The sequence below is a fragment of the Primulina eburnea genome, chromosome 15, assembly GCF_022965805.1.
Source record: "Primulina eburnea isolate SZY01 chromosome 15, ASM2296580v1, whole genome shotgun sequence".
NCBI lineage: Eukaryota > Viridiplantae > Streptophyta > Magnoliopsida > Lamiales > Gesneriaceae > Primulina > Primulina eburnea.
The window spans coordinates 2,138,106-2,205,547 of NC_133115.1; the positions used below are offsets into that span (position 1 = coordinate 2,138,106).

Consider the following 67,442-nt stretch of genomic DNA (forward strand, 5'->3'; position numbering starts at 1 on the left):
ATCGAATAAAATAATTTAGTCTCTAGTTCGGCTCAAAAAAGTTCAAACATGTTCGAGTTCGATTCAAATACGAATCAAATATTTTTCGAGCCCACTCGATTCGTTTACACCCCTTAACTCGACCCACCTCTATGATAAATTCATAGTTTTTAGAGTGTAGGCACCAAGGTAGAGGTGAAAAAACGGAGAAGTGAAAAACTATTTTTCAGTAGTGTGATAATACTATGAGTAACGACGTATGAAAAAGACCGTAAGAGAAAAAAACATTAGAGTGAGCTTGTTTATGTGAGAATGTATCAGAAGAAGCCCAAAACCGAAATAGCCCAGAGTCATTACATTATTAATTTGGATCTCTGATTTTTTTTAGTTTGGAATATGATATTTTTATGGAAAAAAATAACTTATTAAAATTCTTTGGGAGATTGGAGTGTGACAACATCTAAATTCTACTTGTCTCATTTGTTGTTTTCATAAATACTCGTTATCACATGTGTTCGAACTCAGACATCTACTATGTTGAGAAAATTTAAAAAGTATAATCGAAATGCATATTTTTCTCTCTATAAATATTTGAAATTTGTATTTCTATCTATTTTTGTATATAACTATTAAAATTGTCGGAAGAGCCGATTCATCACATAAGCTGGCCACTTCCTCTCCACTCCAGATTACACGCACTCACACACACATGTATGCACGTGTGTATATATGTCATTTAGAATTTCCAAGAGATATACACACACATGTTTGCACGTGCGCACACATCTCAATCTAGGGAATAATTTTTTCTTGGGTAAATTAATTTAATTTTAAATCTCGGGTTTCCTTAATTATTTGAATTAAAGTGTTAATTTATTTCTAATTGTCTTTCTTTCCTTTTACTTGATTACAGGGACAGTTGGTTTGCTGTCAGCATATTGCATATGCTTCGATGTGGCATTGGTTCTTTCGTTGGGTCAAACGTTAAAAAGAAACATCATGTGCTCCTTTGGATCACTCGTTAGATTTGATTTTTATTAGCAATCCAAATCAAAAATAAACCCGCAAAAAACTAAACAATATCGTCATGTCATATGCTGGCAAGATGTTACGTTCGTGCAAACGTAAATGTATAATAGACTCATAATGTAATGACTAACTCATAATCTGATATCAAACTGTGATATACAAGATATATCTTTAGTTTTGACTGTGAAAAATGCGGATGCGTTGCAGAACATGAAATTCGTCGTTTTTAATTTACTTTTACGAAATTTTTCACTCTATATTTGAAAATAAATGGGGCTGCTACGTTGATTACTACATGGATCTTGAAGTATTGAAGTTGAAGAAATTGATATTTGTTCATGGAGGCCAGCTCACACATGGGTCCATCTATCGGACAATGCTGATGATTGTTTGCTAGCTTGTCTGCTCGAACCGGCCGGTTTAATTCAAGAAATTGGATTAATTTAGTACATGTAATAACATAGAGACAAACTAATCCTTTATACTTTATCAGAGTATCGGATTTATTCTGCTTACAGATGCAACTGCAATTTTTTTCAAGTGAGGAATATTAGACTTGGGATTAAAAAAAAAAAAAACTTTATGTGCCTAAAATTCGATCCAATTTCAAATCTTACTTCACAAGGTTGTCAGATTTAAACGTAATGATAGTCGATGACTCGATAACTACTGTAAAAATATCGATTATTTGAAATTCAATTCGGATCCGAGTCACGCCTTCGTCTCGATAGAAAATAAAGACATAAATATGCACCGTATACAAACTACGGACTACATAATTAGAGACATCATGTGCCCACATGGTTGAATTAAATATTTTGTTGGGAAAATGAAAAAATAAAATAAAATTGGTGGTTTATTTAATAATAATATATGATTTTCTTTAAGAGGAAAATATATATCCGGTGGCAGTTGTACACGTGGGAGGTGGTCTCCGATTGGGTCCCACTATATTGTTAAATTAGTCGTACGGATTCTTATGTACCGATGCATTATAGAAAAAAGGTTTAAAAAATGGAATTCTCTCCCAATAATCATTGGGCTCATTTGAGCCCAATAAACATTACCATGTGTGGCCCAAGTGATTAGATTTTGGGCTTCACTTGCCACCTTATATGTCATTTGCTAGGCCCATGAAGAAATAAAATCAAAAATTTGTTAAACCTTACTATATCCAACCCAATTTTAGTGAGCCAAATATTTAATTTGTGCTATTACCCGTCAATATCTTCCAAATATATCATCCTAGTTTTTCATAATAATATCCTGCAGAGGAAAAAGGACAAAAATTTCTCTCTTGCGCTGACTTCAAATTTGTTAACATAATTTCTTGAGTCTTGTTATCCTCAGGTTGCATATCAGTAGATCCCGTTAAGATGCTCCGGAGAAATCCCCACAATCATTCTTAAGAACATTTTGTTATTTTTATTCTTTTTTGGTTGGTAATTTAAAGATGTGTTTACTATGGACATGAATAACTTCAAATTATATAGTCTCGCAAAAATACGAAGAATTGTGAATCTCCGAATTTCAAATATCAAGTTTTGAAATTTTTCATTGCTTCTTTTAATTATAATCCTTAAATTCGACGTTTTTTCCATTTTTTGAATGAAGAACTAAAATTGTGTTGATTTTTCATTGCATTTTTTTGTTATAATCCTTAAGTTTTGTAAGTTTTTATATTTAAAATGTGATATCAACATGATGTTGACCTGACAGGTTGACACCAACGTAGAGCTCACATGTACAATCATATCAACGCTTCCAATTAATAATAACTATTATTATTATAAAAAATTGAAACATAAATGACTAATATTCAATTACGATGATATAAATATAAAAAATCGCATATAAATAGCAATAACAAAATTGTAATCTTCACTAAAATTAATTATATATCTTTTATATGTTTTTGAAAAAGGAAAAATTTCACCTTTTATATTTTATGTTTGTTTTTTTATAATTTTGATTTTTTATAGTAATTTTTTTTTAGTTTTTTTTTTTCGATTTTAGTTTTTTTCTAGGTGACGCCAAGATGTCCAAAGTTACATATACATTCACAAAAAATGCCTAAAAAGCCCAAAAAAAGGACTAAAACATAATTATGATGACATGGTGGATAAAAAGTGTAATTAAATGCCAAGGACGACACTTGTAATTTTCTATTTTGGAAATTACAAAGACGCATGCATTATACATGTTTCATTGGCCACCGGATAAAACAACGTAACCAACCAAAAGCAGCAACACATCCCTCTCTCCCTCGCCTTCAGATTTGATCCTCTAGATTTTCGAAACCAGATTTCCATTTCCAAATCTCCCTTTTCCCATCAGAAAACACGATAAATCTTGCCGACGGAGGGAGGAATACAGAGCAGATAATGAGTTACTACAACCAAAATCAACCCCCTGTTGGTGTTCCACCTCCTCAAGGCGAGTTCTTTTATTCGATTTCCATATTGACTTTCTTGATTGTCATTGATTTGAATTTTGTTTGGGGGAAACGATTGGGCCTTGATTTTTTATTTTGCTTTACAGGATATCCACCGGAGGGGTATGGAAAGGATGCGTATCCGCCACCAGGCTACCCGCCGCAAGGGTACCCACAGCAGGGCTACCCGCCGCAGGGCTACCCACCCCAAGGATATCCTCCGCAGTACGCCCCACAATACGCGCCTCCTCCTCCTCAGAAGCAATCCGGTTCCGGCTTTATGGAAGGATGGTAAGCATTCGCTCCGATCACAGTAGTTTCTGTTCCTCTCTAAATATTGCAGGATGCGTCTATATTGTTACGTTTACGTGTTAAAATAAAATTTAAGTTAGCTGCTGTACAATCTACATCCATGCGGATATGGGGATCTGTGATTTTATATTGGCAATTTTCAATTTTTGAGGTTTCCTTTTTGTTGGATGGATCTCGGATGAATTCCTCCCCCCCGGTAGTAGGTCTTTCCCGGCAATAATTGGGTTCCCGGGAGTCGGGAGACCTTTTTTTCCACGTGAAATGTAGGTCCCTTGCACACATAAATTTCCAAAATACTGTTTTCCAGCAATTTTTTCCTCTTTCTGTAAGGCTTGGTAAACAATGTTTGTCTTTTTGTAGGTTATATTCTTCAAATGTTTTCTTCTTTTTCAAGAGCTTTTTATTCCCTTCTTAATGCATAGATGACAATGTCTCTGCCATTTTTCTGCTCTTGAGGTTAGATACGCGAGTGGATTGATGATAAAATCGAAACAATATTTAATGTGGATAATCAACTATTGTTTTATACTTCGAACCAAATGGTGCCCAAAGTGATTTAGAAGTGTTTTTTTTTTATCATCATTGAATTGTAAACACTATCATGGGTATTACATAATTTTCGTCGGGTTTGCATGATTTTAATAACACAGCATTGTCAAACACACTTATTATTAGTCTTGGTTTCGATTAATACTACATACTCGTCATTGCTTCGACTAGTTTTGCTCACATTGATCTCTAAGCAATTGAGTGGCCTACAGTAGTTGTAGTCTTGGGTTCGAGGAATACTATGTGCTTGTGTAGATAAATCTGATTGAATGCCAAGAAAAATGTCTTTATATCTTCAGCAAAGTGAAAACAAATTTGATAGTCTTGCTCTTATTTGTACAGTTTGGCTGCACTATGCTGCTGTTGCCTACTTGATGCATGCTTCTGATGAAGAAACACTTGAGGAGAGCTTCTTTGGTTGGTTGTACAGCCAGCCAAAACAGTGGAAAAATAACTCGATGTCCTCTTATTTTTACATGCAATTTAAGGGGTCTTAATCTTAATTCTCGTCAACATCACTAATAGTTTGGGGTTGTTTATTGGAATGGTGCTAGTTTTAAAATGTTCTGTTTCTGATTAGATTTCTATGTTTTGAGTTCGTGCATATTTCTCAGGTGGTGTGAGTATGATATTGCTTCAGATTCTTGGATGGTTTCTGTTGTGATAATGTGCATTAAGTCGAAGCTTCACCAGGTGTTTGGACTTGTTTTATGTTTTGTTGTTGCAACGGTCTATTCAAAACTTCATATGAAATGTAGATTAACACTTGTGAAAATACATTTTATAAAAGTAGGTTTTATAAAATTTAAATTTGCTAAACAAGAGATTTCAAAAGTATTTAATTTATTTTGTAAAAATATTTGTCTCTGTCCATGCCTTGTCAAAAAGGTTTAATGAAAAATTTGCGTTTTTTTAAATTATATCACGTTAGACACTTCGTGTGTATGACACCGGTTTAATTTAATACTAGCGGGTCGTGACACGTGAAAGTGCATGTGATTCGTAAAAAAATTGTTTTTAAAAAAAATAAAATTATCAATTTTTGAATTAGATGATAGATAAGAGATAAGATAAAACGAGATTTGTGAAAGATCTAGGTGAGACGTCTCAGATCTATCTGGAGACGGGTCATTTACTATACCAATAAAAGTAATCTCGTGCAAAAGTGTTTTCATGGTAATGATAGAGATTTCACAATAGACCGGAGACCGTCTCACACAAGTTTTTGTCATTGTGAAATATGCAATTTATAGGAATTAAAAAAAATTCACCAGCATATCAAAAGTTGGTTAGTTTATGATATTTAACAAAAGTGAGTAATTGTAATGATTGAGGTATATGTAATCTTATATTTATTTCAGCCGAGTTTAAAAATTACATGTGATCGTTTGAGCTTTTTATCTTCTTTATAATCTTCTCCTCACGGCTATTAGATAACGGTAAAATGAAGGTGTATGTATTTTTTAAAACAAAAAACTTCTATCAGACATCTTACAAAAACAATTTAGTAAGAAGAATTTTAAATTCAACTCAATTCTTAAAACAATTATTATTATGTCAAAAATATTATTTTTTACTGTATAATAAATCGACGCGTCACACTAAATCATCTCACATAAGACGTACTCTATTTAAAACTAACTTTTGTAAATATAAGTTTGATTTCTCAAAGATATAAAAAATATTGTAAATCTCAATCCTAATCAAAACAACACAAAAACTTATGGAAATTGATTCATATGTCAATTTTATGAGACATATATTTTATTTATATCAATTATGAAAAATTATTATTTTTTAATGATAAAATTACATTTTTTTAATTATAAATATGAATAAAATTAAACTGTATTATCATATATATATATAATATAATAATAATAATAATAATATATAAAATATTTGTATGAGTTGTATTGATGAATACCATACGTTGGATCCACATCGGCTCATCCCACACACTCCACGTGGAAGATAAACGGAAGAACGTCAGAAGATTCCGAACAAATACAACAAACCGTACAGAGACCGAAGAGCCGTTTGCGAATTCTGATGAGTAATTGGATAGTCAAACTAAAACTTCAATTCCTACTTGACAGGCAATTCTCCCTCTGCGATTCATGTCCCGTTTTCTGTGGCGATTTAATCTCAATTTTATGATTTGAGTTGGGTTCCTGAAATTAGGGTTAGGGTTCAATATTCGCCTTTAATCAATCCTAATTTCATTTTTCCGTCTTGCATGAACTTGGTTTTGATTCATATACTTTAATTTACTCCAAGATTGTTAATTTTATCGGCATTTCAGCTCGGAGAACTGTAAACTTGTTTCATTCTGAAGCTCTTTTTTTATATAGAATTTTAAAGGGATATCCTGTTCTCTTATTTTCAATATTTTGCCGGTTTCTAATTTTATTTTTCAAAAGATATCTTTTGGTTTTTCACTTCCAGCATTGTCATTCCAGGATACTGTATCAATGTTATGCTGTTCGAATTTTAATGAATTGATTGTAACGTTGTAAACTATGTTTTCTTAGCTGATGTTTACTTTTTTACGCAGTTGATCTTGTTTATTCTTGATTGTCAATGGGAGCACCTAAACAGAAGTGGACTCCTGAAGAAGAAGCTGCTCTTAAAGCTGGAGTCCTTAAGCATGGTTCTGGAAAATGGCGTACGATTCTGAAAGACCCGCAATTTAGTGGAGTTTTGTATCTCCGATCTAATGTTGATCTCAAGGTAGAATTTGTATTCTAGTACCGTTGTTATCAGAATCATCAATCATGTCCATTGGGTTGTGATCTCTAATAATGCAATTGCTTATCATCACTAGGTCGTGAGTTCTAGTAATGCAATTGCTTGTATTTTTACTACTTTGTTTGTCTGATTTGATCAGGACAAGTGGCGGAACCTGAGTGTTATGACGAATGGATGGGGATCTTGGGAAAGGACCAGGCTAACATTGAAAAGGATGCATCCTTCCACTAAGAATGGAGACAGCTCTGCGGTTCTTTCAAGCTTAAGTCAGAGCGATGACGAATTACCCAGTGTGCGGCCTCTTGCTATTTCAGGTGGTTCTTCACCAAATGATGGTCCCAAGAGATGTGTCATGAGGTTAGATATAGTTGTGAAAATTTGTAACTCATTCAAACTTAAAGATAAAAGACATTATTCAGTTTCATATAAACATTTAGTAGAGAGCCTATATTTTCAGGTTTCCTAAATTCAATTTCTCGTGGTGATTTGTACTGCCTCATTGACCCCTCCTCCAACACACAAACACACACAAAATTAATTTTGTTTCCTGTTGAATACCCGCCCAACGTTTTAGGGATTGAAATCATCAGGAGTGGGAATATTTACCTCTTCAAGTTGAGGTTGTGAGGCGTGACTTACCCCTTAGAAGTTGTGAGGCGTGACTTACCCCTTACTGCGAGAGCGTAGCACAAGATCCTCACAACCATAAATGGTTGAGTTAGTTTTGATGTGCATGGCTTTTAAATTTTTTCGAAGAGCATAATCACATTTTGATAATTTAGTTATATAATTTTAATATCCACAAAAAGATACTTAGTGGTTGTTCAATGGTTGCTATGCTTGTTTTGTTTGGACTGCTGGTGATCACTAACGTAGAATGTTTGCATTTACTTTATTCAAGACTGGAAAATCTCATTATGGAGGCAATAAATAACCTGAGGGAGCATGGTGGTTCGAACAAGATAGCCATAGCATCATACATAGAGGTGGCATTTCTATTCAAGTCAATACAACTATGAACAGAGCTTTATTTTTGGTATATGCTCAGATACGCTATATTTAACGTATGCTACAATGAAACTACTACTATGTGACAATAATTTAATTTTCATTGCAGACATTACTTGATAAACCATATTTCTTATGGAAACGGTATCTTTTGTAAACAAATTATGCAAGAGGAACTATCTCAAGAAATACTAAAAATTATGTACAGAGAAACTTCTTTTTTGTTTGTCAAGCTATCAAGTATAATTTGAAAATATTAATTAGTACAGTTAATAATTGTTATGCATGAAAAAATTGTGCAGTTTCCATGGAGAAATTCAAAATAGGCTTATCTTCTTTTATTCACATTGTTGTCATTGTACAACGATCACCTTTTGAAGGTTTCATCAGAGTTGAATGTGTTTGTGAATGGGAATGGGAATGGGGATAACATGAGAATGGAAAAAAGGCACAAGCTGTCATATTTTATTGCATTGGTTGATATTTTGGTGAGAGAAGTTCCAAGTTTAAAATAATAAATGCTTGCCAAGAACAATCGCTTCTTTTGTCAGAAACCAATCAATACAAGTTGTCAGAAACCAATCAATACAAGTTTCTCGATCTTTCTTTTCTTTTTAAATCATAGTGAACTTTATGGTTTGAAAGGGAAACTTTGTTGATTGTGTTGGTGACTTGCTATTCACATGTGCATTCCTCCCATGAGTTGGGATTTATCAGATTGTTGAATTAGGGTGTTCTCTGTAATAATAGATAGTTGAGTAAAGGCGATCTGCCTTGTAAACTTTGATATTTCATTGTGAATGAGATTGAAGGGGCACGTATGTATGAATAATCTGCATATTCAGGTCTCTCCTGCAGTATTCTCTTGTATTTATCCAAAAACTGATAAAGATTATTAGATCTTTATAATCCAAAGTTTTATTGAGATTTCCAATGTTGCATAGTTTTGTGCTAGTAATCACAGTTTATTATGTTTTGTTATGTTCTTTTCTTTTTTAATTTATAAATTAAGGTGCTGCGTGGAAGGATCACACATGTTTATTAGAATGAAAAAAAAACGATAAAGTAGGTGAGGGGAACTATAGCAAGATCACTCAAAGAAAATAATTATACAGATTTACTAGAATCACTTAAAACTCGAGAACCGACTATTTAATTTCACAATCCTATTATCTGGCGTCAAGCATCTCCTGTCAAAAGGTGGAACCAATTGCTCTCAAAAATCGGGCAGTGCAGTCTGTTAAGTTCTTGATACTTGCGGAATGTATTATGAACTTGGAAAGCAATTTATTTTGTATTATAGTTAATATTCTTGACCTTTTATCCTGTTACTTAGTGATGCAGTTACGATAAGCAATATTCTAATCTTACAGTTCGATACAGGATCAATACTGGGCTCCTCCAAACTTTAAGAGGATCTTGTCAGCAAAGTTGAAGCATTTGGCTGCAACTGGAAAACTTATTAAGGTGTCAACCCAACTGTTGACTTTTTACCCTGGCATCTGATATTTGCTTAGAATCGAGAACTCGTTTGCTAGTTTTGTTGGCATGCTTTAGAATTCCATTTACATGGCTTAAATTTTGAGGCCGTTGTCTCATGTAGATGAAGCGCAAGTATAGGATTGCTGCAATTTCTACATTATCTGAAAGAAGAAATCCTGCCGCTCCTGCTCCGGAAGGAAGACATAAAAAGTTTCCGAAAATTGACCGTGACGATATTAGTAATTTCGCTAAATCTCGAATTGATTTAGAGTTAGTCGATATGAGTAATATGACTCCACAAGAAGCCTCTGCCGCTGCAGCTCAAGCAGTTACCGAAGCAGAAGCTGCAATGGCTGAAGCAGAAGCAGCAGCACTAGAGGCTGAGGCAGCAGAAGCTGATGCTGAAGCGGCACAAGCTTTTGCAGATGTAGCACTGAAGACGCTTAAAGGAAGAAGCATATCTGGAATGGTAATTATTATCTTTCTGCTGTCATAAAAGGCCCAATTTCCTATATAAAACTATAATATCACCTGGAAAGTGATTCAATAACATCTTTACCCTTTTTAGATTACAACTGAATTGAAAATTGTGCCCTGTACGAAAAATAGATATCTGGTTGCCTCCTAATCGAACGGTTGTTTCGATAAGAGAAGTAAAATGGAATAATTTGTTTCCTTTACAAGAAAACCTACCAATAGTAGTGACTGAGTTAGAATTTCTGGTACAGTCAATCCAAGAGCTGAAATTGATTCCATTATGCTATTTGAGCATTGCCACGTATCTAATAAAAAAACACCATAAATCTCAATTGCTCAAGTCAGATGCTATTTCACATTAATATATAAAGTATCAGTACCTGTGGTGGTCATTTTTAAGTCAATATCGATTTGATTCCACTCCTGGGAGATAATTTACTTGTTTCCTATATGTTTTTGTTCTTTGCAGAATGTACAGATGGTTCAGGCATGATGGACTTTGACACAATGATTATGCAGTGAACTTCTGTCGAACTGATGCTAACTTCGTATTCTTCTACAGACTTTCTTTGTGACTGTACATACAGTACGGACTGTTTAACAGTTTATTTATATAGTCGACTTAGATAGTTTGGGATTAAGATTTACGACGATCACGACCTAGTGTAGTTGGCATGACTTGCAGATTTAGCTTGGCTGGTTAATTGTAGATGTCTCTTGTTGCTTGTATTCTTGAAGCTGATGTAACTAGATCAAGAAATTTCAAGAGAAGGTGCGGGTTCTCACTGCTTTTTTGTTAATTTATTGGAACAAATGGAAGATGTTACTAGGATCCCAGGGGGAAACACCTCCTCTCTTCGTTTGCCATTTGTTATTGTTGATATTGTTGTTGACACGATTTTTGTTTTATCTTTATTTGATTATAATTGTTATTCATTGTTTAAATTTATTATAATTATTTGAATTTTTTGGATTATTTGGACTTCAAGTTCTCTGATGAACATTTTCTTTACGAAAATATCATTACATCATCGATCAACCAAGAGAAGCAAAACTATGAGCTACTTGGTTGGCAGTACACTTACGATATTGGACAACCCAATTCGAAGCTTTCGAGCATGAGCGACGGACGAACTCTGCAATGGGGGCTTCATCGGCAAACGAGAATAGATCAGATATAGATTTTATCATGTAAAAGTGTTGAGTGCAATAATTGTCTTTATCGAAAGAGCGATCGAACCGTGATACTTGAACTGCTGTTCGGTTTAAAATATTTGAGTTTCACCGTTATTATCAGTTATAATTTTTGGTAAAACGGAAAGCGTTCCGTTCTACAATTGATATCAGAGTTAAGGTCACGGGTTCGATTCTCATTTATTGCAAAGAGTGCAATTATTGGGTGAGAAATTGTTGGATGCAATAATTGTCTTTGTTGGAAGATCGATCGAATCGCGATGTTTGAGCTGCTGTGCAGTTTAAAAGATTTGACTTGCATCGTTACCACCAGCTATAATTTTTGGTAGAGCGACAATCATTCGGTCCTACAAAAAGAATATTATTGGGTCGTTTCAAACAATCACTCCCACACCTATAGGCTGAGAATCGCGACAGACCGCGGCAACTTGTGTGAGACGGTCTCACGGGTCATATTTTGTGAGACAGATCTCTTATTTGGATCATCCATGAAAAAATATACTTTTTATGGTGAGAGTATTATTTTTTATTATGAATATCGGTAGGGTTGACCCGTCTCATGTATAAAGATTCGTGAGACCGTCTCACAAGATATCTACTCATAATATATTATTTTCAACGTTCGAAAGTCGAATGTAATGAATATTGGAGTAGGACTTTTGTGAGACGGTCTCACGAATCTTTATCTGTGAGATGAGTTAACCCTACCGATATTCACAATAAAAAGTAATACTTTTAGCATAAAAAGTAATATTTTTTTATGGATGACCCAAATAAGAGATTTGTCTCACAAAATACGACTCGTGTGACCGTCTCACACAAGTTTTTGTCTGAATGTTTTAAATAACATTTAAATTAACTAATTTATTTTGGAAATTATGAAATTGTAATTTGATTAATTGAACTAAATATAGATATTAGATACTATATTCATCTTAATTATATATGTTTCATTTCTTTTATTGTTATCTCAAATATATATTTCAGTTTCTACATTTGGTAATATTTTTTTTAACAATATACACTCGCTAACTAAATCTTGAAAAATGTGTAATTATTTCTTCAATGAATTAAATAAGTATGATGTATGAAATTTGTTTGTAAATTTTGCTTTTCAAGTGATTTTTTTAATCCCCGTTAAAAAAAAGTGACATATATTTATAACGGATGAAATATAATACAAGTAAATAATAAACATAATGGAAATCTTGTTGGGTATATAATAAAATTCATCATCTTTACGTTATCATATCATCGACTCAAATTTTACAATAATCGATATTAAAAAAATAATTGTGTTATTTTATATTTCAATTTAGGAGTAGGTCTATTATGAGACGGTCTCACGAATCTTTATCCGTGAGGCCGGTCAACCCTACCGATATTCACAATAAAAAGTAATACTCTTGGCATAAAAAGATATTTTTTCATGGATGACCCAAATAAAAGACCGGTCTTACAAAATACTACCCATGAGACCGTCTCACATAAGTTTTTGCCTAAATTTAGATTAGGTCTCTTATGAGATGATCTCACGAGTCTTAATCTGTGAGACGTGTTGATCCTATCTATATTCACAATAAAAATTAATAATCATATAATAAATAAAAAATAATAATTTTTCATAGATGATCTAAATAAAAGATTTTATCCACAAAATTGATTCGTACGACAGTCTCACACAAAAGTTTTTGTTTTCAATTTATAATCACATTATAAATCATTTTACAAGTCAAATGGTGAGGAGGGAATGCACCATCACAAAGTTTCCTCCAGGGAAACAAAGGCTATAGACATAGAGGATTATAACTACAGCAATCCCATGTTCTAGATTCTTGTGGATTTTACGGTAATTGTTCTGAACCCTAAAATTCATCGATTTCATGTGCGCTCCATGTTTATTATGCATTCTTTGGGAATTTCTGATGATTGAGGTGACTGCGTCTGCGTGCATGGATTTACTGTTCGATTATCACTCATATTTTTTGCAAGGCGTTTGTTTTAACTGCGGGACAATCTGAACATTAGCTTCCAATTTCGGATTTATAAAATAATAAATTAGGGCCCCTTCCTTTAATTGTTGTAGCCTGTCATTAAAGGTTCTATCTTTAATGTTTTTCCCCAATTTTGAAGTTTCGAACTTCATTTGATTTTATCTGGTTTGTATTATATCCAAATTCTTTTGTGGTGAACTACACGGTATCCGTATTTATGTATTAATATTTAGATATGCAATGGCGTTTGTTTTTGCATTTTAGATATGGATCAAAACTCAACAAGCAACGAATCGTTGATCGCTCGCGTTGAACAGTTGGAGAAGGGTATGTGTGCATACATGTGTGGTTCTTTAGATTGAGGACTTCTTAACTTATATCTGCTTCCGATGTTCTTTGTGTTTTCGGAAAGCCTGCTGAAGCAGTTTCTCAATTTCCTGGCGTGATTGATTATGTTTCTGATATTTTCTGGTAATTGACTTCGTTAAGTTATTGTGTGGACAAATCTTGTGATCTTATATACTCTAAACTGCATTAAATACTTTATTTGTGATTCAATTTGAGTTCACAAAGTAGATTGCAGTGTATTTGAACCAAGGGAAGTTGAATGATAGTTTCTTTCTCAAAACAAATGTCAATCTTCTACTCGTATAGGAGGATTTGTTTCTGAGTAAGGAGTTTCTTTCTCAAAATGAATTTCTAATTCAACTTATCTATTTAAATAACTGAAGAACAAGATTTTGGAAATATAATGCATGATTCACTTGACTCTTGTTTTGGGTAAATGTTAAGAATACTAGAGTAGTGATATTGCTGAGGCGTTTTTAATTCTTGGTATTTGTTTTATTGTGGCTTTAAGTTTTGAATAGGTTAAGTCCTTGTCACTGATCTGAAACGTAGCTGATCCTTCTGAGTTCTGACAGAACGCGATGAGCTTCATAAAGATGTTGAACAGTTGTGTATGCAGCAAGCTGGACCTGGTTATCTGGGAGTGGCAACTCGAATGCATTTTCAGAGGTAGACAACTTTTTTTTTAGGCTGATATCCTACTACTAGTCCTCTCCCATCAGTACCTGTGTTTTGGTCCCTTGGATGGGAAGACCGGAGAATGTATTATTCTGTTTTTAAATTGTAAATGATAGAATCTGTAACTGTCTCACACTAGGACGGCTGGGTTGGAGCAGGAGATTGAAAACTTGAAAGCAAAGTTGGCTGTTTGCACAAGAGAAAATCAGAATCTACAAGAGGAGATATCAGAGGCTTATCGCATTAAAGTGAGATCTGCTGCAATTTATCTAGTATCACTCACATTATCAGTAGTTAATCTTTTATTGAATTCCAATCTGACACGCATGGTGTTCTCAGGGCCAATTGGCAGATTTACATAGTGCCGAAGTCTTAAAGGTCTCTTTCTCTATCTCTCTCTCATTTAGAGTAGCTGTAAAAATTCTCGCTTTCACTTAATTGAAAAGTCTCCTTAATGGTAATTAGTACTGCCTCTTCAATGCATTTCTTTCATGCCAAATATGGTTGCTAATGAAACTAACAAAAATTTCTGAAAGTCTAGGATTAAGCACTGATCAGATGTCTGTTTTTTACTCAGATTTTTATTTCTTTTTCCCCTATTTCTCCAGAATATTGAAGCTGAGAAACAGCTTAAATTTTTCCAGGCTTGTGTTGCTTCTGCTTTTGCTGAGCGAGATAATGCAATTTTGGAGGTTATTTATTTATTTTTTACATTTTCCCTTTCTTCTCTCCCCACCCCCACCTTCTACTCCACTTGCCCATTTTCTGTGCTTGATTTATTTTCTATCACCCTTGGTTCAACATTTAAATCCTGGGAGGGGAGGTGCAACGTAACCACCTCTGAGAGCAAATTATATGGTGAAATTGGTGGTTCTTCTTCTTTTACTCTTGTTTGGATTAAATAGATTTGAATGCCCAGTTATGTAAACCAGTTGGTGTTGATTTACTTGCTGTTAACAGGCTGAGAAAGCTAAGGAGAGAGAGGAGCTCATGCCACATGAGCTGAACAAATCTCAGAAAAGGTATTTACTGAAATTATCTTTTTTCAAAGCCATTCTACACTGTGTAGTAGAACTAAAAATCAATGCATAACTTTCCTGATTGTAATTTCTTTAACTTTGTTTTATCTGTTATACTGCAATCTATCCAATTTAACATAGAATAAAAATATTTTGTGCTGGTGCAGTAGATTAAAGCTATGTCCTTCTCTGACAATACAGGATAGAAGAACTGACCTCTGAACTTCTTGAAGAAAAGAAACTAGTCACCACCCTCCAAATTGATGTAGAAAAGCAAAAAACTCAACATGAGATTTTCCGAAAGGTATTAGTCCAAATTCTGAATCATACTCTTTCCTATTAGAAAATTTCCCCCTCTTTTGATATGCAAAAAAATAAAAATATTTCAAAATTAGAGGGGTTTTATTTTTCGAGAAAAACGGGTTGTTTTCAATTGATACTTTTTCCTTCTTTAATCCTATTACTAATTTTTATTTTATTTTCAAATTTCTGTTGCTATATTTTGTTTATGGTAGCTAACAGTACTTTCAAATTACTACTTTTTTCTGTAATTTTCTATTGCTTGCAAATGAATATTTATGTGAGTTCTATTTTGGTATATTCCATGATGAGATAGTTTTAATAATATTTTAACTATGTTTCTGATTAAAGTTAAAATAAATAACATCAAAATTCTTAATTTCTTCGCTTGAACTTCTTTTAGTTACATGCTTTTTGTCTTTAATTCTCTTAGGGGTGTATTCATTTTATTTTTTAATGACTTTTTTAAATGAATGACTTTTGTTGAGTTGATAAATTTTTATTAACTTTTATAAAATCTCATAGAATTGTAAAACAAATTTAATAGATTCTTAGAGACATTTTTTTCAATATTTTTGTAGACTTTTGTAAATTTTTTCATAGAATTTTGTAATTTATAATTATGATTTATTTTATATAATTTCTTTGAAATAGTTATTAGACGATAACCTATTCAATTTAAATTATTTATTTGTTTATTAATGTAAATGAATTTTACTTACTTAAAAGTTAAATCAATTTAATTTTGAAAAACGACAAATGAACTATTCAATTTATTAAAATCAAAATTTCAATTCTTTTTGTCAATTTAGCATATTAATGAATGATATTTTTATAAGTTCATAATAAAATTTTAGTTAATGAACAATCAAAATAATGAGTAGTCTTTTATGAAAATTCTGATCATTATTAACAATTTGATTAACATCGCTCCACGTTTCATTGGCTATGGTATCCCTCCATGTATTAGCATTTGCTCGTTGTTCTTGAGTATCAAATAACTTATCAAAGTTGTTATCTTCATAAACTTGTGCTGATGAAAACAATTGAGTTTCATTATCTAGTTTAATTGGAAATTCATCACATCGACACTCATTCCGAAGAAAATTGTATAATCCTGCATAAGCTAATACAAGCTCTTTTTGAGTCTTATATGGAAACAGATGAGTTATCTTGAATATTTTGAACTGTGATTTAAATAAATCAAATGTCCGCTCAATAGCATGACGAAGATTAAAAAACTCTTTAGCATCTTCAGGGTGACAACATTGTCCTGTGAATTCTTGAAGATGATAATGTACATTTCGAAAAAGAACCGAGAATTGACGTTGATTTAGATATCCATCAACCATTAAAATGTGTTTACCTATCAAACCATATTTGTAGAATTATTAATTAATGAATAATATATATAATTTTTGAAAACTACAAAAATATAAATAATCACATAATATATAGGAAAAAGATATACGCCTTGTGGCACTTTAAGCCCGTTATTTCTTGATAAAGCATCTGTCAACACGATGGATCATGCGCGAATCCCTCCCATTCGCTGAATACGTAAATGAATTCTAAATCAAAGTTACAAGCTGCCAAAACATTTTGAAAAATTACTCTGTGGTGATTACGGTTATTATCACGTGCAAACACCTTTGCTGGAATATTAGTGCCATGAATAGCTCCAATGTAATCCTGCAACAACATGAATAACAATAACAATAATTACAACAACAAAAACAACAACAGTAATAATAGTAGAATTTCATTACTTAAAGTAAGAGTATAAGCTTGTAATCCCTCTTATTCTTTCTGGCACTGTAGATCTAGGTTTGGCCATCATATCTACCTCAATGCTGTTTAATGCTCTCCACACTTTGTTGAAGTTTTGACTAGTATTATATTGTGATCGTCAAAATGTTTTACGAATCAAGCAATATCGAGTATTTTGTCTAACAATAAGTAAAAAACATGACAAACATTTCTTCAACGCAAATGTATCTTGTGTCTCGTAAAGGTGTTCTTTCTATAAGAATGTTGCTTAATTTTAAAACAAAACATTGGGGTACGTTCTGTAAATTTCTCAAAAGTTTATTGGATCCTCTTTTAATATTCTATGAATATAATCGTATCCACTTATAGTCATTGATCGTCTAGTTAACGGACGACTGGACACACGTGCTATGAATGTTAATTAAGTGTTCATTTAGCACATATAGAATCTAAAAAATTTGGATCAACAAATACTCAAAGGTTTCATGTGATTCTTCTCACAGTTCTTCTTCTTCCATTTGTATATCTACGTTGTACATATTGATATTTGATATTTAGATTAATCACCTGACATAAAACAAGTAATGAAAATAAAAAACTCTATGAATTCATGAAAAAACATCATATGTATAACCAAAACAAGATTTGTTCAGTAAAAAAACCGGGAATTTTAAAATAAAAATAATCCAAAAGTTGAAATTCGCTACTAGTTCAATAATTAAAAAGAAATTCAAAAAAATATCAGTAAAATTTTAACACAATGTTTCTCATTAATTTATGCCCCCAAAAGTCACTTATTCATTCAACATATAATCTATCCATTCGAAATGCTCTTCGATTGTCATTTCAGAAAAGCCATCTTTTTTGCTCTAGTATTAACAAGTCAAGCACCTTGTACCGAGTACGATTTCCAAGTTTGGGACTTCCTTAATAGCATCCCAACAATTATCACCAACAACGCCAATTGATTCAATCTTGGAAGCTACCTTCTCAAGGTTGTAAGGGAGCCTATGCATAATATCTGGGTCAAGTCAAGATTCTTTGATGTGCTCGATTTTATTTCAAACTCGATACTATCTCGTTTTCTAGTGGCTGGTGGAACCTTTGAACTCATTGGTTGAGAAGGTAATGGAGAAGTGGAGAGCTCAGGAAGTGGAGTCTCATATGAAGATTCTTACCCATCATTTTGCATGAATTCACCACTATCGTAATCCTAATCATCTAATAAGCTAGTACCCTTATTTTGTTCTATCTCAAATGTTCTCGCATCAGTGTCATCTCCTAATCCAATTAAGTATTTTCCGGTGGCAGTTTCATTCTCAACTACAATTCTCAAGTCTTCGTAATCTTCAAAAGTCTTGGTCCAATAGTGTTCATGTTTAGGATGAGTTTGTTAAAGAACAAAAAGTAACGAGTGTTAAAACTAATTCTAATTTTAATCGAAAAATATAAATTTTATTAATCTAATTAAAAGATTCTTACCTAAAATATTCACCCCATGCTTCATCATTAGCATAGAATTTCTTTGTCTCATAATCCCATCCAAACCCAAAACTATGACGTGTAAGCTTAGAATAGTTATTGTATTGTTGTTTAAACCACTTTAAATGACTTTGATATCGTGCGAAAGTCTTTTCACACCCTAGTTTTGCATTAAGAGCATGGAGTATATTTTTTTTCCATGGTTCTTTTGTTCAGCATCCCATTCTTATCACGACATCCTCGCATGACAGCATCGACCATGAGTTTTAATAATTCATTGCTCTCCTCAATCATCTACAAATTATATTTTGCTTGTGAATCTTTACCATTTATAGTTTCTTAAGAAAAAGTAGAAGTTAACTATCTCAACAATTATATTAACTTTTCATATATAACAAAGATAAAATGAATATCATATAATCTTCAATATAAAATATATACATGGATCCTTAAATTTTGTCAAACATGTTAAAACATTCAAAATGCATCAGCCAACATGTATAAAAATACATCCTACCTTCATAGTATACACGTTGAAACAGTAAAATAATGAATACTTGCAAGAAAATAAAAAAGTTCACGGTCGAGAAGGGAAAAAACTCTACTCCTAACTCTTCTACTTCTAGTGTAATAAATATTTAAAACAACTTTAAGTTTAGATCAATCAATGTTTTTAATTGAAATTTATAGAAAAATATTTAACTATCTAATGATTTTTCTTCTAAACTCACATGCTATCGATTTGCAACCACCAAGACACCATGTCCAGTGGGTTTTTCATGCATTATGTGATCTCTTAACTATCTCTAAACCTCCAAACAGACACAACCAATATTAAAAACAACATTGTTTGTTAAGGTAACAAGCTGGAGGCCTAATGAATGAAAGGAATCATATTCAAAGCATTATGTTTTAACGTCTGTACTATTGCAATATTTCAACAACTACAAAACAATCTAGACATATAATATGCAAATGAAAGAAAATTTCCGAAATACAATCATCATAATGATTCAAGAAAAAAACAACAATTCATCTCTTTACACATAAATATTGGCAATATAATATATAATGATTCAAGAATGACCAATCATACTTTTAAATAGAAGATTTTTTTTTGAGATAGAACTTTTCTGACGATGAGTGAAGAACCCTAGAGACGTCTTGAGATAGAAGAGAGAGGGTGCATTTTTCAAAAAAAAGAAAGTCCATCAAAATCTTTGGAATGGTGGAAGAAAACTTTAGATTTTCTGTAATTGTACATAAAGATTCAAGATTTGTACATAAAGATATATATCATAAGAATCCTTGAAAATCTATGAATTTTTTGGATACCTCTTCACTTTTGAAGATTTTTAAAAAGTCAAGTTTGAATACATCGTGACTTTTTAAAACTCTACCAAAAGCTATTTTGAATAGCACTAAATCTATATAGAGTATATAAAAGTCTAGATTGAATATCTTTAGATTTTTAAACTCCATAAAAGTCTTTAAAAGTCTAGAATGAATACACCTCCCTTATTATTTATTCATTGTACTATGCACAAGCACTGCATGTACTCGAAAACTTGTTTAAATAATAGATATGAAATTTACACTGAACAATTGCACTGACATGTAAATAATTTCGTTTAGAATTTGGGTGAAGACTTATATTGGCTAGCTGCTGAAAATAAAAATTACGATCATGTTTGAACATGTAATTTGTCTGTTCTTCGTGTTAAGGATCATTTTTTGATTGCAGGTCATTGATAAATTTTACAGTATCAGACATGATTATCTTGAAAACATAGTTGATACGAGCTTGGAAGAAAAATGTGACTGCCTTTTAAGCGATTCAGGTGAAATGTGGAGGTTTGAAAATGATGAGGAAACTTCAACCTCTAGTTACATTGTAAGTTATGAGATTGTTTTACTTGAGTATCCAAAAATTGATTTGCCCATTGTCCTGAATCCTACAATTTACGCTTTTACCTGATTGGAGATACTGTTGTTTTTATAAAGATCCTTCTTGTTGTGTACTATGGTGGCTGTCCTCCCCCTTCGTTCTTGGCATTCTTTGTGTCATTTCGTTGGTTTTAGCTTGGTACTTTTTTATTGATTTCTTATTAGGGGTTCTTAATATGCACAAAATTTTACTGTTTTTGACATAAAATGTTAGCATCTTTGTTTATATATACCACGTTCAGTTTTTTTTTTGGCGATGAAACTTCCTTTGTGTTCGTAGTTCAGCATAGAAGAATTCAAAAAACTTCTTTGATTACTGTCGGCAACTTGATTAACTTTTCTTCAGACAGAGCTCTCTGGAATCAGAAATTGGCGTTCTGAAGAAAGGTGTGGATAATCTACAAAACAAGCTTCACGTGGTATGCTTCTATGTGTTTTGTTCTGTTTCATTTTTGTTGTGCATAATACGGATACTTCTTTGTTGATCATCCTTATATCAACTCTGATCAGGGGCTGGAAATCGAATCCCATTTAAAGAAGAAATTTAAAGAATTGCAGAAAAGTAAAGTTAGTATCTTTTATTCTAGATATATGAAACATGATTCCTGGGTTGCATCACTTTGGTGCTAATCACAAAGCAACTGATGCGCAGAGTCTTTCTGAAGAGAAGATGAGGAAGCAGATATCAGCATTAATTTCTTTCTATTCTCAGTACAAAATTAGTATTACGAACTCACTAGATGAGTGGCGTATGGAGCTAAAATCAATCAGTGATATGGTGGTTGAGAAGGTGAGGGAGATTGAGCTAAGTGGTGAACAAAATCTGAAATCTTCTCCTATACAAGATGTGGAATTAAGTGGGAGCGAATGCAGAGATGTTCATATCAATACTGACAACTGGTCGCATATCTAGTACTGAGGTTTGTTCTAACTGTATTACTTTGTGTCGACTCAGACCTCAGTTCTTGTCGTTGCTGTGAATTATCTCCTGCAATTTTTCTTCCTTCTTTTTCTCTACTTTGATGAGGGTCTCTCAAAGTCAATTTCTGTTTCTATTGTTTTATCATTTGATGCGAGAATGTTATTTTTTCAAAGTCATCAATCAAACTTTCTGTTCTCCACATTTTTCAGAGTCTTAATCCCGACCTGCAAATTCCAAATGCTTCTGGAACCTGTGATACCTCCAAGGCTCTTGCTCAGGCATTGCAAGAGAAGGTTGCTAGAAAATTCCTTCCTTTATTTTTACATTCTAAGATCATACATGTGTTGATATTTTTTCATGTTTTTCAGGTTGAAGCATTGTTACTTTTATCACAACAAGACGAAAGACACCTACTGGAGAGAAACGTGAATGCAGGTCTACAAAAAAAGATAGAGGAGCTTCAGAGAAATTTATTGCAGGTTGTCTTCTTCTATCTCTCTAGATTTAGGCATTTAGCATCTGCATAGCTTGTAACCATAACGTTTTTTGGCACCTTGTAAAATGGTCTTCCCAGATAATATTCTGCCTGTTATAAGTAGTATGATTATCTTTTGTTACTTTAGGTTACAAATGAAAAGGTAAAAGCTCTGATGGAGTTGGCACAGTTGAAGCAGGACAAATATGTACTGCAAGAGTATGTTCTCCTTTTTGTTTCATTATGAAGATACCCACCCCTATGTGATGCTGAATAGCTTATAATCTGAAGGATACATGTAAGATGGCATGAGGGATGTCCCGATTTCTGCCCAGTTTTTTCGTTGTCATCTCTTGGTTTTCCTTATTTACCATATAAAATTTCTTTATAGATTATATCATCACCTTCACTGTATTTTATTTTGATCAATTCTTTCCTGCGTTTCTTGATCTGAAGAACTGCGAGTTTTGTGTTTTAAGTGTCCTTGACAAGCTTTTGATTGAACAGTGCCCTTGATGCAATGATATTTGTAGCCATCAACTTTGTGCAAAACTTTCTATAATTATTAATCGGCATTGCCTATAGTTATTTCTTACTCAAACCTCGCACGCCCAGTTTTACCTTTTCTACATTTTAATCTCAATTTTTTGGTTTACTACTTTTGGCGACGTGACTGACAGAACTGTTGGACTTAAAAAGAAATTTTAAATACTCTTTGACTTTTCATGAACTATCCTATAAAAGTGATGATGGTGTTGTGTGGAGGTAATTGTAAATACAGTTCTGTTTTGGTTCTATGGAATTACCCTCGCTTGAATTGGAATGTTAAAAAATTTGTTTCACTGAAACTGGGTTGTTTGCCTTTAAGGCTTGGCATGATGTAGTGGACTACATTTTCTTGAATGGTTAAAAGGCTTGCTCCCCCCTTTCCTCAAAACCATTTGTTGTTATCTTGATTTGAATTTCTCAACTCTCTGTGCTTTACTTCTCGTTGTCTTTATTGTGCTGTACTCTCTTCACTTGAGTTTTTCCCACCATAGTTGCTGTTTCTTATTTGTACCAATCTTGGAAAAATTCCTGCAGAAAGATCAGTCGGGATGTTATACAAGGAAAGCATTTGAGTGAGACCGGTGAACAAAAGCTGGAGAAAGATGGGAAACTTAAAAATTTCCTGAAGAGAAATTATCTCAGCCGCTGGGTTGGAGCTTCAGAAGGAAATGATGCTGAAGCATGTCTGAATTATGAAAAGCCCAATTTTCAAATGGATTTTGCGAGGTATGTTAAAATTTATCATGGGTATTAACTCCATGTTATCCTTTTCTTTTACATTTTCATCACACCACATCTCAGAAATGTTTAGTTGTTGCATATGTGATCGGGATTTGTTATAGGCCTTGCCATTTTCTCATGTCTCTATGGGTTAAGGAAAAAAAATGAAGTGATGTGATCTTGTCCTTGTTATGTTCTTAGCCTGTTTAATATGCAGGATGAAAATTGAAAATGCAACATTAAGGAGAGCTTGGAAAGTATGGAGCATCTGCTTTCTTCCGTGCGGAGACTTCGAAAATCACTTTTGAAGGTGGTTATAATTTGCAATTTTGTTGTCTTGTTAAACCTCAAAGATGAAAGTTGGTCTTTAACTTCTTTTGTGAGATGGGCAAGTGAACAAATGCGTTATGACGTCTATCTATGAAGTAATGAGTAAATAGCCACAACCAGTAATAACCTACTTCAGCTAATTTCGAATCCGAGACAACACTAGCATGGCAGCTATGAGCAGAGACCGTCTTTCCTATCATATAACCTCTAATTGAATTTGCGGCCCTGCCTGAATTCTGTCGTGCAGGTTAAAGATTCAACTGGAGATAAAGCCGAACGCATGAACTGCTATGACTCTCTGGATAAAACAATCGCCGAATCAAGACTAGTGAAGATTGCCCTCGGCAGCTCTCTTCCCCTCAGCTGGTCTGCAGAAACAGATGGATCACACAGTGAGATAAATGATGGTGGGTCCTATCCTGGTCTTGAGAAAGTTGATTTTGTTTCTGCTGCTGGATTTGAGATGGTGGATCTCTTAATCTTTGCTGCACATGTCTTGAAAGAACATATGTCTCATCAAGATCAGGGAGAATGCGACCCAAAGATGATCAGCGAAACATGAAGATTATTGGTCCGTTGTACCATGTAACATTGATATATGAAAAATATGTATATAATTGAATCAGTATCTGGGAATCAGTGTGATCCTTGATTACTTATCAAGTAGTTTGTTGGTGAAAACAGATTCTTGCTAACCCGCTGCTGCTTCTGTTTTAGTTACATTGGGAATATTGGTAGTGGCTTGAACCTGTGTGGCCCCTTCCATTTTGGGAGGGATGATTTGGTGTGTTGCTGATCCCATTAAAATAGAAGTCTGTTTAAATTTTGTTTTTCTGTGCTTTGCATCTTAAACCTGATGCAAATATTTTGCAACAATTTGATGTGGCATTGATTTCTTGCAAGATCGCTCGGAGATCATGAGACTTCAAAAATATTAGATTATGATATTTAATTGTATTCGAATTTTATGTTAAAAAAAGTTGTATTCGATTTTTTTTATTCCAAATCATACAAAATTAGCAAGCATCATGAATTTTAGTCAATATCAAAAGTAATATGAGGTGTGCGTGACATTTATAAATAATCAGTTTTATTTTAATCACATGGTACAAAACATATCTAAGAGTCGGGCATTTGGTCTAGTGGTATGATTCTCGCTTCGGGTGCGAGAGGTCCCGAGTTCGATTCTCGGAATGCCCCAATTCTCAATTCTCTTAATTACACACGATCTCCGTTTTTATAATATGTCATAAAAAAGTCAAAGTAGATAGAAATATAGAAATAGCATTCGAGCAAATGATAAATGTTGGAACCATCCATCATAATCCGAATTAAAATTTCAGACCATCACCTTCAAATTGCTCATATTCCGACAACAGAAGGGTGTCGCACTTTATGCAACAACCATTCACAGATTTTGGCACATAAATTCTGAGGTCAACCAGCCATTTATTAAGTTTTCTACATAAAGGAACGCCCAAGTATCCATTACCAAGACTTGACTCACTAAACAAATACCAAAAGGATTTAATTAAAATGAGAATTAAGATGGTCCTACAGGGCATTTGGTCTAGTGGTATGATTCTCGCTTTGGGTGCGAGAGGTCCCGAGTTCGATTCTCGGAATGCCCCTTTTGCGCCTAGCTGTTTTTCTTTTCTTGCCACAGAGCTCCTTTCACGGTCAAGCCAACTTGGAAAGATCTGCTTATCAATCAATAACAAGATAAACATGAACATAATTAGGCCATTATCAACTGAGAATATAAAGCAATAACAAAGTTAGCCACCCGTATCATTGTTGTAGGAAGGCCATATATTATGACCAACTAAATATTAACATTATTGACCCGATGGAGGCTGTAAACATATAACATTCATTTACTTCAATTTAGAGTTTTCCAGTAATTAATTCTATTAATGATCGATGCTGAAGTTTTGAGATCCAAAGTCAAACGAGCACATGGAACCACGCAAGTAGGTATGAATCAGAGGCAAATTCCATGTCCTGTTTATATTAAATATAGGCGAGATGGTAGACTACAGTTGGCAAGTCAATGATACATATTTGGCGAATTTTACTCTTTTCACCATATGTTACTTACGAATCTATACATAAAAAATCAGACCATATTTGATTATTCAACAGTCAACTTCTAAAACTTGAGTAGATCTTTTTCACTAGATGTTATTTAATCTGTTGTATCAACAGTATATTAGCAATAACATCTCATCCTCTAAGGATCGCTGGGCACTAACACCAATTAAAACTTAAATGGTTAAGGCATTCATGTCTCAGGCCTACAAGAAGCAATCGAACATTAATGCTGATTCATTCCAATGAATTTCACAAATCCTACTAATAATCTAAAACTACATAGGATAAAAGCAACCAAAAAGTCACACTTTGGTGTGTGAAAGACCCAAGTTCAACTTTTAGAATCCTTTTGCAAAAATGTAGGATCTCACAAATCCTACATACATTTTGCATTTCCAGAATATCAAGAAAAGAATTCAAAACCATCACAGGCTTTTCCGACTTCCCATTGCCTGCCAATATCTCATTGAAAAAAATTTCATGGGGCTAAGATGCTGAGTAAATAAATTGATAAAATTAAAGAAAACATATTGGCATATAGAATTGGGATTAGGTCATGTGGTATTATTCTCAATTTGGGTGCGAGAGGTATTGAGTTCACTTCTTTGAATAGCCCAAACAAATTAGTCAATACATCTACTTTTTTGCTCCTGTCAGTTTAATACCAGGATTCAGCTCATCTGACTTAAAGTCAAATAGAAACAGCAGTATATGATCTTTAGAAACAGCACCGAGGTCAGAAAAGGAACATGAAGTAGATGTTAAAGGTTCCAACAAAAACAAAAGGAAGCACATTGAAATCAAACTGGGAGGAAAGATCAAAGGAGTAACAATGAGATTTTATCTAAAACCTGCAGACTCACTTTTTGGCACTTATATTGTTGGATCTTTCTTTAAATTTCTACACCAAGTAATCAGATCCATACAGATTTAGGGTGAATACCAATGGTTAGCTTTTGCAGACTCACTAGTTGGAAATATTTGCAGGAATACTAATCACCAAGACTCGACTATAAATAACAATCAGATTAAAGTTCACATCCGCATGTAGTCATGTGTGAGAGAGAATTATCAACACGAGGACATTCGGTCTAGTGGTATGATTCTCGCTTTGGGAGTGAGAGGTCCCTAGTTGGATTCTCAGAATACCCTATTTTGGCCCTTCAACTTTTTGCAACAAAGTTACTAGAAACAGCTAAAGTCAAATTGAAAAAAATATACTCCTGATCAGTAGAAATATGCACCTGTGATAGTTTTGCAGGTTATCAATTGATTTTTGTATAATTAACAAATAAGGCACAGTGAATATCAGAGTAAGAAGCTAGATTTATTGTTGCAACCTAGCAATTACAATTTATTCGTCTAGTTGAAACCTTGAGATAGTCGATTAACACATTCATTAGTACAAAGAAAATTACAATCTGCTGATATGGATCAAACAAAGAGAAGAAAGTATATGATCAGCCAGTGAAACCCTTCAAAATTCAGTAGGCCAATTACATCATCCAATGCCATTACAGGAAAATAATACGTATGAGCATGTCGCAGGATATGATCGTAACATTGTCTTTTTGTTACAAATAGCAATGAATGCCGTTGGGACAAATATATTATATTTTCTGCTTAGATTTTATAATATTTCAGATCCTATAGAATGCTCTACAAAAAATCAGATGAATACAACAGATCACCGAGTTCTATGGAACTATAGGTCACTACATTTTCCTTACATGGCTCATTTTGTAGGCCTCCATGAAGCAAAATCGCATAATGGATTTGATCATTAAAAAATGCCAGTTAAGTTCCAATTGTTTATTTTTATCTTGATAAAAATCATCGAATGATCAAATCTAGATGCAGTTGATTAAATTACACTTGTGAAGTTAATTCGTACACCAGATAGATGCAGTAGCAGTAGGAATTAAAAAATAACTCTCAAGTACAAAAATAATGCAAAACTTAGCAATTGGGCATTTGGTCTAGTGGTATGATTCTTGCAAGAGGTCCTGAGTTCGATTCTGGGAATGCCCCATTCAAAATTTTAAGACCTTTTTTCCTTGATTATTTCCTCTCCTAGCAGGCCGCATTTTTAATACATCGTTGTAAACTTATCATGGAAAAGACCAAAAACTTCAGTGAATCACCCTCGGCTCCAAATCAATTTCCTAGTGTTTATTTTTATCTTGATATAAATCATCGTATGATCAAATCTAGATGCAGTTGATGAAATTACACTATAGAAGTTAATTAAATTATACACCAGATAGATGCAGTAGGAATTTAAAAAGAGCGCTAAGTACAAAAATAATGCAAAACTTAGCAATTGGGCATTTGGTCTAGTGGTATGATTCTCGCTTTGGGTGCGAGAGGTCCCGAGTTCGATTCTCGGAATGCCCCATTCAAAAATTTTAATGCCTTTTTTCCTTGATTATTTCTTCTCCTAGCGGTCCACATTTTTAACACATCGTTGTAATTTTTTTATCAACTTACATTGAAAAAGACCAAAAAACTTCAGTGAATCAACCTCGGCTCCAAATCAAATTGAGAGCTAAAAAATGCCACTAAATAGATACTAGCGGAAAAGACCAGCTAAAAAGCCGCAAAATCTAGATAGCATTGTCTGCCAACATAATCAGCACCAGGTATATACTACACACATTTCAGCGCTTATCTTTCTTTTATTTCCACTTCATGTCATGATCTAGTTCTTTAGTCGACCTTTGAAATTCATATATGCTTATTAACTAAACCGGAAAAAATTATCTTGAACGAACACATTCCACTTTTTTTTTAAGGAACATAGTTCAATTTCAATATAATGATTTAGTAGATATAATAAAGTCCAGAAGTAAAACTGAACTGAAAGTTTAGAGCAGACTTTAAAAGGATTACAATAACATCATTTTAAAGAATGCATTTAGATGGATAATTTAATCATAAAAAACTGAAATACATAGAGATGAACTGAATCTACCTCTCTAGATTTTCCACTAGGTTGTATGTTACTATTGTTAGCGTGGATAGTAGGTTTTATCTTTATATAATTAATTGCTTTTATTCAACAATTCAATGAAAAAAAAGCATTTAAAAAATTCCAGAGTAAAAGTAATTGAAACTTCTGATCCTCTCTACTCGATAAAAATGATGAACAGGGTCACATGAACCGAATTAAGAGAGACCAACAATCAAATCTTTTTCTCAGAACTAAGAAAAAAGTCTTAATAGATTCACTTGGAAATAATGCATAAAAAAGCGAAAATACAGATTCAGCCTAAACAACAGGGCATTTGGTCTAGTGGCATGATTCTCGCTTTGGGTGCGGGAGGTCCCGAGTTCGATTCTCGGAATGCCCCTCGTATTTTTTGCACCCACCAACATTCACCGAGAAAGTTTGATCCTTTACAATTTTACTTAATTTTGGTCCAGGAACTCAACATTATTTTCAAGACATTGGCTTTCAGTGGCAAAATGTGATATCTTTCATATTTATTTTCTACTTTTCACAACATGTAAATATTCAAGTAAGCACGTTAAGCCTAGCACAGAATATCCCACATTCATACATGATCTCCTCTCGTAATTTTAATATACTGTATAAAATAAAGAAAAAACACAAATAGACATAAAAAATAAACAAAGAAGCAGCATGTTCAACAATTCCGATAAACGAATCTAATATAACACAATAAATAGAGTCTAAAGCTATAGAAAATAAATAAACCAGAAAAAATTTCAACCACACAGCTATTCATATAAAACTTAGCACTATCATGAGCAGGAATTGACCATCAAGAGACTGATATACCAAACAAAATCGATACGGCATCAAGCGAACATGATTACAATACTAGCTTATAATTTTACCTCACATAGCAGGTTCTTCCTGAAACTTAAGAAAAATTGAAACTTCGGATTCTCTCTACTCAATAAAAATGAAGTGAACAACAGGATCACCAGAACGGAATTAAGAGACACCTACAATAAAATCTTAATCTCGGAACTAAGCAAAAAGTCTTCCTAGCAGATGTTTGCTATCCTTCTGATTATGGTTTCTGTTATTCAAAAATAAATAAATTTATGGTTTATGAAGAACATGACGAATTTGATGAATTCACAAAAAGCAATACACCTGTTTTTGGAGAATCTAATAGTCCAGGAAATTTAGAATTGTTTGTACAACGAAAGAACATAAAGTCAGTTAACATTTTTGAGAGCAAACATTATCATGATTCATATCACGACTATCAATATGTCAAAGCCTAGTGCATTCTAAAAATACATAGAATGTAGCCGTGTTCCATTAGTTTCATATAGCGGTTTTTTGCCGAGCTTACCATGCCAATATTACCGAAATGCAACATCAAACCTAGAGAGATAAAGCTGTTAAAAGCATCCGAGTCAACTCCATCTCCCATCTGTATCTATCTAGATTCACACTTAGGTCATAATACATAAAAAAGTGAAAATCAAGATTGAGCCTAAACAACAGGGCATTTGGTCTAGTGGTATGATTCTCGCTTTGGGTGCGAGAGGTCCCGAGTTCGATTCTCGGAATGCCCCTCATATTTTTTTGTATCTACCAACCTTCACTGACAAAGTTTGATCATTTACAATTTACTTATTTTTGGTCCAGGACCTCAGTATTAATTTCAGGACATTGACTTCGATGGAAAAATGTGATATCTTTGTATTGATTTTTTACTTCTCAGAACATTAAAATATTCAAGTAAGCCTCTTAACCCTACACAGAATATCATACATTCATCCACAATATCTCCTCTCATATTTTTAAAATACTCTGTATAATATAAATAAACACCTACACAAATAGACACAAATAAATAAACAATCAGCTCGTTCAATAATTCCAAGAACAAATGACTCTGAAACAATAGACAATAAATAGGTTCTAATCAACGCAATAATAGCTATAGATATAAATAAACCAGAAAAAAATTCAGCCACGAAGCTATTCATATAAAACTTAGCATTATTATGAGCAGGAATTGAACATCAAGAGACTAATATACCAAGCAAACTCTATAATTCTTCAAGTGATCATTTTTACACTACTAGCATATAATATTACCTCATATAGCAGGTTCTTCCAGTAACTTGTTATGCAAACACCGAATTAAGAGATAACAAAAACTGAATAAAGAGAGAACAAAAACCGAATCTTAATCTCAGAACTAAGCAAAAAGTCTTCCTAGAAGACATTTTCTATCCTTCTGATTTACGGTTATGTTATTCCAAAGAAAAATACATTATGGTTTAAGAAGAACATGATGAATTTCAATGGATTCACAAAACACAATACACCTGTTTTTGGAGAATCTAATATTCCAGAAAAATTATAAGTGTTCGTACAACGAAGGAACACTAAGTCCGCTAACATTTTTCTGAGCAAATTTTATCATGATTCAAATCACGACTATCAATACGTCAAAGCCTAGTGCATTTTAAAAATACATACAGGTTTACGAACGTATCCGTGTTCCATTAGTTTCATATATCGGCTTTTTACCGAGCTTGCTATGGCAATATTACAAAAATGCAACATCAAACCTAGAGAGATAATGTTGTTCAAAGCACCCAAGTCAACTCCATCTCCCATCCATATGTATATAGAATCGAATTTAGACTGTAATGCATAAAAAAGTGAAAATACAGACTGAACCTAAACAATAGTTTGGTCTGGGGGTATGATTCTCGCTTTGGGTGCAAAAGGTCTCGAGTTCAATTCTCGGAATGCCCCTCTTATTTTTTGTATCTACCAACCTTCACTGATAAAGTTTGATACTTTACAATCTTACTTATTTTTGGTCCAGGAACTAAATATTATTTTCAAGACATTGACTTTCAGCGGAAAAATGTGATATCTTTTGTATTATTTATTACTTTTTACAACATTCAAATATTCAAGTGACACATCAGACCTACAGATATAATGCTGTATAAAGCATCCAAGTCAACTTCATCTCCCATCTATATGTATCTAGCTAGATTCACACTTAGGCCATAATTCATAAAAAAAAGTGTAAATACAGACTGAATCTGAACAACAGGGCATTTGGTCTAGTGGTATGATTCTCGCTTTGGGTGCGAGAGGTCCCGAGTTCGATTCTCGGAATGCCCCTCATATTTTTTGTATCTACCAACTTTACAGATAAAGTTTTGATCCTTTACAATTTACTTATTATTGGGCCAGGACCACAATATTAGTTTCAAAACATTGACTTTCAGTGGCAAAATGTAATATCTTTCGTATTTATTTTTTACTTACCACGACATTTAAATATTCAAGCAAGCCTCTTAACCCTAGCACAGAATATCCCACATTCATCCACGATCACCTCTCATAATTTTAAAATACTATATAAAATAAAGAAAAACCTACACAAATAGACATAAATAAATAAACAAACAAGCAGCTTGTTCAATAATTCCAAGAATAAACGAGTTTCAGACAACAGACAATAAATTAGCATATAATCAACGCAATAACAGCTGTAGAAAATAAAAAATTCAACCACGCAGCTATTCATATGAAACTCGGTACTATTATGAGCAGGAATTGAAAATCAAGAGACTGGTACACCAAGCAAACTCTGTACGGCTTCAAGCCAACATCATTACACTACTAGCATATAATTTTACCTCATACAGCAGGTTCTTCCTGAAACTTTCTCTGCGGAAACAAGACACAGGAATAATTTAGGGGCGAAATTTTGAAGAAAATTCTAAAAAAATCGCATAGAGAGCAGAGCTGTGGACTGTTCGAAGTTTTCCAACACTGCATTGAACACTCGTTGGTAGATTAAATAAATATTTTTAAGTACTTCATCGGGACTTCAAACAGTCGGGTTTTTTTAAAAATAATATTATTATTTTAAAAACAATTCATTAAAATAATGTGAAATAAAAAGGTTTATAAGAATATTGCAATCCGTGACTTATTTGTCTGGATTTTAACATTTAAATTTTTTTTTTTAAAAAAGAAAGTAGGACACAGATTCAAAGAATTCGGGACAGATCGTCACATATTCTAAAATCCGTGTCCAATCCGTATCTTTCCCTTTAAATAGAAATGCTCTTCTCATTAAAATAGTGTGTATTCCTTCCATTTCATCTGTCGAAGATATTTGTTCCTCATATTCACTCTCGCAACTTATTTTTTTCATCCGATTCATATACGCAAAATCCATCTTTTCTACTTCGACCTTGTATAATTAATATCATTTGTTGATTTTATCATACATTTCATTTGAAGAGATATCAAGAGGTAATATTTAATTTCGTTGACAATATTATAATTATATATTAAGAAGTAATATTTTTTTGTGTAATTTTTTTGACAATACTTGTCATTTATCTCAAAAATTAGCATCGTCAGTTGATATTGTTACAAGTTTCGTATACGTCTAAGAAGATAATTTAAGTAATTTTTTTTAATATTTTGTTTGTATTATTTATATTATATTAAAGTAATTATAATTTTGTTCACCGACATTATGTGATTAATTATAATTTAGTTATATAATATATTTTTAATATTAATCACAATATTAAAAAATAGTATGAATATTAAAATAAGAATAAATACGATTTTGTGATTTTTGAAAATATTTCAAGGTTAATATTTTTATTATAATTAATTTAATTTAATATAAGAATGATTATTGTAGTTAATACTAATGAAATTATAAAGTATTTGGTTATTTTTTTAAAAAAAATTATAAAAATTTATATATGAAATAGTGTTTAGTTACTCTATAACTTTGGTTATAATATAATTTATATAATATTATAAATATGTTATTTTAATGCAAAATAATATAAGAAATTAATAATTCTAATTAAAATATTTTTATCCAACTATATATTTTGAAATAACTTACTTAAAAATTAATATAATTAAATTATATTAATTGTTATTGTTAAATTAAATATGTGTAGTTATATACAAAACAATTTTGAAAAATATGTAATAAAATTGCACTGAGTATTTGGCGAATTCACCGGTCCTTCAGCTCAATTTTTCGGCATTCTTCTTGCACAACTCTTTTTTTTCTTCAATCTGTGGTATTTTTTGTTAGTTATGAAGAATATGTGCTTCTCCTCCTTTTATAAATTGCGTCGATCGTGTGATTATCGGAATTCCTAATATGATTTGATAGTTTTCTGTCGAATATCAGAATTTTAGAGAATTGCAACGAGTCTCAGTAATTCAGAATTTGATTTGGGAGAATTGTGTTGAGGATCAGAATTTGGGAGAATTGATTTAGTAATATCAAGTGTGTTGACTTATTTGACTTGATTTAGTAATTATACTTATATTTTTTCATTACTATAACTTTATCCATAAATTTATTAATAAAAGACTAATACACTACATTCCACATTTTTATAAAATCAATAATAAATTGTATACACTATTCCGATACAAATGTTGCAGCAACAACTTCAAATTTAAATAAAAAAATAGAAAAACATACAACAATACGTTGTAAGTAATTGTGCATCTCGAAATAAATAGTTAATGATGATGGTAACTTTGCCCCCCAGTGCCACACGGTGGTCTTATAATTACTCTACGTCAACGACCTAACATCTCTTCAGCATCTCCATGCGTACGTGTTTGGGCTGCAGGGTATCGGCAATATTCCCACCAACCTCATACTCTTTGTCTCAAAATATTGTTGAAACGGTATGAGCGACATGTTAAATGTAGGGCGACTCTCATTCATACGTAGAAAGTCACTTTGTAAGGTGAAATGTGTGTGTCTCTCGACGCAATCTCTCAACTATGACTGTAAGCAAATGATTATCATAGTTTTTAATAGGACCACACTGAATGACACTATAGAAACCCATGCGTGCTAGACATAGGCGGACACGGAGGTGAATCCCAGCATTATGCAATCTCCAAAGACATTTGTCAGACCGACGTGGAGGAATTAGTGCATCCAAATTTTCAGCATTGATATTATTTTATATGTGTTTACCCCGTATTTTCAACCATCTTGCAAACAAAAAATCATTATATAACAAATATTATAATTTTATCAACAAAATGTAACTAATTAAATTTACTAAAGTAAAATTTAAAGTAATTTTATTTTCGTATATTTTTTTAAATTTAAAATAATTTTATTTTAGTATAATAAATTTTTTTAAGTAATTTTATCTTAGTATATTTTTAAAATTTTAAAATAATTTTATTTAAGATTTCATCTTTCATACCAACTTATTTTAGCAACATAAATGTAAAATGATGGGTGAAATTAGACACGGATTCTAAGAATCTGTTCCCCATTTCTTTTTTCTTTTTCTTTTTTAAAAAAATTAATTTTATAAAAAAAAATTAAAAAAAGTTAGAATCCGGACAAATAAGTCACGGATTGCAATAATATTATAAACTTTTTACTTTCACACTATTTTAATGAATTGTTTTTAAAATAATAATATTTTTTTTAAAAAAAACCCTTAAACAATATGCAGAAAAATGATTTTTTTAAAATAATAATAAAATATATGACAATAAATTATTTATTCAATATAGTTCATAACATCATAGACATTGTTCTATTTTTCACATCTTCTTTGTTGTCGGATTGACTACGTCGGAAAATCATTATGTTTTTTTCCGTTATTTTTGTAATTTTCTATTACGATAAAATTCACTATAATACAGATAGGGATGTAAACGATCCAAACCAAACCAAACAGTATCAGGCTGGAGCTTGGTTTGTTTAAGATTGTTTGAAGCTCGAGCTCTGTAGTGACCCGTTCCAGAATCACCTACTAATTGAAAACTAAGCATGCAATTAACTTAATAATTACTAATAATCAGAGATAACAGCGGAAAAAGCCAACAAAAATAATGGTTATACAACCCAAACGAACTCTAGAACAACTCAAAATAAGGTAAAGAATATCTGGTACAACCATATCGAATCAAATGATACCGAAACTAAACCAACCGGCTACTCAACGTCCTCCTCCTGCTCCTCCGGAACCATCCAACCTGAGACCTGCCCGAGGGAATGGGGTGTCCAAGATAAACAAAACCGAGGACGTGAGCGATAAGAACGCCCAGTACAAAAGTATGAGTATACAGACCTATATGAAATGCACATGCTATGATCATGATACCGGGGTAGTCAAGAAACAGGAATCACAAAAGGATCTCAACAATGCTCAGTCTAGAGGCGCCAAGTGGATAGTGCCGCGCGGTACACCTCTGGGTCACTGCATCCACTACAAGACAGACGTGGACCTAAAATGTCCCGGACCACCGAAGCCCTCCCGACCCGTCGGCCACTGTGTACTCTCGGTGTCCATGCGTCCACAAGACAGGGCTGAGCGGCCCCAAGATATAGCTTATCTCGAAAGAGATACAGCTCAACAGTAAAGGCTATCTCGAAGAAGATACGGCTCAACATGAAATGCAACGTGCAGTAATAACCGTGACATAATAGCATGCATCATATGACATATATCAATGCACCACATACTCATGCAACACATATATGAATGTATACTCAACCAGGATATCTCGGATAGTACTTTCGTACCTCTATCACAGCAATCCTAATCCACTGGAACCACCAGACAACAGGTCTAATCCAAGCCTATTCATCAAGTGAAAACCATCACTAAACTTATCTACCAGACTTAACTAGATAATCCTGAGATAAATACTGATAAAATTCCAAACCTTCGTCCGTCGCTAGCCCGCTGATGCCGCTAGCTCCCAACTAGAGCACAGCTCTGCTACAAGACCAGCAGCTCCCCGCTAGTGCCCAAATCTCGGAACACGACTAGAACCTGTCAGAAACGACTGAAATGCTATGGAATTCTCTGAATTGGTGAGTCAAAATGAGGAAATCCGACCACTATTTATAGGCCATGTTCGGATCCTCCGAACACCACTTCGGAACGTCCGAACGCTACGTGTCCATTGGCTCTTGACAGCTCATGATCGGATCCACCGAACCTACACTTCGGAACGTCCGAACTCCCACGTGTCGATCAACTCTTGACACCTAATGATCGGATCCACCGAACTCACTTCGGACCTTCCGAACTCTTCGGTGCTTCCGAACCATCTTCGGACCTTCCGATCATGATTAATCACCATTAATCCGTTAATTACCCAATTCGGCATTCGGGCTACTACAAGCTCGATTCGAGCTTCTATTATCAGACTTGAGCTCGGTTTGTATTGAAATTACTGAGCTCGAGAAAAGTTCGAGCTCGGCTCGTTAAAAGCTCGTTTAGCATGTTAATCAAGCCAGGCTCGAGCTTGATTCATTAATAGCTCGTTTAGCATGTTTAACAGTCTGACTTGAGCTCGTCTCGTTTCAATGTCGATAAGCATAGAATGAAGCTCGAGTTTGAGTTTGAATCGAGCTTGTTAAAAATTAAATATATCTATAAACTAATTTTAATCAGACATAAAATGTAAATTCATTCATAAATAACCAAAACAAATAAGAGCTAAAAAAAATCAGTATATTATTGAACATTCCAAAATCATACATCTAGAATACTCATTATATACTGATTAAAAATGCAATTGTGACTAAATGGTGTGAATTCATCATTTTTTCAAACATGTCTATATTCAATTCCTTCCATTGACATTAGTACTATATTTTTATTTGTCAACTTAACAAATGAGTCAAGCTCAAGCTTACGGGCCACCTAAACGACTCAAGCTCGAGTTGACGAGCCACCTAAATGAGCCGAGCTCGAGTTTGAGCTCGCGAGCCTATTATCAAACATGTTTGCGAGCTCACGAGCCGAATATCCTTAGGCTTGAGCTTTGTTTGATTAAATTTTCGAGCTCAAAATCAAGATCGGGCTTGATTTGATATGATTAATAAACAAACTCAAACGAGTTTTTTATCGAACCGAGCTCCGAATAGCTCTCAAACGGTTGGTTCATTTAAATCCCTAAATACAGATTATTTAAATCTTATTTGAGTTTTACTCTTAAATCTATACATGTTTATATTACTATATCACTCTCGATATCAAAAAAATATAATAAAATAAATAAAAATAGCTAAAATTATTGTACTTCAAATAAACATTAGAGTCATCCAAAGTTTACTAGTAATATGATATTTATACTTTTTAGACAAAGCTTATTTAACTAAAAATATTTAGGGTTCATCTGAAATCTATTGATTTAAAATATATTTTTGTTGTTTAAGTTGTAAAATAAAAGAAATTCAAATTCATCTCTCTACTTTATTTATATTATAAATGTATTCGAAATCTATTCTGATTAGTAAAAAACAGTGTAAATAATATGAGATGAAATTGAGTCTTATTCAAAGTTATTTAACAATGAAATTGAATTCCAAGTTTATGAATTACAAATTATTCAATTCATATGCAACTGTATGTTGGATAAATGATTAATGAAGAGTTGTTGAATAGTAAAGGGAGTGAGAGTTGTCCCACATTGAGAAAATAGCAAAATGATGTCTCCCTTATAAACTCCAAGTGTGAATAGGGGTTTGGACCCCAAGGGGTACCAGAAGTTTTTAGAAGGGGGAAGACGCTAATAGGCCGCGTCTCGGTGAAACACACGCGCACGCTCGTCTCGTCTCGGTGCGGTGCGGTCTTTGACAATCATTATTCTTTTTGGAACAAATTTATTTGGAGAATAAATTTTTCAGTGATGCACTTGGACAGAGGTACACGCGCGGGTGCACCACATCCCGCGCGGAGGCGCGCCTGTATTGTAACTCGGCAGAACAGGGCGCGCGGTGCCAAAGGTGGACAAGGCGCGCGTCCGCGCAGGTTCTCGCGCTGGCGCGCGCAAGCAAGGTGTGCTGCGCGCGGCCGTGCGTGTTGTCGTGTGGCTGCGCGCCCAGCGCTGTTTCAGAAAAAGCATGCGCGTCCCTTGGCAGTCATGCATCTGTTCTTGGCTAGTTTTGGCTCAACCATTGTATCCCTTGACTAAAATGGTGTCTATTCGAAGCATCCGGTCTGGAGAAACGTGTCTTCTCAATGCAACCGATGATCATCTATAAATAATCCCTCAAACCACATTCAAAGGCTGCTGAATTTTTTGCTCCATCTCCTCTTCTCATATTGCTGCATTCTATAATTTCGAAATACTTGAAAGTTGCTGCATATATTGTTCGCTGATTCGAGACTTGTAGTGCTGCAAAAACTCGAAGTGAAGTCGTTGTATCTTAGGGACGATTGCCTGCGACGTATAGCACTATATACGAGCAATTTTGTCTTGCGGAGAAAGGATCCTCCTTGCCTCGACTTGATCTTATTGTTGCTGCGGTTGGTTGAGATTTGAAGTTGCTGCTTTTGTTCGTGAATCAAGACATCCAACATATCCAGGGTAATATCCATCTAGCAGTGTACAAAGACACATGCATAAAATACGCTATTATAAAATTTTTAAAAAATGATTACGATAAATTTCTCTCTTTTTTGTAATGGAATATGTAACCGTTAACTTTCGATGCATATCGAGTAAACAAGCGAACTAAAGTAATAGCATTCAAATATGCAGGTAAACCGTGCTGAGTAAATCATGTGCGACATACTCACCCAAAAAAGTGCTGAGAGAGAGTCTCAAGCTTCTGATTAGTCAAATATTCATCTACTCTACATCTGTATCAAATCGAACACGAGCAAGATGAATTATCTCTTGATTGAAATCAAAGCCAAACCATAAAAGCTTCAGAAAATCCTACCTTTTACCTCGTCTTCCTTTCCCTCATTTGTTATGTGTATGAATAAAATAACTTCCTTTCCTCTCTATTTTCCCTTATTTCACATACAATTGCATGCTATTTTTGCGCTACAAAATTGAAAAGAAAAACAATATGAAATGGCAAAAACATATATATGTTTAAAATACTTCGTTGAAAGATTTACATTACCGACAATACAACAAGCATTAAATTAGCTTAGCTTAGCTTAGCTTTCTTTCGAGTTTCACACAATAATCTTGTCAACCAATCCGCCTTCTACTTCTTCCGCCTCGTTTGGCACCACACTAAACTTCTGGCTCTTTACTCCCAGGGATGGCTGATTTCCGCTTCATAGTCACCGTGAAACAACGACGTTTCAAATACGCCACCAACAGCGTCCGTGGTTTCATGAACTCCGGCTGCTTCGGTCAATGTCCGCATGAACCTGTCGACAACATCGTCGGCAGGTAAATTCTTGAAGTTGTTGTCAGTTAAACACATGGTGTTGCATTCCTCAGGACTTCATGTGGACCAAATTATTATGTCTTGTACTGAGGCATGCGCATGGTTTTTTTGACCTATACATACACTGGCGGAGCAAGAAACAATCTTTTAATATTTTAAATTGATCTATTTGGACTAATATCTTATTATTCAAAAATTATACAAAATTTACATCTAATTTTTTAAAAAAAAATTGGACCACCCGAGCTAAAGCCCAGTTATACAATAGTGTGCCTCCACCCGTGTATACATGCATGACGAGCTATTACCAATAATAGCCATAACTTCAACATCATCGAAGTTTGTCGTAGGATTGTGATTATATTGAAAATTGTTACGCTTTGATCGACTAATTTCATTGGAGGAAGGATTCGAGATAAAAATTTCAATTACCAATTATTTTGCGTTTAATTTACTTAAAATTCACCAGAATTATTATTTAAATTGCATAACAGCAGATTTGAAATTCACTTGATTTTTTTCCATCAAAGCATATCAAATAGTTTGAAATCCATCAATATAAGAACAACATATTTTAAATGAATATTTTTTACATAACCGTGTAAATTTTGTGTGCCAAACCTCGTACAATCGAAAGTTATATTTGAAGATAGGGTAATGGACTTATAATTATTCACCCAATGAAATAATTATCTTTGAGATTGAGATTTGACTATTAGTTTCGTTACATGATCATAATAGATAAATGGTTTACACATTGTAAAAAAAAAAGTTAAAAAACTATGAAGTTTAATTGATTCGTGCAAAAAATACTTGCATTTTTTTAGGAAGATGGTGACTAGAAATAAATTCTCACAGCTGATTAATTTGAAATGATTAATGTTTCTCGATGATTGATGGATTTTTATCTGAATTTTGGAAAAACTAGTGTGATTGTTTATTCAACTCCTCGTTATAACCAATTACCTTATACTAACAAAGTTTATCAAACATAAATTCAACTTACTATAGGCAAGGTAATAATTAAGAAAGAAGTTAGTCTCTTTCTTACTCTACTGCTATGAGTTAATTATTAATCAGATGAATTAGGTTGATAATTTTTCGACCTGTCAAAATGGTGAGTTGCACTATCCCATCAAATCTAACCGTTAAAATTGTCGAAATTGACTAGGACCGTCGAACGAGGCCGGTTCGCCCTAGCTGACTCATTCTTGATGTAGTAATGCCATTTAATAAAAAAATAAAAGTAACTAATCCGAGATATCACAAGTAATTATGTGGTTATATATTTAAATTTTGTGGGTTTATATATTTAATTATTTTTAAAAATATATCTGTCTGGAATGGGTGATAGGGATTAAATAATTAATAATTAATTATTATTATTATTATTAATTATTAACAATTAAAATATATGTAGCTTCCTAAATAATTTTGCTTTTTTAATAATAAATATATATATATATAATTTAATTTTTGGCGCCGTGTTCATAATTTTTCTGATGTCAATCCGTGTTACTTTATGGACATTCTGCCCTAATTGAAAAAAATTAAGAAAGCCAGAAGAATATTGATGGAGAATGAGGAAGATTCAATTTCTGGTAACGATACCGCTCGTCCATGGCAATCCTATCACACTGTTTACACCAACGCGAAAGCAGGTCTTTTTCTTGATCAAGTCCTGAGATTGATGCACGCAATTCGGATTTTTGTAATTAAGATTTGTTAGCCACTCGACTGAGTATCGGGCTATTTGATTTTCTTTAAGGCATGGAAGGGGTGGATAAGGAAAAAGTGCAGAGAATAGTGTATGAGATGAGCAAAGGGTCCAAATATTTCGAGAATGAGGAAAGAAAAGAAGTTTGCATGAAGCAGAAAATCGAGAACATGCGGGTGCAACTTGCGAAGCTCACTCCCTCGGATATAGCCAGTTATCAGAAGGTATAGTTTATCTTTAGCGATAATGAAGCCAAATTGAGCAAGTTGTTGGTTAATGTTGTTTGGATTTTGAAATTGAACATGTTTGGTTAGGCTGACCATACTTTTTTTAATTGTGAAATTGTCCTGTTGAGAAAGTACCAGCTTAATTAACTTGTATATATCATATACAGATTGCTGATGGAAGGTTGGTAGATTTAGAGGCCACTCGTGACTTGTCTAGGATTTGGCTACACGTTGATATGGATGCTTTTTATGCTGCTGTTGAAACTCTGAGCAATCCTTCTCTGGAAGGCAAGCCAATGGCTGTTGGTAGTTTGTCTATGATCTCAACTGCTAATTATGAGGTTGGAATGGCCGAGTTTGAATTGGTCGATTGTGATTCTGTGAATGCTTTTCATCTCAGCTAAGCTCTTAATTGATCTGGGTTCACCTTTGATTCAAAGTTGTGAGTCATGTTTGCTGCTTAGCCTTTGATGAGGCCCAAAAATTTCTTTTCAGGCGAGGAAATTTGGGGTTAGAGCTGCAATGCCTGGTTTTATTGCCAGGAAATTGTGTCCAGAACTGATTTTCGTTCCAACTGACTTCAAAAAATACACTTACTATAGTGATTTAACAAGAAAAGGTTAGTTTTTAGTGTTTTTTTCCTGTGAATTGTTTGATGCAAGAAAGCTAATGTTTTTTCCTGATTTTTCTTATGCTCTTTCTTGTATTTTAGTATTCCAGAAATATGATCCCAACTTCTTCGCTGCAAGCTTGGATGAAGCATACCTAGATATAACAAACTTCTGTAGTGACAGGGGATTAACTGGTGGACAAGTATGTTGAAAACTGGATTACCATATGATCCGATATTCATCCATTCCTTTGCATTGACATGTTGCGCTTTTATTTTCTATCAATCATTTCTCTGTTTTCTCATGTTTTTCCAGATTCCTGTAATGTTAATTTCTTATGTTTATGCTTCCGCAAGGTGGCAGAAGAACTCAGAGAAAGTGTTCACAGTGAGACTGGACTCACATGTAGTGCTGGGGTGGCACCGAATCGCTTACTTGCTAAGGTTTTACAGGCTTTATGTGGAAAACTTTTTACATCATCTATTATTAACTTATCACAAGCAATGCAAACCTTCATCGGTTTCACTTACAATTTGGGTTCTGTTTAACATTGCCTTCTATTCCAATGTTAAAAATCTAATTTTTTTTTCAAGCAGGTTTGTTCCGATATCAATAAACCGAATGGACAGTTTCTGTTGCCAAACAACTGTATGGCTGTCATGGAATTTATATCTTCGCTGCCTATAAGGAAGGTATAGTCAGTTGCATGTTGATATTTGAGAAAGGTTTTTATGTTTTGTTATGCGGGAGGTTCTTTTGTCAAATTCACAGAAGAATCCCTTGTGTAGATTGGTGGCATTGGTAAAGTCACTGAAAATATTTTGAAAGATGTGCTTGGAATTACAACATGCAAGGAGATGCTGCAGAAGAGTGGTTTAATCTTTGCTCTATTTTCTCGGTCATCGGCAGGTTTTTGTGATAATAATTGTAACTCTTTTCCTTATATCGTTAATGTGGTTAGGATTTTTTCAGTGGTAAGACTCTTAGCTCTTTTAAGATTCTAGTAGCTGGCTCCGAAAGCTTCACACATTCAAATTACTCGGACTAATCTGAGTTTCTGCTACATGTGTACTGAACGTTTTTCCTCGATGTTGTAGATTTTTTCTTGTCTGTTGGACTGGGACTTGGAAGGACAGATACACCTCAATTCCTACGCAGAAAAAGTATGAGTACCGAGAGAACATTTCCATCCACAAAAGATGAGACTTCACTTTGCCAGAAATTGGGTAATCAGATTAACATGTCTAACAGACTAACACGCTCACCAAAATTCATTTATTTACCTCAGTGTTAGTCGCTCCACCCACCCCTGCTCTACCGTTCTCGCTCAAACTATGTCATAATTCTCTTAATTTTCTTTAAACATAGTTTGACACAACAACTTCTTACTGAGAGCACTATCTTAGTCTCGTTATTATACTTGCTTTACTATCTTCTTCTTCTTAAAAAAAAAGGTCATCTCACAATTTTATCCCACCTCGGGTGATGATGATTTGGTATCGTAGGGTATTTTTTGTAGGAGCTTCAACAAATCCTTATGGATAGGAGAAGGGAGTAATTATATGCGTCTAGCCAGTTGCTCTCTCGTAGTTGCTGGACTTCATGACTTTAGTGGCTTACTGTTCAGCATCAAGTTTTGATATGCCACTTTGATTCATCATTGATGTAGCATGGATTTGTCGACTTTCTGATATACATGAAATTTTTATGGTGTTGGATGGCTGTTTCGTAAGATTTGAATGTTCATTTTCAAAATGAGTGAGCCGAAACAAGACCTTTTAAGTGAATGGTTTTGGTGCTGGGTGGTATCTCATGTGAATGCTGCATAAACTGTTTTCTTTTGCAGTTATCTTGATGTTATGTGCATTCTCAAAGTAATATGTAAGGATCTGTTTACAGTTGATCTTGCTGAAAATCTTTCTGCTGACTTGAAGAAAGAAGGCTTGTGCGGAAAAACATTGACATTGAAGTTGAAAACATCATGTTTTGAGGTACTGTTTAATTCATAACTGAAATTGTGTGCTGGAACCCTCTTTCTAGAGATTGTTTATCTACAGTCTACACATCACACATGTACTTTGCTAAGTTCATTTTCTACTTCAAATGTCATCTACAGTAAAATTATTGTGCAACAGTTCCTTCGAAAGGTCAAACAGCTCAGCACAAATTAATTGACCCATCAACTAAAACTAATGTACCCATTAGTTTGTACATTCAACACATGCCACACTGATGCGTTATTATATCATCCCGCAGTATGACATGAACCAAAAGCAACTGTTTTTGCTTGTATCCTTCAGAGGTCAGGTTTAGCCTTTTTATGCTTTTTTTTAAAAAAGGAATTTATCTTTAGGGTCCTTGCCAGCCCTCTGCTCCAGTGCTTCTGCCTTATTTTTCATATGTAAAAGAACTTCTCATGCTGTTGCAATCCATGTAAAGGTTACACGAAACCAACCGTTCCTGTGCTTTCTCTGTTATGGAATAGATAATAGATTTGCTTGTTTATGTTCCCTCGTCTTCAGATATTTATTCCACTTTATTTGAAAGAGAGATTTGTTGGCATGTTATCCACTAATTTCAGACTTCAGGTTCGAACTCGGGCAGTGACTTTGCCACGCTACATTTTTTCAAGTGAGGATATTCTGAAGCATGCAATGATGCTTCTTAAAGCGGAATTACCGGCATCTCTCCGTCTGATGGGTATGGCACTCCTTTTTTCGCATTGATTATCACATATTATTTCTTGACACTGTTCTGAAGTGATGCACTGAACTTTGAATTTTTTCCCCTTCTTTCAGGACTACGAATGTCACAATTCACTGAAGATGGTAAATGTGTTTCAGTAGACCCTAAACAAAAAACACTTTCTACCTTCATTGTTACAGATGATGCAATGGGAAGAAATTTAAGAGACCAAAAGCTTTCGCAGTTCAATCTTAAGGATGATACTTCATCCATAGGCAGAGGAAACAGTTTCTCTAATGATACAAGTTCATGTGAATCGATGGATTCATCCCATGTCCACCAAGTACAAAATCTTGGCCACCCCGACTCCAAGAAAGGCCAGGTCGTGGTGGAAGATGGGGAAAGTTTAGATCTTCAGATTCATTGTTTGAGACAAAATGTATGTTTACTAGTCCTGACTGTTTTTGGCATGGAAACAACATAAAAAACTCTGAAGCTTTTAGGTTGCTTCTTACCTAGTCTCGTTTTCTTATTCCAATAAAAAGTTATTCAAAATCTTTGTTCTTTAGGCTGATGACCTCAGTACAGAGCATGGTGCAATAAAGATGGTTCCAACCGGTGCTGAAAGATATTCCCCATCCATGAAGTACGAGGAAAGCTGCCTGGAAAGACAGAGAAGAGTAATCGGCTGCAGTGACGATGAACCAGTGTCATTGCATGATAACAAACCTTTTCTTTGGTTGAACGATTACAGGTGCTCCATATGCGGCATCGAACTACCCCCTAGCTTCATCGATGAAAGACAAGAACATTTTGACTTCCATCTAGCTGAAAGGCTGCAAGAAGAAGAGTCGAGCAGTGTTTTGCGAATTCCCACTCCTAGGAAAAGGTAACTGATCCATTTATTGCTTTTTCTTGAGCCAAAAAGTTTCCCCTTCGACCCTCATAACCGAGTTAAGAATCTCGTGATCTTTGAATATATTCCAGGCTCATCCACGAAGACCATAAAGTGATCCACCGTCAACAGAAAAAGAAGCCCAAAGCATCTCCTTCGAAAGGTACACACGTTCCAATTGATATGTTCTTTGTAAAGACAAGTCAAAATTTCTGAGATTTTATGATAACAATTAATATTTATTGTGTGTATCAAGAATATTTATTGTAAGAAAGATATTATATTGCAATAAGTAGTATTCTCATCATATATAATTTCACCAGATCCATAATTAAGCGCACCTCCGTGAATCCATCATTAACGAATAAACAAATAGCAGTAAATTGATTCCTAAAATCAGACTAAAACAGGCAATCGGACACAAATGAATTATTATGTCTGCAGTATTCCTCTCCCTTTTTCTTGGCAACCCAACTAAGCCTATTACTATTTTTATCAAAATTCATCGTATATCAAGTCTCACTATAAAAAAAATTAGGTAGTAAATTAGATTTAAGAAGTAAAATAAGCTAAAGATTGTAGAAACCAGAAACCACGATGAATTTTATAAATAAAAGATCATAATGTAATATTATCTATTTTTATTATTATAATAGGGTGGAAGGTTTTCATTTAACGTGGATGCGAACCTATGATTACCTCTACTTGGCAGGGCAAAAACTTGTGTGAGACGGTCTCACGGATCATATTTGTGAGACGGATCTTTTATTTGAGTCATCCATGAAAAAATACTATTTTTTATGCTAAGAGTATTACTTTTTATCGTGAATATCTGTAGGGTTGACCCGTCTCACATATTAAGATCCGTGAGACGGTCTCACATGAGACCCACTCAATTGGCAGAAGTTTATGTTATTACACCGCAAAATTGTTAACGTTATATCATTCATACAAGTTTTACAACTTTTGATATCACAAATTTGGAAAGGAGCATCAGCAAATATAAAACTGTCATGATGTTTTCTACTCACATTCTTGTTATTACATAGCAGGATTTCCGACCTTTTCTCCATCAAGGATCAAAACGATCATCTGGTATTAAGTTTCGCATGAGTGGCCGCTTCCCAAACAAAGTCCTCAGCCACATTCAATCAAAATTCCGATTTTCACATTCTCTATCGTATCTGTTGACTCGTGAGATATCACGATAGATAATATATAATATGATAAAAGTTCATGCATCTTTTAAGAGTATATTATCAAGTTTTTTAGTTAAACTTTCAATTTTCATATAACCTAGAGCATTATTTTAAAAGCGGATCGGGTCGGGTCGGCTGGGAACTTGTCACGGGTCTGATATGGACCATACTTTTAAACAGTTCTGAATGCCATATCAGTCAACATCAGTTAAGAACCGGTGAATTGCTCAAAATTCGGTTGGACCTAGGGTTGTAAATTAATCGAGTCGGTTCACGAACTTTTGAGTCGATTTGATAAATATTTGATTTGTATTTGAATTTATCAAACTCGAACATGTTCAAAAAATATTTCGAGACGAACTCGACTCGAAGTTATTTTGTTTGATAGGTCGCGAGCCTTAAAATTTTATTAATATAATATAATTATATATTGAATATATATGCACTTCGAGTTTTCGAACCTTCATTCTCGAACTTTACTAGTTGAACAATACTTCGAATAGCTCCCAAATAGGTTCAAAGATTTCGAACCAAACTAAAACTTCCTTTCGAGCCGAACTCGAGCCATAAAATTCGAGCTTCGAATCGAGCTTGAGTATACTTAATTCGAGCCAAATTTGATCCTTAATATTTGATTGATTCGGTTCGTTTACACCCTCAGTCAGACCAGCTAATTTTTTGTAATTTAATTATTCTTATATTTATTTTATTAGTATTAGAGTATATTTGATTTATTTTTTAATATATATATATATATATATATATATATATATATATAATATTTGATATTTTGATTATATGCATGTTTTTAAAATTTTAAATTATGATATTTTTTTTATTATTTATATATTAATTACAATCTTTAGAATTTATATATTATATTATAATTTTATATATAAGAGTATTCAGTAGTATTTCAGTTGAACGAATCGATTAAAGTTGAACGATTCTTTTAAGATAAACCACGATGATCCATCCGAAAACATTGACCTAGAGGACAATAATCCAATAACAACAAATTGAAGATGATGAGGATGATTTGCTCCTCGGTGCACTTCTTTCCTCTTCACCAAATAAGAAAGTTGTTACAATTAACTCCTATGCAGACATCACCTTATATGAAGATATCCTGATGATAGAATCAGCTGAAGCCAATTTTATTTGAGGGCTTGTTCAAGAGATAGTTGAAGTGGCAATGACTGGGCACATTGATCCAGTATCAGCAGAACACATCAGTTAGACTGCAGAAGAACCGACTAATTCACAAATCTTCTGATTGATCAAGCAGCACCTTCTACCAGTCTAGCCCTTCAATTGGCTGGTCTATCTTCCAAAGAAATGCCTACGATAGAGCCATCCTCACCTGATCTGGGCCTAGCTGATGGAACAACTTTGGATCAGATCAGTTCTAGCCTCATTGATATCTTCTCTTCTATTACAATCTTTAAAAGAAGCAATTTGAATACTGAAGAAGCCTTAGAATCATTCAAAGAAAAAATGCTCAAAGATGTTCACAACTGTCCACAAAAATGATTGATATTTTTAGTTTTTGGGAACATATAAAAAAGACACAGGCAGTCATTGCTACTCATCTTGGTGGGCAAATTCAAGCCAAGATAGAGGACATTCAAGCTAATTTCAACGAAAAGATTGATGATGTTAGTTCTCAGTTAGCATATATTCTCGTTGCGTGAAGCCACCATTTGGTGTTGATAAAAAGGGAAAAGAGAAGAAGTCAACTAGTTCTAGTCAGCCTAGATCATCTACTGAGCCACAAAAGAAATGTACCAGTCAATTTAGAAGATAATCAGTGCCGATTCAATGAGTCACTTAGTTCAGTTGTACATATTGTTGAAAATCAATGAATTCAATATTTTGACATAATTTTGTCAAATACAACACAAGAAAGGGAAAAATTGTTGGAACATTTTAGTTTTGGTGATTGGAAAAAGAAACCTTACCAAACTAAATTTTAGAGGTAAACTAAACTTCGAAATCTAATCGGTTACAAACCTAACTGATAAATCAAGTGTGAATGATACCATTAGCTAAATTGATTCTGGGTCGACTGATTTAGATCCACCGATAGTCTATCAATCAGAATAAAATATTTTCACTTTCTGGTAAATTAGTCTGATATATGATTAAGGGTCAGAGTCAACTGATAAAGCTTTCCGTATTTACCGATCAGTGATTAAGGTTCAGAGCTGCAGTCAGAATTCCGCATATAGATGATGATCTGACAACAAGGCATCCATACTCATGAGCGGATATATTTGGAACATGTTCCGTTGCCAATTGTACGTATAAATAGATCAGTTAACTTGAGTCAAAACACTTATGACGCTTTATTAGACAAAAAACTGATAATCTCTTTATAAAGCTTTCAAATCCATACTAAAAAATCAGCACACCCCGATAAATCATTATCGGTTTAGGATCACATTCGTGCTTAGAAATTTTTAGTACTATTTGTAATTGAAAGTAAGAAGTCTTATTTCTCAAAATTTTTTAGAACATAGTTTTTACTAAGAGTTTCAGTCAGAAAGTGTTCAAGTTCTGCTGAAATGATTGATGTCAAACTCCATGTGATTACCAAAGTCTTTTAGTGCACTTCTTCCTCGAGCAAGAAGGTTTGACATAGGAGTGTTGAAATATTCGAACATCCAAAAACAATTTTACATTCAGATTATTTTTTTCTTTTATTTTGCTAAACATTCTGCACTCATTTCTACTGAGTCATTTGTTCAATTACTTTCAGTAAACCTGCTTCATCACATATCAACTAATTCATTTGCTGAAAACTCTAATGACAAGAATCAAATTTTAATGTTGTTAATCCAACCGAAATATATTTTTTGATTAAATTTATTCACACTTACTCTAAATTTTGGTTTCGAACCTAACACTCGATATATTTTTTTAAAAAAATTATCTGTATTTTGAATTTTAATAAATAACCAAATCACATCTAACATAAATGGGCGTCATTCACAAACAGTTGTGGTGTTTTGAATTTTAAATATACACCCACACAATCAACTAACAAATATAAGTTAGTATATAATAATTGGATCAAGATCCTCTGATAGCACTACTAATTTTTTTTAAAAAAAAAATTGATATTTTTTTATTTTAATTATTTTTAAATTAAAATTATATTTTTTATTTTAAAATATGTGATTAATAATAAAATTTAAAGTTACAATTTTATCTTTGGTTATAAATATATATTCTGGTGGTAAAATAATGTTTCTCTTATTTTTTTTTTTAATAAATTTTTCAACTCTTTTTTTAAAAAAATTTACTTTTTTGTTACAAATATGTGTACATTCAATTTTTTTAATATTATAATTTTTTTAAAAAAAACTATTTTCTCTTTTTTTTAATCTTGTTAATTTTTTATTTAGTAGTTAAAATTTTATTAAACAACATATTTGTAACAAAATTTAACTTCTAAATAAAAAATTAACAAGATAAAAAAAATAGTTTTTTTTAAAAAGAACTATAATATTAAAAAAAATTAAATGTACCGTCGTTTTTTCTTGTTCGTTCAGAATTACATATTTGTAACAAAAAAATTAAATTTTTATTAACAATTTTTTTTAAAAAAGAGTTGAAAAAATTATAAAAGAAAAAGTAATAACAGAGAGGTCATTTTACTACCACAATATATATTTGTAACACGATAAAATTGTAAATTTAAATTGAATTATTAATTACATATTTTAAAATAAAAAATATAATTTTAATTTAAAAATAATTAAAATATAAAAATACCAATTTTTTAAAAAAATAATTTTTTTTTTTGAGTTGTGCTATGGACTAAATGTCCACAGCACCATCTGCTTTGGATTCCCCCACAGCAGAGGATCTTATCCCATAATAATTACATTATTTAATGAATTTAATTAGTTTCCCAAGTCAAGTTGATTGGCCGTTGGAAGATGGTACTCATATTTTTATATGATTTAACAAGATATATATTTACTTTCCATAACTATTAATCTACTTTTAATCTAGCGTGAATAATTGTCCTCGGTAAATAATGACTCCAAATATTTTAATTACAACTATTGAGGAAATTGGTACCATCACTTTGCCAAACACTGTAGCTATAGCTGTTAGAAAAAGCGAAAATGAAAATTTATTTATTTATATTTGTGGCAGCGCATAGTACACATACTTGGATGCTAATAAGTCCGAATTTTATGTCCATGAGTCCGGAGATATGTGTATCTATCTACTAGTATTATTAAATATCTTTTAGATATCAGTCTTATCATATTCTTACCGATTGATCTATTTCTAACAGAGATAATATTTCCCTTTAAGATCTGACATAACTCTTTTATGATTCACCTAGCCAACCAGCGAATTTTTTTTCATATATATTTAAGTTGGTGAATTTGTATATGGAACAAGGTGAGCAAACAGCAAGAAAAAGAGCATGAAATAAAATTAATTGATTTCATAATATTTTATCCATATTTGGCTAACCATCTATCACAATATATTGTGAATAATTTCAACATTTTCTTATTAAATATTCAATGTGATTATTTTTATTTATTTTTTATTAATAATATCTTAACTATTTTATTTAATGTGATTGGGGACAGTAGAACCAACAACTACAACGGGTAGTAATTGCTCCTTCGCTGGATCTATGGGTTCTACAGAATGCACTAACCAGAAGACTTCCAACACGGTCTTGACAAACACTCAAGCAAGAATCGACATAAATCGTTTCACAAGGTTGCTCAATAATGTTAAGACACACCGGTCTTCGCTCGTCAACACGAGATCCTGTATTTCAAAAAATCAAAAGTTATAATTTTGGTATCAGTATTTAAGTTTTTGTCTGCTACATATCTTTGATGATTTTTTTTTTTGTGTAATTTTAGTCTTTTTCTGAAAATATTGTTAATGTTGACGTGTACGATGATACATGAAACTCCCGTGAAAAAAAGAATAAAAAAGAATTATAAAAAATTAAAATACGCCAGAGTAACATTCAAATTCGACAAGATATAAGAACAAAATTTAGAATTTCCCCAAACATAAATTCAAATATCATGTAGGAGTACAAAATTTCGAGCCATTTTTTGAATTATAAATCAAACCATTAATCGTTATCGATAATCGAGTTCGAATCGAACCTGAAACGGAGAAAACATAGATCATCAAAAGAAAAAATGATTGCCAAAGCCTTGCCATTTCCCTGCCGTATAGTGAAATTATTTTCCAATCTTTTTTAGAATAATAAATTTACATTTATAATCTGTCAAATATTGAATTATAGAAAGTAATAATAAATTTCCGATTCATTGCAATCACGAAGTTAATTGGTTTGAATTTTTGAAATTTGATTTTATTTTTATGTATATTACATTTATCTATTGTGAACTACTTTAATATTTTTAATACCCACATATTAATTAGACCAAATTAATTGAGCAAATCAATTCTGATTCCCTTTTAATTATGAGTAAGTCTCTTTTAGAAATGAATATTACCATTTCTCTACCGATGGTTTTGTCTATAACAGAGACAGTATTACCTCTTAAGATATGGTGTAACTCTTTACGACCCACCTAGCCAACCAGATCAAGCGACGCAATCTCAACAGCTTGATGCACGATAATTTCTCAGAAGATCGCTCATCTCAATACTATTTTCACTTATACATACTAACATGACTGAACTAAAGTTCGAATTTTATCAATAATTTTTAAAATGAAGATTTCACAAATGGCCAAAACTTGTGTGAGACGGTCTCACGGGTAGTATCTGTGAGACGGATCTCTTATTTGGGTCACTCATACAAAAGTATTATTTTTTATGCTAAAAGTATTATTTTTTATTGTGAATATGAGTAGGGTTGACCCCGTCTCACGGATTATGATCCGTGAGACGGTCTCACATGAGTCCTACTCTTCACAAATTTTAATAGCTATGTACTGCGGCACTTCAGATTTTTTTTTCTGTCTCCCCAAACTTCTTTCTATAAGTTGATTGTGCTGGCTTATAGTAGAGCATTCAAGCACATTTAGTTCTATTTTCACCTGTAAGTTGATAAAACTCGGCGGTCAAATTTTTCATTAGTTGATTCGATTCTATTACATAAGTTGATTCCTAATTTGTATTTCACATCAAGAGATAAGTATATCTACCAGAACAAACGATGTCGAGACAAGAGCATCTTTATTCCTTAAATTATGTTATAGAAAAAACACGATTTTTTTCCCAAAGCCCCATTTTATCTTATTTACGTATCATAGAACTTTGTAAGCCGGCTTGGCTCGTGAGTATTTACTTAGATTTAGAACCAAATTCTTTGCAATAAAAAATTTCAGTAACGATAAATCATCACAACAAGATAATCTACTCGCGACTTAGATTTCATTTATCCAATTTATTTATAATCGAATTTTTTTCGCATATATTTAAGTTGGTGAAGTTATATATGGAACAAGGTGAGCAAGCAGCAAGAAAAAAAGCATGAAACCAAATTATAGATAAAATTAATTGATTTCATAATATTTTATCCATATTTGGCTAACCATCTATCACAATATATTGTGAATAATTTCAACATTGTCTAATTAAATATTCAATGTGATTATTTTTATTATTTTTATTAATAATATCTTAATATTTTATTTAATGTGATTGGGGACAGAAGAACCAACAACTACAACGGGTAGTATATCCCCCTCCGCTGAATTGATGGGTTCTACAAAATGCTCTAACCAGAAGACTTCCCGCACGCTCTTGACAAATACTCCAGCAAGACTGGTCATCATCCAGATCACAAGGTTGCTCAATAATGTTAAGGCACACCGGCCTTTGCTCGTCAACCCGAGACCCTGTATTTCAAAAAATCGAAAGTTATAATTTTGGTATCTGTATTTCATTATATTTCAGTTTTTGTCTGCTACATATTTTTGATTTTTTTTTTTTTTTTTTGCGATTTTAGTCTTTTCTAAAAATGTTGTTAATGTGATGTATATGGTGACATATCAGAATTCTTGTGAAAAGAAGACAAGAATTATCAAAAATTAAAATATGCAAGACTAACGTTCAAATTCGACAACATATAGGACAAATTTTAGAATTTTCCCCATGAATGCAAAGCCAACCCAAATTAAAATACATGTATATTCTAAATTTTCTTGTCTTGATTAATAAATACGCATACTGTTAAGATTAGAACTTGAACCTAACTCAACCCCAAAAGCTAGCTCAAGGAGGGAGGATTGTCCAAACCCATATATACAGCTTACATGTTGTTTATCCAACCGATGTGTGACAATTAAGACACCCCTCTCGCGCTCAGGAATGAACATCTGGAGCGTGAAGTTTACAAATGACTTAATTATTGACAGAACGAGTGACCTAATTATAGGTAGTCTAACACATAACGGTGGAACTCGGGCTCTGATACCATGTAAATATTAGAACTTGAACATAACTCATCCTCAAAAGCTAGCTCATTGGGGGAGAATTGTTCAAGTTCATATATATAACTATCAGATTATTTATCCAATCGATATGAGACAATTAACACACATAAATCTCTTGCTTAATCAGTACAAAATGAAAATTCAAATATCATGTAGGAGTACAAAATTTTGAGCCATTTTTTTAATTATAAATTAAGTATTAATCGATATCGATAATCGAGTTCGAATCGAACCTAAAACGACGAAAACATAGATCGCCAAAAGAAAAAACAATTGCCAAAGCCTTGCCATTTCCTTGCAGGATAGTGAAATTATTTTCCAATCTTTTTTAATCCTAGAATACTAAATTGAATAACGAAATATTTTATACTGGATGAATATATTTTACATTTCCCATTTTTATATACAAAAAATAATAATAGCAATATTACATTTATATTTTGTCAAAACATTGAATTTATAGTAAGTAATAATAAATTTGTGATTTATTGCAATCATGAAGTTAATTGGTTTGTGAAATTTGATTTGATTTTTATGTATATTGCATTTATCTATTGTGAACTATTTTAAGATTTTTAATACCCATATATTAATTAGACCAAATTAATTGAGCAAATCAATTCTGATTTCTTTTCAGTTATATATATTTTGACAAAAACTTGTGTGAGACGGTCTCACGGGTCATATTTTGTGAGACGAATCTCTTATTTAGGTCATCCATGAGAAAAGTATAACTTTTTATGCTAAAAGTATTATTTTTTATTGTGAATATCGATAGAGTTGACACGTCTCACAGATAAAGATTTGTGGGACCGTCTTACAAGAGACCTACTCATATATTTTTGATAAACTTTGTTCGTTGTGTTAAATTATTGTTTTTAAAAAATAATAAAAAATTGTTGTGTTAGATTATTGTATTTTTAAAAAAATTAAAATTAACAAGCACTTTGATTTTGAATTTAATAATTTGTTAAGCCTTGAATTTATAATTCTTCATTTCGATTTTATTAATTCAAATTTCTTTTGAAAAATTCAATCCAACAATTACCATTTTACGAATAATTCAGTAATCGGTTTGACTAATCAGAAAATTAATTCGTAGTAAAATCGTATAATTCCAAATAATTTTATATTACGAAGAAGAAGAGTCGAGCAAATAAGATTCAAAAAATTCCACTTTGCGTGATCGTGTTATTTTTTTTAATCCGAATTTATGATAAACCGGGTCCACTATAAAACATTATACAATAAATTAGATTTGAAAAGTAAAATAAAATAAAGATTGTTAAAACTATAAACCACAAGTTTTTTTTTTTTTATTGTCATAATATAATATTATTCATGTATATCAATAGTTTCATTATTTTGAAGCCTCACTCATGGTAATAAGTAATAGGGAAAAATTGTAGTTTTCGTTATTTTCATACGTGACTCATATGATAAAAATAAAATGAGAAGGTCTCTTGTGAGACGGTGTAATGCCCAAGAATTTAATTAACGTAATCTGAAATGATTTGGGTATGATTACTGTAATTTGGAATTAATCTGGAAATGATTTATTAATTAATTACGGTAAATATAGACGGAACGGATCGGACCAAAACACATGAGAAAGGTGTAGATTGTGTGTGCAAAGAAATGAGTTGGCGCACATGCGCGATGGAATGGAGCGCACATGCGCGAGCAGGGCAGAAGCCTGCGCGCACATGCGCGACTTCACAGCGCGCACATGCGCGGAGCGTCCAGAGCCCTCGGCGCACTTGCGCGGACGAGTAGCGCGCATATGCGTGGAAACTCCAGAGCCCTCGACGCACATGCGCGGTAGAGTGTCGCGCATATGCGCGAGGGAGTGCCGAGACACACGCGCCAGGAATGGTGTCTATGCGAGACGTGTTGCACTAAGGGTATGCCATTTGCCTTCTTGCATGTTGCGAATGTATATATATATACACATGCAAATCTTCAGATTTTGGCAACAGGAAATCGAAAAGGTTGGGGAAAGCTTTGTTCTTAAATTCTGAAATCGATTTACGAGAAATCCGTCCGTCAGATTTTAAATCCGACTTCAGTACCGAGTTCCTATCAACGTAGACTACAACTGGACGTAGGTTTTGCTACGTTTAGACATGTTTTGAATTTATGATATTGTCTAAATTGAATAGGAGCTAGATATGATGTTCTTGACACAGTAGACATCATATATCTGAAGTCAGATTGAAGAACAGACTGTATATGGAATTGTTATGAATTTTCAGAGTTTATTCGATTGTAATATACTGAATTGATATCAGAATCATGGTATTATTGATTTTGTGATATTGGGATTGATATCTGATTTATACTGTATCACTGGATACGTTAATATTAGTCAGATTGGGATCAGATGAGTTGTTGAATTGTTATATTGATATTGTATTACCGGGATTGCGGGATTGTACAGAATTGATATAGAATTTGGTATTGATATTGATTATGAGTTTCTGTATTATATCTGTGATGTTGGGATTGACGGGGTTACTGAGATTGTATTATTATACCGTCGAAACATCAGCGAATTGATATTGATCAGACTCAGTATTGATTGTGATTATATCGTGATATTGTCGATATGAATTGGATTGTGTCTTGATTCGATATTAATCAGAACAGGCTTTGAACTGAGCTGTATATTGACACAGTCTATTTGATATTGTGAATTCAGATTGACATGGACAGACATGAAATGGAGTCTTCGTCTTCGTCAGATTATGAAGACAAAGGTATAAGTCAATGTGGTATTGGGAGATGGACTTGAGTTAGCTGAGACTTGAGTTTCCCTAAATCACATAATTTACTTTATTGCATTGATATTTGCATTGATTGATTGATATACTTGTGTTCTTTAGTTATAGATTACAGGTATTAGAAGAGTAATCTTATGACAGAAGTGCCGTTAGTGGTGGGATCACCACGGGCACATTGCACGATGTCATAAGATGGTGTATTGGCGGTAGTGCCAAAGTCTGTCATTAGACGATGGATTATCGATGTGGGTAGACTGATAACTTCTTCTATTACTGTTAGTTGATATTATATCGATGTGGATAGATGTATAGCTTATTCTATTACTGTTGATTGATATTATATCGATGTGGATAGATTCATCGTTCCTTCTATTACTGTTAATCGATGTTATATCGATGTGAATAGAATATGACTTTGTTCTATTACTGGTAATCGATATCATATCAATGTGAATAGAATCAGGGCTTGCTCTATTACTGGTAATCGATAATATATCAATGTGAATAGAATAAGGGTTTCGTCTATTACTGTTAATCGATACTGTATCGGTGTGGATAGAACTGGAGTCTTTTCTATTACTGTTAATCGATACTATATCGGCGTGGATAGAACTGGAGTCTTTTCTATTACTGTTAGTCGATATATGCAGACCGACGTCTGGAACCGGGATCCCTAGACTAGGATTGAGTCTAGTCTGAATTATGTAGCTACGAGTGTTGTTGGGAGTATGCTATTGATTATGTTTCAGATTTGTTACATATGATTGTTACCTGATTACATGTTTTATATTTGTTATATGATTGAATGTTTCATTGATTTATACTGGGAGTTATTCTCACCGGTTTATCCGGCTGTTGTCTTGTCTGTATGTGTACTTGACAACAGGTGGGACAGGTTCAGGGTCGAGGAGATGAGGAGAGATCGAGTTAGAGTGGAGACTTCGGACTTTGATCTGAGATAGGGTTTGAACACTTGACATTAATTGTTAAACTCTAGTTTGAATAAATGTTTTTTAATACAGGATTTGTATTTTGTATACCGAGATGTATATATATATGTTTTATTTCACTACGTTCCGCAATTTAAAAAGAAAAAATTTTAGACCCTGTTTTATAATTGATTAATTAGTCCCAATGATGATTAAGAACTTGATTAGCGTCCGGGTCCCCACAACAGGTGGTATCAGAGCTGTAGGTCCTTGAATTGTAGGTTCCTTAGCACTGAGATAGAAGTTAGTGAGCGGGGTAGATTGAGTTTTCTTTCCCTGCATGTGATTGCTAGCATGTGATTTCATATACTGATGATTTATATGTATGCTAGCATGATATTATGTTTTATTGCCTGGATTTATATGGCATAGAAATGCATATAATGTTGAAATAACATTGTATCTGCTAATATTTCAGTATGTTGTTACTGTGTATTAAACTACATGTTACCTGGATATCGGAGATGATTTGGTAATATGTATTATATGAAACTGGATCAGAACCAATTCTTGATCAGAGGTAAGCTGATCAGGATTGGGATTGAGACGGATTTGTCTCCTGTTATTACTAATACCTGTGATTATCAGATATTCCTCCTAGACGAATTCCAGAACGGGGTAGTACATCGTATGATCAGATGGATGTGTCTGAAACTCTGATGGAAACCCAGATGATAAGGTTTCAGTCGTTTCAACCACCGATTTTGAGAGGTGTTGAGACATCAGCTGATTGTGAGACTTGGCTGGAGGAGATCGAAATGCTGTTTGAATTTCTGGGATTCACAGACGAGTGCAGAATTAAACTAGTTGGGAATCAACTATGGGAAGTCGCTAGGAGTTAGTGGCTGGTAAACCGGGAAGCCACTACAGCGTGGTTTCACGAGTACGTGGAAACTTTTCAAGGTTGAATTTTATCAAAGGTTTGTACCTTTATCATATCGAGAGGACAAAAGTGCAGAATTTGCAAACTTGAGGCAGGGTCCATTGAAGATTGATGAATATTTGGCCCATTTCTTCACCTTGTTAAAGTTTGGTCCGCAAGTGGCTAGAAATGATACAGCTGTAGCTGATCAGTTTATCAAGGGCTTGAATCCGGAAATACGCACCTTGGTGACTGTAAAACAACCGAGTAATTTTGCTGATACTCTGAATCGAGCCAGAAGAGCAGAAACCGTTCTAATAAGACAAAAAAAAGCTTCATATGTTCTTCCAACACCGATACCACAACAACTGCCTTCCAGAATCGAGATTGGCAGCGGTAATGGGGGAAAGAAAGAGATGTTGAAAGTTCAAAAGAAGCAATTCAAGAAGTTTGGGAGCGGTTCATCTAGCTCTAGCGGTTCTAGTCCGAGTTATACTGGCATCTATTGCAGAAATTGCGGGGGAAGACATTCCACAGAACAGTGCCGAGGAGTGTTTGGAAACTGCCGCATTTGTAAACAGCAAGGACATTTTGCTAGAGTGTGTCCACAGAAAAGCTTCCGGAGATCTTATGGAGCAGAACCATCTGGTTGTAAAGACCAGGAGACAGACCCAGGACAGACTTGATGAGATTGTAACAGGTAACTGTTCTTTTATGATTATGTTGAAAATGTATTGTGAAGTATTCATACATTATATACATGATTTTGTATGAACAACATTGATATATGTTGTATCTGTTGGGTCTGTGTATACTGTAGTATTGAGTTTTGTTTTAATCTTTTGGAGGAAAAGATTGTTATCATTGAATTCTGTAAATATCATATACTGCAGTAAAATGAGAATGAGATGGAATTAGATGATGTTGTACTTGTGTTGTTTGATTTTAACTATATTATTGATATATAATAACAAGTACAGAGTGAGTATAGATTCTTGCCAGGAGATGGTAAGATTTTGACCTGAAATGGCCAAAGAATAAATAATGTACGGTAAGAATTCTCGATTTTGAATTCCTTGATATCCGTACTATATGACTTGATGATTATCGAAAGGAATGGAGTAATTCCTTAGATATTCAGTTGATTACTGAAATTGAGCATATCAGGAGCTGATTTGTCGATAGCAGGAGATTTGCTATAGTCTCGCAGATTTAGATTTTAGATTTGCTTTGTATCAGGGAAATGGATTACAGCCTTGATTCTATCCCAGGTACTGGTGTTATTTTAGAATTAGGTATAGAATAATACTGAATGAATTAAAAAGAATTGAGATAGCAGTTTGATGATTTATGGCTTGAGAGTTAGAGTTATATCTGAATATGTATTTCTCTATGAGATATCTCAGTTCTGTTATGGGCTGTTGAATCCTGTATTCAGAGGTATTCTGATGATTTTATACCGGGTAACTATGATGCGTTGATATACTCGTGATATAAGATTGATTGAATTGAATATCTTGTATGGAATAATCTGGGAGTTCAGATTATTGTATACAAAATGGTTTGGATATAAAGATAGTTGAAGACAGTGATTACTGACTGAAACAACAGCAATATCAGATAGTTATATTTGCTGGAGTTTGGTAGATTCTTATATCCGATTGTTGTTTTGAAATTGCTTGCGAATTGTTATGGTTCTAAAACAGTATTGAGACAGATTATATTGTTTGGGGGACATTACATTCGAAGAAGATATAGCAGTTGATTTAAACGATTTGAAGATGTGATCAGTTAGTCAGCATTATCAGATATTGATTTATACTCGAATCGGAGCCGATATTGATATTATTAGGAATCCGTATATGATACCGATTGTGATATATTATTGTGATTATATACAGTGCAACCGAATCTGAGCGTCGATCAGAGCATCAGGTAGGTATTACTGTTATATATATATCTTGTTTGTGCCGAATATTCCGAATCTGGAATGACAGACAGGGTCAGAAGTGCACAGTGATCGATTCAGTATTCTTTTCGGTAACAGAACAGGTATGAAATTTGAAAGTATGGTTTTGATATAAACAAATGCGATCAGTTGTGGCAGAATATGTATTGAAATATCTGAATTGCCAACAGTTGAAGACAGAAAGATAGAAACAAGGAAATTAGTTATCTTGATGGTCGATTCTTGAATAGAAATGGGAGTACATTTCTATAAACTGTGATAACATTACTGCATTCTTATTTAAATTGTGCTGTGATGTGATTATGAATGACAGATTGTTCGAATCTGCCTCTATTATGGTGTACAGGATGGCGTACAGATGTGTCAGATGACTGAAATTATTCTAGAAAAGAGGTCAGATTATATTGAATGCCAAAGTAGAATATATCATACCAGAAGTTTGGTTGCTTTTATATTTTTGGCAGTATATATAGTTAACTCTTTCCTTTATTGTGCATAATTGAAGGTTAGTCGGAGCGAACTATCCTGATACTGGAGGATATCCAGTAGTTGTAGTGTGTGATTTTAGCACTGGTTGAAATGACTGAGTGTCATTTATGAATTTGCATACGACAATAGCTATCAAATGCGTATTGAGATAGCATTCTTAGAGATTTTGGTACAGTGAGAACTGTTAATTTCCGTTGTATGAGGGATCTCTGAAATATGATTTGATAGAATCAGGAGTATGAGTCAGAAGAAAAATGAAAACAGCTCGGAATTTACTTTGACATAGGCCAATGTCGGATGATGACGATTGGTAATTGGAGCTAGGAATTGAATATATCCTTGACAACAGGTGGGACAGGTTCAGGGTCGAGGAGATGAGGAGAGATCGAGTTAGAGTGGAGACTTCGGACTTTGATCTGAGATAGGGTTTGAACACTTGACATTAGTTGTTAAACTCTAGTTTGAATAAATGTTTTGTAATACAGGATTTGTATTTTGTATACCGAGATGTATATATATATGTTTTATTTCACTACGTTCCGCAATTTAAAAAGAAAAAATTTTAGACCATGTTTTATAATTGATTAATTAGTCCCAATGATGATTAAGAACTTGATTAGCGTCCGGGTCCCCACAGACGGTCTCACGAATCTTTATCTGTGAGACGGGTCAACCATTCTGAGATTCACAATAAAAAGTAATATTCTTAGCATAAAAAGTAATAATTTTTCATGGATGACCCAAATAAAAGACCTGTCTCACAAAATACGACCCGAAAGACCGTCTCACACAATTTTTTTCCAAATAAAATTTATATTATACACATTAAAATTAATATAATTAAAAAAATGAGCACCAACGTTTTAAAATGGGATGAAAAATATTTTGTCATTTTTCTTATTTTTGTTCAGATAAATTTTAATATATATAATAATGTTTTATTATCATCATGTGGGCCACATAAGAGATCGTCTATAATAAATAAGTAATATTTGATGAGTTTAGACTTTTAGTGGGTTCTGGCCTAAAATAGGACAAAAAATTTCAGTTTATTTGATTAAAAACAAATTTTGACAAGTTGTCAGACTTAAACACAAAACAAATCGATTTACAGAACTAAATTATAATTTTCCTAGTACTAACTCAGTTTATGATACCACTTATAATAGTGACTCTAGGTTGTTTGAATTACTAAAGAAAATAGACGAAACTGAGGTTGAACCATGAGATAACCTCGGTCCTCGACGACCGAGTCAAGCTCGGCCACAAGATGAGCGACGCGACATGGCATTGTTAACAACCTCTTGCAAGCAACCTGGTTATGTCATACCCATATCAAATCAAAAAGGTAACAAGGTTTTTGAACCCCTCGTAGCCTTAGCTATAGCGACTATTGGCAAAGAAGCCATCGAGCTGAGAGAGATCCTCTCTGCTCTTCCAACTCGATCTTCGGCAGGGATCGAATGCTTTCCCGGTAGAGGTTGCTTGCAATAATCATTTCTTCAAATGAACCATAACATATGGGCCAAGTCAATGATGTTCAACTGAAAAAATTATGATTGCACTCATCTTATTATATATAGAGCTACATGATGGTAGTGAACTGCACAAATAATTCTTCAAAACTTCAAAAAAATAAAGTTCTAGACATTTTTCAGTCAAGATTAATTATATGGTATATCCTATATAAGGTCACATATAGCGACGAACAAATTTGTGTCATGTCCACGACTCATGTCTGCGTAAACGTGACAATATAATGGACTCATATGACAACTACTTTGTATCTATCATTTATTTACAAAAATGATTAACCTAAATTAGTTGTTATATGAGTATATTTTATCTCGTTAATAAAAAATCCAAACATTCAATTTTTGTCCACGTGAGACAAGATATTACAAGTTGGATGATACAAGCCGAGACACTTGTAATTTCCAAAGGCAAATAAGTTTTAATACATATTAGGATCAGTGAAGGTACTTTAGAGGGGATGAATAAATATTTTATAATTTTTTTTTTCTGTTATGGATTTACGTAGCCTTCTATTGTTGTTAGTAGCAGATGTTTGATTTTGACAATTCAGCAGACAGTTGATATCCAATGCGGAATGAGTCTATCGAGATTTTGTGAACAAATACAAAAACAGTAGTGCGTAAGTAAGACACGAGAATTGTTTATGGAAGTTCGAAGGATAAAAACCTTATATGTCTCATCTTCTTCTGTTTCTAGAAAGTATAGTCATTGAAAAACATTGATATTTACAGTTTCTGTAAACACCCATTTCAATAGGACTTAACACTTTCTACTGAAACTCTTAGGGGGGTGTATTCATTCTATAATTTCAAAGACTTTTAATGACTTTTTTTAAATGATGGACTTTTGTGGAGTTGATGGATTTTTATTGACTTTTATAGAATCTCATAGAATTGTAAAATAAATTTCATAGACTCTTATAGACTTTTTTCAAGATTTTTGTAGACTTTTGTAAACTTTGTCATAGAATTATGTGATTTTGTAGTTTATAATTGTGATTTATTTTTTATTAATTTTTTAAAAAATAATTATTGGACATAGATAACCTCTTCAATTTTCAATTATTATTTTTATTTATGAATGTAAATACATTTTACTTACTTAAAAGTTAAATCAATTTAATTTGTGAAAAACGACAAATGATGTTAGGATCAATTATGTGGGTAATCATTGAGCTACAATAGCTCGGTTTTTGAAATATTGAACACCGATGAATTAAATCGAGTTTGGTTAAAAACCAAGCGGAAGATACTCGAAATAATCCTTCGTAGAAACCGATTAAATATTTTGTAAAGCATTTAAAATATATGCAAGTTGAATGAGTAAAAATATTTCAGTTGAAGCATTTTATCAAACACTTGGTATGCAATATTTTGGTATTTGAAGAACACATAAAATGCTTCAACAATGCATCTTTAAAACTAATGGAAATGATAAGTAAATGCAATAAACAAATAGACACGAATTTGTTTATGGATGTTCGGAGATTTCAACACTCCTACGTCACCCCTTCTTCCCCTTGGGAAGGATTCACTAGAAAACTTTGATTTATACAACTACTTGTACAAACCCATTCCGGAAGGGCAGCACCCAACTAGAACTCCTAGCACTCAAGATTGTAGGCAGCACCTCACAATCAGCATATTGTTTAATGTCTTATATCCAAAGACTACATACACAAGTTTATTGTCTTTGTGCAAGACTCACTCAACTAATCTTTGAACTTCAACTCTCTTGTATATGTGTGAGTGATTGTGTGTGAAGAATTTATCAGTTACAGTGTACATCTCAAATGTATCCTCACACAAAGGCTTGTGCTCTCAACTAACTGATTTCTTCATGCTAACTGCCCATGCTTTGAATTCTCTTCAAAAGCTCTTGTTTGATCTTCAAGATGTTGTATTTATAGGCTCCAACACTGATATATACGTTAGACACAAGAATATGACCGTTTGAAAAGTTTCTGTACTGTTTCCGAGATTGCAACGGTCAAATTCAGCTTGCTGGGCATTTTTCCGACTGGTCAACTCTGGTCAACTGGTCAACTCTGGTCAACTCAACTGGTCATTCAGTCGGACTGGTTCAGTTGGTCTGGTTCAGTTCAACTGGTTCAGTTGGACTGGTTCAACTGGTCTTCAGCTGGTTCAGTTTCAGCTGGTGTGCTGAAATCAGCCTAGCTGATTTCAGTTTGTGCAGAACCAGTAACTTCATCGTCATTTATCAGCATCGTAAGCTTCGATTCAGGCTTTGACTTATAGAATGATTTGTAGATCTTTGTCTTATCTTTCCAACGCATACTGAATCGCTTCGTTTAGATAACCGAGCTGAGAGATATGACCAAAATACGGCAGCTACTCAAACACAACTGATTGCTGTTTTCGTGTGATCAGTTCGGTAATTGAGCAATCAGTTAGAACATGATAACATCCGATTTTTCCCAACTGACGTGAAATAAGATTTGTTCCAAATTGAGTTTTCTAATCAGTTCAATTGGCGGATTGTCATTTGAATCATCCAGCTGGGAGATATCATCAAAACACCGAAGCTCGCCAGAAATTCAGTTTGTGCAAAATTCAGTTTCAGCTTACTTCTTGTGTTTGCAACTTCACACTTGAGTAAATATGTTAGAAACACAATAACAAGTTTTGTTAACATCAAAATCAAGATTGCAAACTTGTAAATTTCCAACAAGGGGGAGATTGTTGGAAATTTTCAACAAATGAACTATCCAATTTATTGAAATCAAAATTTCAATTTTTTATGTCAATTCAACATATTAATGAATAATATTTTTATAAGTTCATAATAAAATTTTATTAAAAGAACACTCAAAACAATTGAGCTTCATTATCTAGTTCAATTTGAAATTCATCAAATTGACACTTATTTCAAGGAAAATTGTGTAATATAGCACATGCCAATACAAGCCCTGTTAGGGGTGAGAAAAAATATCGTATTTTCGGTATACCGAGATTACCGCAACAAAAAAATATTGAATTTACCGAATTTTAAATATACCGAAGATTTCGGTACAGTACGGTAACAATACCGAATTTTTCGGTACGGTAACGATATCCAATTTGAAAATTTTGGTATATACCGAAATACCGGAAAAATATACAAAAAGTTTAAATATATAATATTTTAAAACAATAAATTATAAATTTTTTTAAAATGTAAGGTTTTTTTGGTTCGGTATACCGAAAATTTTGGTACAGTATCGATATGAATTTGCTTATACAATAATTTAAGATATAGATTAACTAAAATTAAAGAAAATAATTAAAAATAAAATGTTATATAATAATTAATAAAAAATTAAATTTTAATTATGTTTTTAAAAAGTACAAATAAAAGGAAAAATATAGATGAGAAAAGAATGCAAGTTTGTATTGAATTTGGGAGATATCTCAATTAAATGTACATCCAAATCTTTAGGTTGAATCAAAGATTTTTGTTGACATTTTATTGTTGTACCTTAGGCTATAATTCTTGTACTTAATAGAATTCCACTGAGTCATTAAAAGTCTATTGACATTTTGAATACCTATAGACTTTTGTAGAGTTTTTAAAAGTCTAGTTTGAATACCACATGACTTTTTAAAATTCTACAAAAGTTTACATTGAATACCACTAAACTTTTATGGAGTATATAAAAGTTTAGTTTGAATACCTCTAGACTTTTAAACTCCATAAAAGTCATTAAATGTATATAACCAATACACCCCCCTTAGTATCGACTTGTTCACAACTTTAAACAAACTTTTGAACAAAAAGAATTTTTCTATCAGTTACAAAAACTAACTCAAATGGCTATCCAAATATGAGATTATGGTGAGTAATAAAGATAGCACAAGACAATCTCTAAAAAGATATGATATAAATTTATGTGTGTGTTTTTCATAATAATTCAGTATAGCTTTTTGGTATCAAGATTTGATCGTGTATATTCTTTGAATTACGA

General features: G+C 33.2%; 3 protein-coding genes, 6 non-coding genes and 1 pseudogene across 11 annotated transcripts; all 10 read left to right on the plus strand.

Moving 5' to 3' along the window:
• The first annotated feature begins 3,216 nt into the window (after window positions 1-3,216).
• LOC140814130 (protein CYSTEINE-RICH TRANSMEMBRANE MODULE 13-like) lies at window positions 3,217-5,014 on the plus strand. Its single transcript, XM_073173008.1, has 3 exons — window positions 3,217-3,444; window positions 3,550-3,733; window positions 4,646-5,014. The coding sequence occupies exons 1-3, from the start codon at window positions 3,393-3,395 to the stop codon at window positions 4,689-4,691; spliced, it is 282 nt and encodes a 93-aa protein (XP_073029109.1). The 5' UTR covers window positions 3,217-3,392; the 3' UTR covers window positions 4,692-5,014.
• Window positions 5,015-6,866: 1,852 nt separating this feature from the next.
• LOC140814735 (telomere repeat-binding factor 1-like) lies at window positions 6,867-10,902 on the plus strand. Of its 3 annotated transcripts, none has more exons than XR_012114147.1 (7): window positions 6,867-7,036; window positions 7,194-7,411; window positions 7,956-8,040; window positions 9,446-9,529; window positions 9,666-10,013; window positions 10,491-10,607; window positions 10,691-10,902. XR_012114147.1 is itself a non-coding variant. In XM_073173820.1 (6 exons), exons 1-6 carry the CDS (start codon window positions 6,887-6,889, stop codon window positions 10,512-10,514), a joined length of 909 nt encoding a protein of 302 aa, XP_073029921.1. In that variant the 5' UTR covers window positions 6,867-6,886; the 3' UTR covers window positions 10,515-10,902. The 3 variants fall into 3 exon arrangements, 1 of the variants encoding a protein (XP_073029921.1); XR_012114146.1 differs by having other exon boundaries at window positions 10,707-10,902; XM_073173820.1 differs by having other exon boundaries at window positions 10,491-10,902.
• Window positions 10,903-12,946: 2,044 nt separating this feature from the next.
• On the plus strand, window positions 12,947-24,577 carry LOC140814338 (uncharacterized; annotated as a pseudogene).
• A 300-nt stretch (window positions 24,578-24,877) lies between these two features.
• Window positions 24,878-24,949, plus strand: TRNAP-CGG (transfer RNA proline (anticodon CGG)). Its single transcript has one exon. It is a non-coding gene; the product is annotated as a tRNA-Pro (tRNA).
• Window positions 24,950-25,308: 359 nt separating this feature from the next.
• On the plus strand, window positions 25,309-25,380 carry TRNAP-UGG (transfer RNA proline (anticodon UGG)). The gene has a single exon. It is a non-coding gene; the product is annotated as a tRNA-Pro (tRNA).
• Window positions 25,381-28,168: 2,788 nt separating this feature from the next.
• Window positions 28,169-28,240, plus strand: TRNAP-UGG (transfer RNA proline (anticodon UGG)). Its single transcript has one exon. It is a non-coding gene; the product is annotated as a tRNA-Pro (tRNA).
• Window positions 28,241-29,124: 884 nt separating this feature from the next.
• On the plus strand, window positions 29,125-29,196 carry TRNAP-UGG (transfer RNA proline (anticodon UGG)). Its single transcript has one exon. It is a non-coding gene; the product is annotated as a tRNA-Pro (tRNA).
• Window positions 29,197-30,331: 1,135 nt separating this feature from the next.
• TRNAP-UGG (transfer RNA proline (anticodon UGG)) lies at window positions 30,332-30,403 on the plus strand. Its single transcript has one exon. It is a non-coding gene; the product is annotated as a tRNA-Pro (tRNA).
• A 1,507-nt stretch (window positions 30,404-31,910) lies between these two features.
• Window positions 31,911-31,982, plus strand: TRNAP-UGG (transfer RNA proline (anticodon UGG)). Its single transcript has one exon. It is a non-coding gene; the product is annotated as a tRNA-Pro (tRNA).
• Window positions 31,983-41,532: 9,550 nt separating this feature from the next.
• LOC140814771 (DNA polymerase kappa) lies at window positions 41,533-46,464 on the plus strand. The gene is made up of 14 exons (XM_073173862.1): window positions 41,533-41,708; window positions 41,816-41,988; window positions 42,159-42,332; window positions 42,487-42,610; window positions 42,704-42,804; window positions 42,959-43,045; window positions 43,199-43,294; window positions 43,391-43,511; window positions 43,700-43,828; window positions 44,502-44,593; window positions 45,191-45,302; window positions 45,401-45,726; window positions 45,857-46,176; window positions 46,275-46,464. Exons 1-14 carry the CDS (start codon window positions 41,621-41,623, stop codon window positions 46,396-46,398), a joined length of 2,067 nt encoding a protein of 688 aa, XP_073029963.1. The 5' UTR covers window positions 41,533-41,620; the 3' UTR covers window positions 46,399-46,464.
• The last annotated feature ends 20,978 nt before the right edge of the window (window positions 46,465-67,442 follow it).

Bases quoted from the DNA above. Each gene is read 5' to 3' on its own strand.
- LOC140814130 (XM_073173008.1), top strand. From the start codon at position 3,393: ATGAGTTACTACAACCAAAATCAACCCCCTGTTGGTGTTCCACCTCCT. The intron at 3,445-3,549 runs GCGAGTTCTTTT...TTTGCTTTACAG, and splicing joins TGGTGTTCCACCTCCTCAAG to GATATCCACCGGAGGGGTAT. The intron at 3,734-4,645 runs GTAAGCATTCGC...TTATTTGTACAG, and splicing joins TCCGGCTTTATGGAAGGATG to TTTGGCTGCACTATGCTGCT.
- LOC140814735 (XM_073173820.1), top strand. From the start codon at position 6,887: ATGGGAGCACCTAAACAGAAGTGGACTCCTGAAGAAGAAGCTGCTCTT. The intron at 9,530-9,665 runs GTGTCAACCCAA...TGTCTCATGTAG, and splicing joins CAACTGGAAAACTTATTAAG to ATGAAGCGCAAGTATAGGAT. The intron at 10,014-10,490 runs GTAATTATTATC...TGTTCTTTGCAG, and splicing joins GAAGAAGCATATCTGGAATG to AATGTACAGATGGTTCAGGC.
- LOC140814771 (XM_073173862.1), top strand. From the start codon at position 41,621: ATGGAGAATGAGGAAGATTCAATTTCTGGTAACGATACCGCTCGTCCA. The intron at 41,709-41,815 runs GTCTTTTTCTTG...ATTTTCTTTAAG, and splicing joins TTACACCAACGCGAAAGCAG to GCATGGAAGGGGTGGATAAG. The intron at 43,046-43,198 runs GTTTTACAGGCT...TTTTTCAAGCAG, and splicing joins CGAATCGCTTACTTGCTAAG to GTTTGTTCCGATATCAATAA.